Source organism: Cheilinus undulatus, unplaced genomic scaffold (assembly GCF_018320785.1).
Source record: "Cheilinus undulatus unplaced genomic scaffold, ASM1832078v1 Contig14, whole genome shotgun sequence".
Taxonomy (NCBI): domain Eukaryota; kingdom Metazoa; phylum Chordata; class Actinopteri; order Labriformes; family Labridae; genus Cheilinus; species Cheilinus undulatus.
In genome coordinates, this window is record NW_024571681.1 from 47,538 (window position 1) to 114,629 (window position 67,092).

Sequence of the window (67,092 nt, forward strand, 5' to 3'; positions counted from 1 at the left end):
GGCATGGAATGGTCCACTTGGCGAGCAGGGGAGCTGCTCTCCGACTCCAATTCATCCAAAGATTCCTAACCGGGCCTGATGACTTGGTGTGGAGACCTGTCGCTCGAGCCATACTGGAGCCTTGTGGTGGACTGGGTCTAGCTGAGTCCTTATTTCTAATGGATCTAGATGGATGTAAACTGGACAATCTTCTGTCCTGTTTAGAGTGTGGGGACTGTTCCACAAAGAACAAAAGAAACACCCTGACCCTCTACACCGGCTTCTGAAAGAGCCAGTCAGCTATGGAGCACGCTTTAAACCGGAGGCAGGGGCGTCCCTGCCTCAGAGACTGTGTGAGGCCAGGATCTTCACCCTGGGACGTGTGGTGGAGGTTTGTGGCCCTCGCCTGGACAACGCTGCTCTGGCCTCCCGTTTGGGGACCGGGTCGGTCAGAACCATCAGCCTCCTGCTGAGAGGCTGGAGAGAACAGCTGTCTATGGCTGAACTGTTTCTGCTGGCTGCTTATTGTGGCGGACACGTTCAGGAGAATGTGATCCTTTTCCTGAGGTAAAGATTGTTCCAGTATTTCAGCATCATGTTGGTTTGTTGTTGAAACTGGTTCATGTTGCTGACTTCACTTTGAGTACCATGTCAGGTAAAACCATGTATTATTTATTGTTAAAAGTGTTAAATCAATAAAAACTAAAATAAAGGGTTGATAGTCCTTGGAGAGAACCTGAATGGAGAGCACTTTATAAACCAGCGTTAACAAAGAGGGTTGGTGATCTACAGTGGAGAGCTGTCCATGGCATTATTGCTGTAAATGTTTTTATTTCTGTGATTAATCCTGATGTCACAGACACAGCTCCCTTCTGCACACACAGAGTGTTTCTTGGAGTGTGGAAGGCTTTTTTCTTTGTTTCAAATGCTGAATGACATGTTTTCTTTGTTGGGGAGGTTTTTTCACACCCCATGTTCATTCTGGGATATAAATATAATAAGAAAAAGAAATCCAAGAGTCAGCGGTACAATTTTCTGTTGGGGACAGCAAAGATGGCCGTTGACCTCAGTAGAAGGAACAAGGTTTCAGATGTTAGTGACTGTGATGCTACTGTTATTCTCTCTGGCATGTTAAAGGCCAGACTGAGAACAGATTTCAGTTTCTACTGTTTAACAAATAATGTAGAAGAATTTCAGAGTATCTGGTTCCTTAATGTAATGTTACATTAAGGTCAGTATCTCCATCTGTTGGTCTTGAGTTTACCATGTTATGCTCTCAGCAGATTTTTGCAGCGTTCAGTATCTTTGAGCTCAGACTAGAGAATGTTCTGGACTTTATCTGTTGTTGTTTTGGGTTGTTGAACAAACATTTGAATAAAGAAAGCATTTTTGTCCACTTGTGTTGATAAGGGTATTTAGATCTTGAGAAATAGTACTGTAAGGTACATTTAGAACAGACAAAAAAGTGTGACTATGGAATTTGTGAGATTAATCTTGATTAAAAATTTTAATCTATTGACAGCCCTAATAATAATGAACTGGTATTTGGACAATTTCTGATTTAATTGTGTTTATGAAATGTTGGTGAAAGAGCTCTCCAGGTATGGCCAGGTAGTGTCTCCCATTAAAATGGTTTCCCTGGGGTGTAAATCTCCGCTGCTAAAGCATGTAGTCTGTCACAGGAGGCAGGTTTTCATGGTGATGAAGGACAGTTCGGCTGAACTCAATTTGTCCTTTAACTTCAAAGTGGATGGTTTTAACTACATGGTGTTTGCTACCTCAGAAACAATGAAGTGTTTTGGTTGTGGTGCAGAGGGGCATTTAATCCGCTCCTGCCCAGAGAACGTGTCTGTGGAGCGGGGAAATGTTAAAGCAGCGCCGGCTGCTGCTGCAGAGGCCGAGGCTGCTGCAGCCGCGCGCCCCGCAATCAGTGGGGGGGCCGAGGCCACTGCTGCGGTGCAGGCTGGTGTAGCGGTGCAGGCTGGTGCAGCTACAGAGCCTGGCGTAGCTAAGACTGTTGTCGCGGGTCCTAGTGGAGCTCTCGGTCCTAGTGGAGCTCCCTGTCCTAGTGGAGCTCTCGGTCCTAGTGGAGCTCTCGGTCCTAGTGGAGCTCCCTGTCCTAGTGGAGCTCTCGGTCCTAGTGGAGCTCTTGGTCCTAGTGGAGCTCTTGGTCCTAGAGGAGCTCTCGGTCCTAGTGGTGCTCTCAGTCCTAGTGGAGCTCTCGGTCCTAGTGGAGCTCCCTGTCCTAGTGGAGCTCTCGGTCCTAGTGGAGCTCCCTGTCCTAGTGGAGCTCCCTGTCCTAGTGGAGCTCCCTGTCCTAGTGGAGCTCTTGGTCCTAGTGGAGCTCTTGGTCCTAGTGGAGCTCTTGGTCCTAGAGGAGCTCTCGGTCCTAGTGGTGCTCTCGGTCCTAGTGGAGCTCTCGGTCCTAGTGGAGCTCTCGGTCCTAGTGGAGCTCTTGGTCCTAGTGGAGCTCTCGGTCCTAGTGGAGCTCTTGGTCCTAGAGGAGCTCTCGGTCCTAGTGGAGCTCCCTGTCCTAGTGGAGCTCTCGGTCCTAGTGGAGCTCCCTGTCCTAGTGGAGCTCTTGGTCCTAGAGGAGCTCTCGGTCCTAGTGGAGCTCCCTGTCCTAGTGGAGCTCTTGGTCCTAGAGGAGCTCTCGGTCCTAGTGGAGCTCCCTGTCCTAGTGGAGCTCTCGGTCCTAGTGGAGCTCCCTGTCCTAGTGGAGCTCTCGGTCCTAGTGGAGCTCCCTGTCCTAGTGGAGCTCTCGGTCCTAGTGGAGCTCTCGGTCCTAGTGGAGCTCCCTGTCCTAGTGGAGCTCTCGGTCCTAGTGGAGCTCCCTGTCCTAGTGGAGCTCTCGGTCCTAGTGGAGCTCTCGGTCCTAGTGGAGCTCCCTGTCCTAGTGGAGCTCCCTGTCCTAGTGGAGCTCTTGGTCCTAGTGGAGCTCTTGGTCCTAGTGGAGCTCTTGGTCCTAGTGGAGCTCTTGGTCCTAGAGGAGCTCTCGGTCCTAGTGGAGCTCTCGGTCCTAGTGGAGCTCCCTGTCCTAGTGGAGCTCTCGGTCCTAGTGGAGCTCTCGGTCCTAGTGGAGCTCCCTGTCCTAGTGGAGCTCTCGGTCCTAGTGGAGCTCTCGGTCCTAGTGGAGCTCCCTGTCCTAGTGGAGCTCCCTGTCCTAGTGGAGCTCTTGGTCCTAGTGGAGCTCTTGGTCCTAGTGGAGCTCTTGGTCCTAGTGGAGCTCTTGGTCCTAGTGGAGCTCTTGGTCCTAGAGGAGCTCTCGGTCCTAGTGGTGCTCTCAGTCCTAGTGGAGCTCTCGGTCCTAGTGGAGCTCTCGGTCCTAGTGGAGCTCTTGGTCCTAGTGGAGCTCTCGGTCCTAGTGGAGCTCTTGGTCCTAGAGGAGCTCTCGGTCCTAGTGGAGCTCCCTGTCCTAGTGGAGCTCTCGGTCCTAGTGGAGCTCCCTGTCCTAGTGGAGCTCTTGGTCCTAGAGGAGCTCTCGGTCCTAGTGGAGCTCCCTGTCCTAGTGGAGCTCTTGGTCCTAGTGGAGCTCTCGGTCCTAGTGGAGCTCTCGGTCCTAGAGGAGCTCTCGGTCCTAGTGGAGCTCCCGCTCCTAGTGGAGCTCTCGGTCCTAGTGGAGCTCCCTGTCCTAGTGGAGCTCTCGGTCCTAGTGGAGCTCCCTGTCCTAGTGGAGCTCCCTGTCCTAGTGGAGCTCCCTGTCCTAGTGGAGCTCTTGGTCCTAGTGGAGCTCTTGGTCCTAGTGGAGCTCTTGGTCCTAGTGGAGCTCTTGGTCCTAGAGGAGCTCTCGGTCCTAGTGGAGCTCTCAGTCCTAGTGGAGCTCTCGGTCCTAGTGGAGCTCTCGGTCCTAGTGGAGCTCTCGGTCCTAGTGGAGCTCCCTGTCCTAGTGGAGCTCTCGGTCCTAGTGGAGCTCTCGGTCCTAGTGGAGCTCTCGGTCCTAGTGGAGCTCTCGGTCCTAGTGGAGCTCTTGGTCCTAGTGGAGCTCTTGGTCCTAGTGGAGCTCTTGGTCCTAGTGGAGCTCTTGGTCCTAGAGGAGCTCTCGGTCCTAGTGGAGCTCTCAGTCCTAGTGGAGCTCTCGGTCCTAGTGGAGCTCTTGGTCCTAGAGGAGCTCTCGGTCCTAGTGGAGCTCCCTGTCCTAGTGGAGCTCTCGGTCCTAGTGGAGCTCCCTGTCCTAGTGGAGCTCTTGGTCCTAGAGGAGCTCTCGGTCCTAGTGGAGCTCCCTGTCCTAGTGGAGCTCTTGGTCCTAGAGGAGCTCTCGGTCCTAGTGGAGCTCCCTGTCCTAGTGGAGCTCTCGGTCCTAGTGGAGCTCCCTGTCCTAGTGGAGCTCTCGGTCCTAGTGGAGCTCCCTGTCCTAGTGGAGCTCTCGGTCCTAGTGGAGCTCTCGGTCCTAGTGGAGCTCCCTGTCCTAGTGGAGCTCTCGGTCCTAGTGGAGCTCCCTGTCCTAGTGGAGCTCTCGGTCCTAGTGGAGCTCTCGGTCCTAGTGGAGCTCCCTGTCCTAGTGGAGCTCCCTGTCCTAGTGGAGCTCTTGGTCCTAGTGGAGCTCTTGGTCCTAGTGGAGCTCTTGGTCCTAGTGGAGCTCTTGGTCCTAGAGGAGCTCTCGGTCCTAGTGGAGCTCTCGGTCCTAGTGGAGCTCCCTGTCCTAGTGGAGCTCTCGGTCCTAGTGGAGCTCTCGGTCCTAGTGGAGCTCCCTGTCCTAGTGGAGCTCTCGGTCCTAGTGGAGCTCTCGGTCCTAGTGGAGCTCCCTGTCCTAGTGGAGCTCCCTGTCCTAGTGGAGCTCTTGGTCCTAGTGGAGCTCTTGGTCCTAGTGGAGCTCTTGGTCCTAGTGGAGCTCTTGGTCCTAGAGGAGCTCTCGGTCCTAGTGGTGCTCTCAGTCCTAGTGGAGCTCTCGGTCCTAGTGGAGCTCTCGGTCCTAGTGGAGCTCTTGGTCCTAGTGGAGCTCTCGGTCCTAGTGGAGCTCTCGGTCCTAGTGGAGCTCTCGGTCCTAGTGGAGCTCCCTGTCCTAGTGGAGCTCTCGGTCCTAGTGGAGCTCCCTGTCCTAGTGGAGCTCTTGGTCCTAGAGGAGCTCTCGGTCCTAGTGGAGCTCCCTGTCCTAGTGGAGCTCTTGGTCCTAGAGGAGCTCTCGGTCCTAGTGGAGCTCCCTGTCCTAGTGGAGCTCTCGGTCCTAGTGGAGCTCCCTGTCCTAGTGGAGCTCTCGGTCCTAGTGGAGCTCCCTGTCCTAGTGGAGCTCTCGGTCCTAGTGGAGCTCCCTGTCCTAGTGGAGCTCCCTGTCCTAGTGGAGCTCCCTGTCCTAGTGGAGCTCTTGGTCCTAGTGGAGCTCTTGGTCCTAGTGGAGCTCTTGGTCCTAGTGGAGCTCTTGGTCCTAGAGGAGCTCTCGGTCCTAGTGGTGCTCTCAGTCCTAGTGGAGCTCTCGGTCCTAGTGGAGCTCTCGGTCCTAGTGGAGCTCTCGGTCCTAGTGGAGCTCTCGGTCCTAGTGGAGCTCTCGGTCCTAGAGGAGCTCTCGGTCCTAGTGGAGCTCCCTGTCCTAGTGGAGCTCCCTGTCCTAGTGGAGCTCTTGGTCCTAGTGGAGCTCTTGGTCCTAGTGGAGCTCTTGGTCCTAGTGGAGCTCTTGGTCCTAGAGGAGCTCTCGGTCCTAGTGGAGCTCTCAGTCCTAGTGGAGCTCTCGGTCCTAGAGGAGCTCTCGGTCCTAGTGGAGCTCCCTGTCCTAGTGGAGCTCCCTGTCCTAGTGGAGCTCTTGGTCCTAGTGGAGCTCTTGGTCCTAGTGGAGCTCCCTGTCCTAGTGGAGCTCTCGGTCCTAGTGGAGCTCTCGGTCCTAGTGGAGCTCCCTGTCCTAGTGGAGCTCTCGGTCCTAGTGGAGCTCTCGGTCCTAGTGGAGCTCCCTGTCCTAGTGGAGCTCCCTGTCCTAGTGGAGCTCTTGGTCCTAGTGGAGCTCTTGGTCCTAGTGGAGCTCTTGGTCCTAGTGGAGCTCTTGGTCCTAGTGGAGCTCTTGGTCCTAGAGGAGCTCTCGGTCCTAGTGGAGCTCCCTGTCCTAGTGGAGCTCTTGGTCCTAGAGGAGCTCTCGGTCCTAGTGGAGCTCCCTGTCCTAGTGGAGCTCTCGGTCCTAGTGGAGCTCCCTGTCCTAGTGGAGCTCTCGGTCCTAGTGGAGCTCCCTGTCCTAGTGGAGCTCTCGGTCCTAGTGGAGCTCCCTGTCCTAGTGGAGCTCCCTGTCCTAGTGGAGCTCCCTGTCCTAGTGGAGCTCTTGGTCCTAGTGGAGCTCTCGGTCCTAGTGGAGCTCTTGGTCCTAGTGGAGCTCTCGGTCCTAGTGGAGCTCTTGGTCCTAGAGGAGCTCTCGGTCCTAGTGGAGCTCCCTGTCCTAGTGGAGCTCTTGGTCCTAGAGGAGCTCTCGGTCCTAGTGGAGCTCCCTGTCCTAGTGGAGCTCTCGGTCCTAGTGGAGCTCCCTGTCCTAGTGGAGCTCTTGGTCCTAGAGGAGCTCTCGGTCCTAGTGGAGCTCCCTGTCCTAGTGGAGCTCTTGGTCCTAGAGGAGCTCTCGGTCCTAGTGGAGCTCCCTGTCCTAGTGGAGCTCTCGGTCCTAGTGGAGCTCCCTGTCCTAGTGGAGCTCCCTGTCCTAGTGGAGCTCTTGGTCCTAGTGGAGCTCTTGGTCCTAGTGGAGCTCTTGGTCCTAGTGGAGCTCTTGGTCCTAGAGGAGCTCTCGGTCCTAGTGGTGCTCTCAGTCCTAGTGGAGCTCTCGGTCCTAGTGGAGCTCTCGGTCCTAGTGGAGCTCTTGGTCCTAGTGGAGCTCTCGGTCCTAGTGGAGCTCTTGGTCCTAGAGGAGCTCTCGGTCCTAGTGGAGCTCCCTGTCCTAGTGGAGCTCTCGGTCCTAGTGGAGCTCCCTGTCCTAGTGGAGCTCTTGGTCCTAGTGGAGCTCTGGTCCCAGTGGAGCTCCCTGTCCTAGTGGAGCTCTTGGTCCAGCTCTCGGTCCTAGTGGAGCTCGTCCTAGTGGAGCTCTCGGTCCTAGTGGAGCTCCTGTCCTAGTGGAGCTCTGGTCCTAGAGGAGCTCACGGTCCTAGAGGAGCTCCCGGTCCGAGCGGAGCTCCCGGTCCTAGTGGAGCTCCCGGTCCTAGTGGAGCTCTCGGTCCTAGTGGAGCTCCCTGTCCTAGTGGAGCTCTGGGTCCTAGTGGAGCTCTCGGTCCTAGTGGAGCTCCCTGTCCTAGTGGAGCTCTTGGTCCTAGTGGAGCTCTTGGTCCTAGTGGAGCTCTTGGTCCTAGTGGAGCTCTAGGTCCTAGTGGAGCTCTCGGTCCTAGTGGAGCTCTCGGTCCTAGTGGAGCTCCGTGTCGTAGTGGCGCTCTGGGTCCTAGTGGAGCTCTGGGTCCTAGTGGAGCTCCCTGTCCTAGTGGAGCTCTCGGTCCTAGTGGAGCTCTCGGTCCTAGTGGAGCTCCCTGTCCTAGTGGAGCTCCCTGTCCTAGTGGAGCTCTTGGTCCTAGTGGAGCTCTTGGTCCTAGTGGAGCTCTTGGTCCTAGTGGAGCTCTTGGTCCTAGTGGAGCTCTTGGTCCTAGAGGAGCTCTCGGTCCTAGTGGTGCTCTCGGTCCTAGTGGAGCTCTCGGTCCTAGAGGAGCTCTCGGTCCTAGTGGAGCTCCCTGTCCTAGTGGAGCTCCCTGTCCTAGTGGAGCTCTTGGTCCTAGTGGAGCTCTTGGTCCTAGTGGAGCTCTCGGTCCTAGTGGAGCTCTTGGTCCTAGAGGAGCTCTCGGTCCTAGTGGTGCTCTCGGTCCTAGTGGAGCTCTCGGTCCTAGTGGAGCTCTCGGTCCTAGTGGAGCTCTTGGTCCTAGTGGAGCTCTCGGTCCTAGTGGAGCTCTTGGTCCTAGAGGAGCTCTCGGTCCTAGTGGAGCTCCCTGTCCTAGTGGAGCTCTTGGTCCTAGAGGAGCTCTCGGTCCTAGTGGAGCTCCCTGTCCTAGTGGAGCTCTCGGTCCTAGTGGAGCTCCCTGTCCTAGTGGAGCTCTTGGTCCTAGAGGAGCTCTCGGTCCTAGTGGAGCTCCCTGTCCTAGTGGAGCTCCCTGTCCTAGTGGAGCTCTTGGTCCTAGTGGAGCTCTTGGTCCTAGTGGAGCTCTTGGTCCTAGTGGAGCTCTTGGTCCTAGAGGAGCTCTCGGTCCTAGTGGTGCTCTCAGTCCTAGTGGAGCTCTCGGTCCTAGTGGAGCTCTCGGTCCTAGTGGAGCTCTTGGTCCTAGTGGAGCTCTCGGTCCTAGTGGAGCTCTCGGTCCTAGAGGAGCTCTCGGTCCTAGTGGAGCTCCCTGTCCTAGTGGAGCTCCCTGTCCTAGTGGAGCTCTTGGTCCTAGTGGAGCTCTTGGTCCTAGTGGAGCTCTTGGTCCTAGTGGAGCTCTTGGTCCTAGAGGAGCTCTCGGTCCTAGTGGTGCTCTCAGTCCTAGTGGAGCTCTCGGTCCTAGAGGAGCTCTCGGTCCTAGTGGAGCTCCCTGTCCTAGTGGAGCTCCCTGTCCTAGTGGAGCTCTTGGTCCTAGTGGAGCTCTCGGTCCTAGTGGAGCTCTCGGTCCTAGTGGAGCTCTTGGTCCTAGAGGAGCTCTCGGTCCTAGTGGTGCTCTCAGTCCTAGTGGAGCTCTCGGTCCTAGTGGAGCTCTCGGTCCTAGTGGAGCTCTTGGTCCTAGTGGAGCTCTCGGTCCTAGTGGAGCTCTTGGTCCTAGAGGAGCTCTCGGTCCTAGTGGAGCTCCCTGTCCTAGTGGAGCTCTTGGTCCTAGAGGAGCTCTCGGTCCTAGTGGAGCTCCCTGTCCTAGTGGAGCTCTCGGTCCTAGTGGAGCTCCCTGTCCTAGTGGAGCTCTTGGTCCTAGAGGAGCTCTCGGTCCTAGTGGAGCTCCCTGTCCTAGTGGAGCTCTTGGTCCTAGAGGAGCTCTCGGTCCTAGTGGAGCTCCCTGTCCTAGTGGAGCTCTCGGTCCTAGTGGAGCTCCCTGTCCTAGTGGAGCTCTCGGTCCTAGTGGAGCTCCCTGTCCTAGTGGAGCTCTTGGTCCTAGTGGAGCTCTCGGTCCTAGTGGAGCTCTCGGTCCTAGTGGAGCTCTTGGTCCTAGAGGAGCTCTCGGTCCTAGTGGAGCTCCCTGTCCTAGTGGAGCTCTCGGTCCTAGTGGAGCTCCCTGTCCTAGTGGAGCTCTCGGTCCTAGTGGAGCTCCCTGTCCTAGTGGAGCTCTCGGTCCTAGTGGAGCTCTCGGTCCTAGTGGAGCCCTCCCTGTGGAGGACGTCGTGCAGCCTCGTAGCAGCGGGGTTTCACAGAGAGAAAGCGTGTCTGGTGTGGTCAGTGAGGATGATGAGTGTCAGGATGATGAAGGATCAGAGATGAATGTGTGTGATGAACAGAGTGACAGCAGCAGACAGGTAAAGGTGAATGACTGGTCTGTGGTCCAGGTCTAGGATTGGTATGTAGTCCATGTCAAGGACTGGTCTGTAGTCCATGTCTAGAACTGGTCTGTAGTCCAGGTGTAGGACTGGTCTGTAGTCCAGGTCTAGGACTGGTCTGTAGTCCATGTCTAGGACTGGTCTGTAGTCCAGGTGTAGGACTGGTCTGTGGTCCATGTCTAGGACTGGTCTGTAGTCCAGGTCTAGGACTGGTCTGTAGTCCAGGTGTAGGACTGGTCTGTGGTCCATGTCTAGGACTGGTCTGTAGTCCAGGTCTAGGACTGGTCTGTAGTCCAGGTCTAGGACTGGTCTGTAGTCCATGTCTAGGACTGGTCTGTAGTCCAGGTGTAGGACTGGTCTGTGGTCCATGTCTAGGACTGGTCTGTAGTCCAGGTCTAGGACTGGTCTGTAGTCCAGGTGTAGGACTGGTCTGTAGTCCAGGTGTAGGACTGGTCTGTAGTCCAGGTGTGGGATTGATCTGTAGTCCAGGTGTAGGAGTGGTCTGTAGTCCAGGTGTAGGACTGGTCTGTAGTCCAGGTGTAGGAGTGGTCTGTAGTCCAGGTGTAGGACTGGTCTGTAGTCCAGGTGTAGGAGTGGTCTGTAGTCCAGGTGTAGGAGTGGTCTGTGGTCCATGTCTAGGACTGGTCTGTAGTCCAGGTGTAGGACTGGTCTGTAGTCCAGGTGTAGGACTGGTCTGTAGTCCAGGTGTAGGAGTGGTCTGTAGTCCAGGTGTAGGACTGGTCTGTAGTCTAGGTGTAGGACTGGTCTGTAGTCCAGGTGTAGGAGTGGTCTGTAGTCCAGGTGTAGGACTGGTCTGTAGTCCAGGTGTAGGACTGGTCTGTAGTCCAGGTGTAGGACTGGTCTGTAGTCCAGGTGTAGGACTGGTCTGTAGTCTAGGTGTAGGACTGGTCTGTAGTCCAGGTGTAGGAGTGGTCTGTAGTCCAGTAGTAGGACTGGTCTGTAGTCCAGGTGTAGGACTGGTCTGTAGTCCAGGTGTAGGAGTGGTCTGTAGTCCAGTAGTAGGACTGGTCTGTAGTCCAGGTGTAGGACTGGTCTGTAGTCCAGGTGTAGGACTGGTCTGTAGTCCAGGTGTAGGACTGGTCTGTAGTCCAGTAGTAGGACTGGTCTGTAGTCCAGTAGTAGGACTGGTCTGTAGTCCAGGTGTAGGACTGGTCTGTAGTCCAGGTGTAGGACTGGTCTGTAGTCCAGTAGTAGGACTGGTCTGTAGTCCAGGTGTAGGACTGGTCTGTAGTCCAGTAGTAGGACTGGTCTGTAGTCCAGGTGTAGGACTGGTCTGTAGTCTAGGTGTAGGACTGGTCTGTAGTCCAGTAGTAGGACTGGTCTGTAGTCCAGGTGTAGGACTGGTCTGTAGTCCAGGTGTAGGACTGGTCTGTAGTCCAGTAGTAGGACTGGTCTGTAGTCCAGGTGTAGGACTGGTCTGTAGTCCAGTAGTAGGACTGGTCTGTAGTCCAGGTGTAGGACTGGTCTGTAGTCTAGGTGTAGGACTGGTCTGTAGTCCAGGTGTAGGACTGGTCTGTAGTCTAGGTGTAGGACTGGTCTGTAGTCCAGGTGTAGGACTGGTCTGTAGTCCAGGTCTTGGACCCAGCTCTCTGTGAACAAGCAGCTTCTTTGATCTGATCTGGTTTATTTGATTTTATAATACTTTATTGTCTGGATCTGAAATTTGTTTTGCATTAAAACAGCAGCTCTGTCTATTAATCTTGCTATTGCTGTTCATTTATTTATCTTAGCAATGACCTTTGACCTTCCCCTCCCTGTGGAGGGTATCAGTGACTGTGTTCTGGACCTCTGTCCAGTCTGCAGTCTTCCCCATGATTGTGGATCCTACTGACCCAGACTGAGACCATCTAAAGGCTCAGGAACCTTTGCAGGTGTTTGGAGTTCATCAGCTGATTAGGCTGTGACTCCATGACTTTACAATATTCAACTTTTTCATCATATTCTCATTTTCTGAGATGTACATGTAACGGAACGTCAGATTTAGACTTTTTAGCTACAACGATTCACCAATCTTTTGACCTTTTCCCACATTGCTGTCATCAAAACTGGACTTAGATCAATGTGAAACAGATCTAGGGTCCCTAAATCTGGACTACCAGGAGCTCCATATTGGACTTTAGCCCTGACCTTCTCCAGGACTCTGACTATTTGAATTTTCAGATCAGGGATAAACAGCAGCACCCAAAGAACCAGAGCTGGTTAATTCCTGTGACTTAATCCCACATGTTCTAGATGTTTCTAGAGTTTCTCTTTGGAGAGAATATTTCAGAGTTTTAATGTGGGTGATGATGGCTCACAGAGATCTCAGAACATTAGAACATGGCTATATATTAGATATGAATAGATGTTAAATATAGCTGATATATAGACATATTAGATATATAAATATATTAGACACATAGATATTTTAGACACATAGCTATATTAGATACATAGATATATTAGTTATGTAGATATATTAGATATATAGATATATTAGATATATAGATAGATACATAGAAACATAAGATATATATACATAGAGATATATTAGATATATGGATATATTAGATAGATATATTAGATACATAGATGTATAAATATATAGGATATATGGATATATTAGTCACATAGATATATTGGATACATAGATATATAAATATATTACATATATGATATATTAGATATATAGATATATTAGATACATAGATATAGAAATATATAAATACATTAGATACATAAATATATTGGAAACATAGATACATAAATATGTCAATATATTAGATACATAAATATATTACATACATAAATCTACTAGGTACATAGATATATTAGATACATAGCTTTATTAGATATATAGATATTTTAGATACATAGATATGTTATATATATATCAGATACATAGGTATATTAGATATATGGATATATCAGATTATATATATTTTAGATTAATAGATATATATCAATATAGAAATAATTAGATATTTGGATAGATTAGATACATAGATATATAAATATATAAATAATTAGATATTTGGATATATTTGATACATAGATACATTAGATACGTAGATATATAACATACATAGATATATTAGACACATAGATATCTTAGATACATAGATATATTACACAGTAGATATATTAGACAAAGATTTTTTAGATACATAGATGTGTTACATATATAGATATATAAGATACATAGATATATAAATATATAAATATATTAGATATATACATATATTAGATGTATAGATATATAATATATATATATCAGATGTCTAGTTATATTAGATATATAGATATATTAGATGTATAGATATATTCGATACATAGTTATATTAGATACATAGATATATAAATATATAAGAATATTACACACATAAATAAATTAGATACATAGATATATTAGATATATAGATATATTAGAAGTATAGAGATATTAGATGTATAGATATTTTACATATAAAGATATATTGGATGTATAGATATATTATATATATAGATATATTAGATGTATTGATATATTAGATGTATAGATATATTATATATATAGATATATTAGATGCATAGATGCATTAGATATATAGATATATTAGAAGTATAGAGATATTATATATATAGATATGTTAGATGAACAGATATATTATATATATATATTATATGTATAGATATATTATATATAGATATATTAGATGTATAGATATATTATATATAGATATATTAGATGTATAGATATATTATATATAGATATATTAGATGTATAGATATATTATATATATAGATATATTAGATGTTTAGATATATTATATATAGATATATTAGATGTATAGATATATTATATATAAATATATTAGATGTATAGATATATTATATATATAGATATATTAGATGTATAGATATATTATATATAGATATATTAGATGTATAGATGTATTAGATATAGATATATTAGATGTATATATATATATTATATATAGATATGTTAGATGTATAGATGTATTAGATCTAGATATATTCTATATATAGATATATTAGATGTATAGATGTATTAGATATAGATATATTAGATGTATAGATATATTATATATATAGATATATTATATATAGATATATTAGATGTATAGATATATTATATATATATATATTAGATGTATAGATATATTCTATATATAGATATATTAGATGTATAGATATATTATATATAGATATATTAGATGTATAGATGTATTAGATATAGATATATTAGATGTATAGATATATTATATATAGATATGTTAGATGTATAGATATATTATATATAGATATGTTAGATGTATAGATGTATTAGATCTAGATATATTCTATATATAGATATATTATATATATAGATATATTATATATAGATATATTATATATAGATATATTAGATGTATAGATATATTATATATAGATATATTAGATGTATAGATATATTATATATATAGATATATTAGATGTATAGATATATTATATATAGATATATTAGATGTATAGATATATTATATATATATATATTAGATGTATAGATGTATTAGATATAGATATATTATATTTATATATATATATTATATATATATATATTATATGTATATATATATTTTATATATAGATATATTATATTTATAGATATATTATATATATAGATATATTAGATGTATAGATATATTATATATATAGATATATTAGATGTATAGATATATTATATATAGATATATTAGATGTATAGATATATTATATATATATATATTAGATGTATAGATATATTCTATATATAGATATATTAGATGTATAGAGATATTATATATAGATATATTAGATTTATAGATATATTCTATATATAGATATATTAGATGTATAGATATATTATATATAGATATATTAGATGTATAGATATATTATATATATATATTAGATTTATAGATATATTCTATATATAGATATATTAGATGTATAGATATATTATATATAGATATATTAGATGTATAGATATATTCTATATATAGATATATTAGATGTATAGATATATTATATATAGATATATTAGATGTATAGATATATTATATATATAGATATATTAGATGTATAGATATATTATATATAGATATATTAGATGTATAGATATATTATATATAGATATATTATATATAGATATATTAGATGTATAGATATATTATATATAGATATATTAGATGTATAGATATATTATATATATAGATATATTAGATGTATAGATATATTATATATATAGATATATTAGATGTATAGATATATTATATATAGATATATTAGATGTATAGATATATTATATATAGATATATTATATATAGATATATTAGATGTATAGATATATTCTATATAGATATATTAGATGTATAGATATATTATATATATAGATATATTAGATGTATAGATATATTATATATATAGATATATTAGATGTATAGATATATTATATATATAGATATATTAGATGTATAGATATATTATATATAGATATATTAGAGGTATAGATATTTTAAAAACATTAGATATATAGATATACTAGACATATAGATATATTTCTTATATTAAAATATTCATCATCCTCATCATGAGGATTAAAATAAAAGTCTACAAATATTTCTCCTTGTTTTCCATAAATCTAGAAAATCTGGAAGTTTAACTTTCTGATGTAAATGACAGGAAAAATTATTATCCTCTATCTTTTAGATGCACCTGTTCTGTTAGAGTAGCAGTTTTAAAATCTGGTTTTACCAAATCCAGATCCTGATGCTAACTGGACCCTTTCACAGGCTGCAGTCTCTCCAGATCTCTGGTTGGTAGATCTAGCTCAGCAAACGTCTGATGACCACTGTCAGGAAGAGACCTGGGCCCAGTGTTAGCAGGGACTTTAGTTTTCAGGGTGAAAATCAGAACATGCGTTCAGAAGTTTCCTGGGTGGATCACTGATAACTAACAGAATATTATTGATCAGCCTGGACCGCTCTCAGCTCCTGTCAAACACTCTACAGTCGTCCTAAATGTGCTTTTTGGTTGTTTTGTTGAACTTTTAGAGACATCCGCTCTGTTTAAGGTTGTGGCGCTGCAATAATCAGGTTTCTTCATAGTTCTGTAGAAACATGTGAGATTAGATCTGAAAATGTCTGGAATGTATGAGCCAACATTAAAGTGTTTCTATGACAACAGAACTATGACTCATTTCAGACTCGTTCATCAACATCAGCAGTTTAATCACCAGTCTTTACTGATAAAAATACAGCAGGAGAAACAGTCTGTCAAAATGTTTAGTTCAGAAAACATGAGAATGTTTTATAAAAACCCAGATCTCTGAGAGTATTTAAAGTCCTGTCTGTGTTCTTAGTCAGAACTGGGAATGACGTCACATTTGTCAGCAAAAACAGATCTCCCAGTTGTTTGGGAGACGAGCTGGGAAAAATGAGTGTCTCCATAGTGGCTCATTTTTTGTTGGATGTAGAGCAACTCTATAATGTACAAACCAGCTCCAAAGTTAAAAGAAAAGGATGTAATTTTTCATTCTGACAATGGAAATGGAAACTGTCAAAAGCTTTTTATGCTACGTGTACAGTAAATGGACTCAAAAGTTAACAAAGATACAGCTACTTAAAATGGAAATAGAAAACTACAAGAGCTCGCTACGTGGAATGAAACACAAAAGGTTGTGACAACAGGTCAAAATCAGAGTTTTTACTAAATGTAACACTTTGTACCACCATGTTGTGAGGCTGAGGTCGAGGTGACGAGTCGTAAATACGACTTGGAGTTACGATGACAGATGGAACGCAGCATTATTCCTCTGTCTCTGGTTAAATAAAAACATCCTGAAAACCAGTATGAACATCAGATTCACACATGAACAAGGTCTGATAGGGATTATTTCTAGTATATTGAAAGTATATTTACAGTCAGACCACCCTGCTGCAGCACAGATGGAGGCTAGCGTTATTCCTGTTACCAGGCTAACTGCTCACATAGCTCCTGTGGTTTATCTGTGAATGTGGACACATGTCCATCACCATAGAGGATGCTATCCTGCTGTTAGCCTCACTAGCCCTTAGGGTGGCCATATGTCCATATGTGTGAGGGGGTGTAAGGGGGCCAAAGCTGGATTAATGTTATGATGAAAATAATTAACCCATAGTGACCACCTTTTTAGAGGGATGACAATTATAAATATTACTGCAACAAGGAATATGATCATTAAAATCAATGATCGTTTTACTAAGAACTGTGTCTTTTATATGTGACTAACTAAATTGTAAAGCCTTTCTATTTCTCATTATTGTAGTAATAGATCCGTCAGTGATTTTAAGATACTTCTGAGTATTGTTCAGTGAGGATGTCTGGACAATAGTGGGGGGCCTCAAATCAGAGTCTGCTTAGGGCCTTTGGCCAGGGACGGTCCTGGGTCTATTTGTCCTTCAGTGAGTAGAGTATCAGAATCACGGTATCATACGGTCAGGATCATGGACTAGATTGAATAGTGGTGGGGAATACACTAGAGCGCCTTTGTTGTGGTTATTCTTGCTTCACTGTGTGCTGCAGAGACGGCCACCCTACTAACACAGCCAGCAGGGGGCAGACTTCCTCTGAGCTCACTCAAAAACAGTCTGCTCCACAGCTGAACTTGGACTGGTCCTCTCCTCAGACAGACAGGGATCATTTCCAGCTGTGGAGAGAAGGTCAAAGGTCAGAGGTCAGCTTCTTTTAGATCTCGTGTTAACATGTTAGAGTGATCACACAGGGGTGCTATGAAGAAAGATTAGACACTCATGATTCTGTAGTAGTCTCAGGTCTGTTCTATCATAGATCTGTGCATGTCAGCATCCCCGCCCTCACGCTCACGTCTGTTCTATCATAGATCTGTGCATGTCAGCGTGGCCGCCCTCACGCTCACGTCTGTTCTATCATAGATCTGTGCATCTCAGCATCCCCGCCATCACGCTCACGTCTGTTCTATCATAGATCTGTGAATGTCAGCGTGGACTCCATCACGCTCACGTCTGTTCTATCATAGATCTGTGCATGTCTGCATCCCCGCCCTCACGCTCACGTCCTGCTCTATCATAGATCTGTGCATGTCAGCATCCCCGCCCTCACGCTCACGTCTGTTCTATCATAGATCTGTGCATGTCAGCGTGGCCGCCCTCACGCTCACGTCTGTTCTATCATAGATCTGTGCATGTCAGCATCCCCGCCCTCACGCTCACGTCTGTTCTATCATAGATCTGTGCATTTAAGCGTCCCCGCCCTCACGCTCACGTCTGTTCTATCATAGATCTGTGCATGTCAGCGTCCCCGCCCTCACGCTCACGTCTGTTCTATCATAGATCTGTGCATGTCAGCATCCCCGCCCTCACGCTCACGTCTGTTCTATCATAGATCTGTGCATGTCAGCATCCCCGCCCTCACGCTCACGTCTGTTCTATCATAGATCTGTGCATGTCAGCGTGGCCGCCCTCACGCTCACGTCTGTTCTATCATAGATCTGTGCATGTCAGCATCCCCGCCCTCACGCTCACGTCTGTTCTATCATAGATCTGTGCATGTCAGCATCCCCGCCCTCACGCTCACGTCTGTTCTATCATAGATCTGTGCATGTCAGCATCCCCGCCCTCACGCTCACGTCTGTTCTATCATAGATCTGTGCATGTCAGCATCCCCGCCCTCACGCTCACGTCTGTTCTATCATAGATCTGTGCATGTCAGCGTGGCCGCCCTCACGCTCACGTCTGTTCTATCATAGATCTGTGCATGTCAGCATCCCCGCCCTCACGCTCACGTCTGTTCTATCATAGATCTGTGCATTTAAGCGTCCCCGCCCTCACGCTCACGTCTGTTCTATCATAGATCTGTGCATGTCAGCATCCCCGCCCTCACGCTCACGTCTGTTCTATCATAGATCTGTGCATTTAAGCGTCCCCGCCCTCACGCTCACGTCTGTTCTATCATAGATCTGTGCATGTCAGCATCCCCGCCCTCACGCTCACGTCTGTTCTATCATAGATCTGTGCATTTAAGCGTCCCGCCCTCACCTTCACGTCTGCTCTATCATAGATCTGTGCATGTCAGCCTGCCCGCCCTCACGCTCACGTCTGCTCTATCATAGATCTGTGCATTTAAGCGTGCCCGCCCTCACGCTCACGTCTGCTCTATCATAGAACTGTGCATGTCAGCGTGCCGCCCTCACGCTCACGTCCTGCTCTATCATAGATCTGTGCATGTCAGCGTGCCGCCCTCACGCCACGCCTGCTCTATCATAGATCTGTGCATGTCAGCGTGGCCGCCCTCACGCTCACGTCTGTTCTATCATAGATCTGTGCATGTCAGCGTGCCCGCCCTCACGCTCACGTCTGTTCTATCATAGATCTGTGCATGTCAGCGTGGCCGCCCTCACGCTCATGTCTGTTCTATCATAGATCTGTGCATTAAAGCGTGCCCGCCCTCACGCTCACGTCTGTTCTATCATAGATCTGTGCATGTCAGCATCCCCGCCCTCACGCTCACGTCTGTTCTATCATAGATCTGTGCATTTAGCGTGCGCCTCACGCTCACGTCTGTTCTATCATAGATCTGTGCATGTCAGCATCCCCGCCCTCACGCTCACGTCTGTTCTATCATAGATCTGTGCATTTAAGCGTCCCCGCCCTCACGCTCACGTCTGTTCTATCATAGATCTGTGCATGTCAGCGTGGCCGCCCTCACGCTCACGTCTGCTCTATCATAGATCTGTGCATTTAAGCGTCCCCGCCCTCACGCTCACGTCTGTTCTATCATAGATCTGTGCATGTCAGCGTGCCCGCCCTCACGCTCACGTCTGTTCTATCATAGATCTGTGCATGTCAGCGTGGCCGCCCTCACGCTCACGTCTGTTCTATCATAGATCTGTGCATTTAAGCGTCCCCGCCCTCACGCTCACGTCTGCTCTATCATAGATCTGTGCATGTCAGCGTGGCCGCCCTCACGCTCACGTCTGTTCTATCATAGATCTGTGCATGTCAGCGTGGCCGCCCTCACGCTCACGTCTGTTCTATCATAGATCTGTGCATGTCAGCGTGGCCGCCCTCACGCTCACGTCTGTTCTATCATAGATCTGTGCATGTCAGCGTGGCCGCCCTCACGCTCACGTCTGTTCTATCATAGATCTGTGCATTTAAGCGTCCCCGCCCTCACGCTCACGTCTGCTCTATCATAGATCTGTGCATGTCAGCGTGCCCGCCCTCACGCTCACGTCTGTTCTATCATAGATCTGTGCATGTCAGCGTGGCCGCCCTCACGCTCACGTCTGTTCTATCATAGATCTGTGCATGTCAGCGTGGCCGCCCTCACGCTCACGTCTGTTCTATCATAGATCTGTGCATGTCAGCGTGGCCGCCCTCACGCTCACGTCTGTTCTATCATAGATCTGTGCATGTCAGCATCCCCGCCCTCACGCTCACGTCTGTTCTATCATAGATCTGTGCATGTCAGCATCCCCGCCCTCACGCTCACGTCTGCTCTATCATAGATCTGTGCATTTAAGCGTCCCCGCCCTCACGCTCACGTCTGTTCTATCATAGATCTGTGCATGTCAGCGTGGCCGCCCTCACGCTCACGTCTGTTCTATCATAGATCTGTGCATGTCAGCGTGGCCGCCCTCATGCTCACGTCTGTTCTATCATAGATCTGTGCATGTCAGCGTGGCCGCCCTCATGCTCACGTCTGTTCTATCATAGATCTGTGCATGTCAGCGTGGCCGCCCTCACGCTCACGTCTGTTCTATCATAGATCTGTGCATGTAAGCGTGGCCTCCCTCACGCTCACGTCTGTTCTATCATAGATCTGTGCATGTCAGCATCCCCGCCCTCACGCTCACGTCTGTTCTATCATAGATCTGTGCATTTAAGCGTCCCCGCCCTCACGCTCACGTCTGTTCTATCATAGATCTGTGCATGTCAGCGTGGCCGCCCTCACGCTCACGTCTGCTCTATCATAGATCTGTGCATGTCAGCGTGGCCGCCCTCACGCTCACGTCTGCTCTATCATAGATCTGTGCATTTAAGCGTCCCCGCCCTCACGCTCACGTCTGTTCTATCATAGATCTGTGCATTTAAAGGTGGCCGCCCTCACGCTCACGTCTGCTCTATCATAGATCTGTGCATTTAAAGGGGGCGGCCCTCACGCTCACCTCTGTTCTATCATAGATCGGTGCATATAAAGGTGGCCACCCTCACGCTCACGTCTGTTCTATCATAGATCTGTGCATTTAAGCGTGCCCGCCCTCACGCTCACGTCTGTTCTATCATAGATCTGTGCATGTCAGCGTGGCCGCCCTCACGCTCACGTCTGTTATATCATAGATCTGTGCATGTCAGCGTGCCCGACCTCACGCTCACGTCCTGTTCTATCATAGATCTGTGCATTTAAAGGTGGCGCCTCACGCCACGTCTGCTTCTATCATAGATCTGTGCATGTCAGCGTGGCGCCCTCACGCTCACGTCTGCTTCTATCATAGATCTGTGCATGTCAGCGTGGCGCCCTCACGCTCACGTCTGTTCTATCATAGATCTGTGCATGTCAGCGTGGCGCCCTCACGCTCACGTCTGTTCTATCATAGATCTTTGCATTTCAGCGTGACCGCCCTCACGCTCACGTCTGCTCTATCATAGATCTGTGCATTTAAGCGTCCCCGCCCTCACGCTCACGTCTGTTCTATCATAGATCTGTGCATTTAAGCGTGCCCGCCCTCACGCTCACGTCTGTTCTATCATAGATCTGTGCATGTCAGCGTGGCCGCCCTCACGCTCACGTCTGTTCTATCATAGATCTGTGCATTTAAGCGTGCCCGCCCTCACGCTCACGTCTGTTCTATCATAGATCTGTGCATGTCAGCGTGGCCGCCCTCACGCTCACGTCTGTTCTATCATAGATCTGTGCATGTCAGCGTGGCCGCCCTCACGCTCACGTCTGTTCTATCATAGATCTGTGCATGTCAGCGTGGCCGCCCTCACGCTCACGTCTGTTCTATCATAGATCTGTGCATGTCAGCATCCCCGCCCTCACGCTCACGTCTGTTCTATCATAGATCTGTGCATGTCAGCGTGGCCGCCCTCACGCTCACGTCTGTTCTATCATAGATCTGTGCATTTAAAGGTGGCCGCCCTCACGCTCACGTCTGCTCTATCATAGATCTGTGCATTTAAGCGTCCCCGCCCTCACGCTCACGTCTGTTCTATCATAGATCTGTGCATTAAAGCGTGCCCGCCCTCACGCTCACGTCTGTTCTATCATAGATCTGTGCATTTAAGCGTCCCCGCCCTCATGCTCACGTCTGTTCTATCATAGATCTGTGCATTTATGTGTCCCCGCCCTCACGATCACGTCTGTTCTATCATAGATCTGTGCATTTAAGCGTTCCCGCCCTCACGATCACGTCTGCTCTATCATAGATCTGTGCATTTAAAGGTGGCCGCCCTCACGCTCACGTCTGTTCTATCATAGATCTGTGCATTTAAAGGTGGCCGCCCTCACGCTCACGTCTGTTCTATCATAGATCTGTGCATTTAAAGGTGGCTGCCCTCACGCTCACGTCTGTTCTATCATAGATCTGTGCATTTAAAGGTGGCCGCCCTCACGCTCACGTCTGCTCTATCATAGATCTGTGCATTTAAGCGTCCCCGCCCTCACGCTCACGTCTGTTCTATCATAGATCTGTGCATGTCAGCGTGGCCGCCCTCACGCTCACGTCTGTTCTATCATAGATCTGTGCATGTCAGCGTGGCCGCCCTCACGCTCACGTCTGTTCTATCATAGATCTGTGCATGTCAGCGTGGCCGCCCTCACGCTCACGTCTGTTCTATCATAGATCTGTGCATTTAAAGGTGGCCGCCCTCACGCTCACGTCTGCTCTATCATAGATCTGTGCATTTAAGCATCCCGCCTCACGCTCACGCGTCTGTTCTATCATAGATCTGTGCATTTAAGCATCGCCCTCACGCTCACGTCTGTTCTATCATAGATCTGTGCATTTGCGTCCCGCCCTCATGCTCACGTCTGTTCTATCATAGATCTGTGCATTTATGTGTCCGCCCTCACGATCACGTCTGTTCTATCATAGATATGTGCATTTAAGCGTTCCCGCCCTCATGCTCACGTCTGCTCTATCATAGATCTGTGCATTTCAAGGTGGCCGCCCTCACGCTCACGTCTGTTCTATCATAGATCTGTGCAGTTCATGGTGGCCGCCCTCACGCTCACGTCTGTTCTATCATAGATCTGTGCATTTAAAGGTGGCCGCCCTCACGCTCACGTCTGTTCTATCATAGATCTGTGCATTTAAAGCGTGCCCGCCCTCACGCTCACGTCTGTTCTATCATAGATCTGTGCATGTCAGCGTGGCCGCCCTCACGCTCACGTCTGTTCTATCATAGATCTGTGCATGTCAGCGTGGCCGCCCTCATGCTCACGTCTGTTCTATCATAGATCTGTGCATGTCAGCGTGGCCGCCCTCATGCTCACGTCTGTTCTATCATAGATCTGTGCATGTCAGCATCCCCGCCCTCACGCTCACGTCTGTTCTATCATAGATCTGTGCATGTCAGCATCCCCGCCCTCACGCTCACGTCTGTTCTATCATAGATCTGTGCATGTCAGCGTGGCCGCCCTCACACTCACGTCTGTTCTATCATAGATCTGTGCATGTCAGCGTGGCTGCCCTCACGCTCACGTCTGTTCTATCATAGATCTGTGCATTTAAAGGTGGCCGCCCTCACGTCTGCTCTATCATAGATCTGTGCATGTAAGCGTGGCCTCCCTCACGCTCACGTCTGTTCTATCATAGATCTGTGCATGTCAGCATCCCCGCCCTCACGCTCACGTCTGTTCTATCATAGATCTGTGCATTTAAGCGTCCCCGCCCTCACGCTCACGTCTGTTCTATCATAGATCTGTGCATGTCAGCGTGGCCGCCCTCACGCTCACGTCTGTTCTATCATAGATCTGTGCATGTCAGCGTGGCCGCCCTCACGCTCACGTCTGCTCTATCATAGATCTGTGCATTTAAGCGTCCCCGCCCTCACGCTCACGTCTGTTCTATCATAGATCTGTGCATTTAAAGGTGGCCGCCCTCACGCTCACGTCTGTTCTATCATAGATCTGTGCATTTAAAGGTGGCTGCCCTCACGCTCACGTCTGTTCTATCATAGATCTGTGCATTTAAAGGTGGCCGCCCTCACGCTCACGTCTGTTCTATCATAGATCTGTGCATTTAAAGCGTGCCCGCCCTCACGCTCACATCTGTTCTATCATAGATCTGTGCATGTCAGCGTGGCCGCCCTCACGCTCACGTCTGTTCTATCATAGATCTGTGCATGTCAGCGTGGCTGCCCTCACGCTCACGTCTGTTCTATCATAGATCTGTGCATTTAAAGGTGGCCGCCCTCACGTCTGCTCTATCATAGATCTGTGCATGTCAGCGTGGCCGCCCTCACGCTCACGTCTGCTCTATCATAGATCTGTGCATGTCAGCGTGGCCGCCCTCACGCTCACGTCTGTTCTATCATAGATCTGTGCATGTCAGCGTGGCCGCCCTCACGCTCACGTCTGTTCTATCATAGATCTGTGCATTTAAGCGTCCCCGCCCTCACGCTCACGTCTGCTCTATCATAGATCTGTGCATTTAAGCGTCCCCGCCCTCACGCTCACGTCTGTTCTATCATAGATCTGTGCATTTAAAGGTGGCCGCCCTCACGCTCACGTCTGTTCTATCAAAGATCTGTGCATTTAAAGGTGGCTGCCCTCACGCTCACGTCTGTTCTATCATAGATCTGTGCATTTAAAGCGTGCCCGCCCTCACGCTCACGTCTGTTCTATCATAGATCTGTGCATGTCAGCGTGGCCGCCCTCACGCTCACGTCTGTTCTATCATAGATCTGTGCATTAAAGCGTGCCCGCCCTCACGCTCACGTCTGTTCTATCATAGATCTGTGCATGTCAGCGTGGCCGCCCTCACGCTCACGTCTGTTCTATCATAGATCTGTGCATTTAAGCATCCCCGCCCTCACGCTCACGTCTGTTCTATCATAGATCTGTGCATGTCAGCGTGGCCGCCCTCACGCTCACGTCTGTTCTATCATAGATCTGTGCATTTAAAGGTGGCCGCCCTCACGCTCACGTCTGCTCTATCATAGATCTGTGCATTTAAGCATCCCCGCCCTCACGCTCACGTCTGTTCTATCATAGATCTGTGCATTTAAGCATCCCGCCCTCACGCTCACGTCTGTTCTATCATAGATCTGTGCATTTAAGCGTCCCCGCCCTCATGCTCACGTCTGTTCTATCATAGATCTGTGCATTTATGTGTCCCCGCCCTCACGATCACGTCTGTTCTATCATAGATCTGTGCATTTAAGCGTTCCCGCCCTCATGCTCACGTCTGCTCTATCATAGATCTGTGCATTTAAAGGTGGCCGCCCTCACGCTCACGTCTGTTCTATCATAGATCTGTGCATTTAAGCGTTCCCGCCCTCACGCTCACGTCTGTTCTATCATAGATCTGTGCATTTAAGCGTGCCCGCCCTCACGCTCACGTCTGTTCTATCATAGATCTGTGCATTTAAGCGTCCCCGCCCTCACGCTCACGTCTGTTCTATCATAGATCTGTGCATTTAAGCGTCCCCGCCCTCACGCTCACGTCTGTTCTATCATAGATCTGTGCATTTAAGCGTCCCCGCCCTCATGCTCACGTCTGTTCTATCATAGATCTGTGCATTTAAAGGTGGCCGCCCTCACGCTCACGTCTGTTCTATCATAGATCTGTGCATTTAAGCGTTCCCGCCCTCACGCTCACGTCTGTTCTATCATAGATCTGTGCATGTCAGCGTGGCCGCCCTCACGCTCACGTCTGTTCTATCATAGATCTGTGCATGTCAGCGTGGCCGCCCTCATGCTCACGTCTGTTCTATCATAGATCTGTGCATTTATGTGTCCCCTCCCTCACGCTCACGTCTGTTCTATCATAGATCTGTGCATGTCAGCGTGGCCGCCCTCACGCTCACGTCTGTTCTATCATAGATCTGTGCGTGTCAGCATCCTCGCCCTCACGCTCACGTCTGTTCTATCATAGATCTGTGCATTTATGTGTCCCCTCCCTCACGCTCACGTCTGTTCTATCATAGATCTGTGCATGTCAGCGTGGCCGCCCTCACGCTCACGTCTGTTCTATCATAGATCTGTGCATGTCAGCATCCCCGCCCTCACGCTCACGTCTGTTCTATCATAGATCTGTGCATTTAAGCGTCCCCGCCCTCACGCTCACGTCTGTTCTATCATAGATCTGTGCATGTCAGCGTGGCCGCCCTCACGCTCACGTCTGTTCTATCATAGATCTGTGCATTTAAGCGTCCCCGCCCTCACGCTCACGTCTGTTCTATCATAGATCTGTGCATGTCAGCGTGGCCGCCCTCACGCTCACGTCTGTTCTATCATAGCTCTGTGCATTTAAGCGTCCCCGCCCTCACGCTCACGTCTGTTCTATCATAGATCTGTGCATTTAAAGGTGGCCGCCCTCACGCTCACGTCTGTTCTATCATAGATCTGTGCATTTAAAGGTGGCCGCCCTCACGCTCACGTCTGTTCTATCATAGATCTGTGCATTTAAAGGTGGCCGCCCTCACGCTCACGTCTGTTCTATCATAGATCTGTGCATGTCAGCATCCCCGCCCTCACGCTCACGTCTGCTCTATCATAGATCTGTGCATGTCAGCATCCCAGCCCTCACGCTCACGTCTGCTCTATCATAGATCTGTGCATGTCAGCATCCCCGCCCTCACGCTCACGTCTGCTCTATCATAGATCTGTGCATGTCAGCGTCCCCGCCCTCACGCTCACGTCTGCTCTATCATAGATCTGTGCATTTAAGCGTCCCCGCCCTCACGCTCACGTCTGCTCTATCATAGATCTGTGCATTTAAGCGTCCCCGCCCTCACGCTCACGTCTGTTCTATCATAGATCTGTGCATGTCAGCATCCCCGCCCTCAAGCTCACGTCTGTTCTATCATAGATCTGTGCATGTCAGCATCCCCGCCCTCACGCTCACGTCTGCTCTATCATAGATCTGTGCATGTCAGCGTGGCCACCCTCACGCTCACGTCTGCTCTATCATAGATCTGTGCATTTAAGCGTCCCCGCCCTCACGCTCACGTCTGTTCTATCATAGATCTGTGCATGTCAGCGTGGCCGCCCTCACGCTCACGTCTGCTCTATCATAGATCTGTGCATTTAAGCGTCCCCGCCCTCACGCTCACGTCTGCTCTATCATAGATCTGTGCATTTAAGCGTTCCTGCCCTCACGCTCACGTCTGTTCTATCATAGATCTGTGCATGTCAGCGTGGCTGCCCTCACGCTCACGTCTGTTCTATCATAGATCTGTGCATGTCAGCGTGGCCGCCCTCACGCTCACGTCTGCTCTATCATAGATCTGTGCATGTCAGCGTGGCCGCCCTCACGCTCACGTCTGCTCTATCATAGATCTGTGCATTTAAGCGTCCCCGCCCTCACGCTCACGTCTGTTCTATCATAGATCTGTGCATTTATGTGTCCCCGCCCTCACGATCACGTCTGTTCTATCATAGATCTGTGCATTTAGCGTTCCGCCCTCACGATCACGTCCTGCTCTATCATAGATCTGTGCATTTAAAGGTGGCGCCCTCGCTCGCCACGTCTGTTCTATCATAGATCTGTGCATTTAAAGGTGCCCTCACGCTCACGTCTGTTCTATCATAGATCTGTGCATTTAAAGGTGGCTGCCCTCACGCTCACGTCTGTTCTATCATAGATCTGTGCATTTAAAGGTGGCCGCCCTCACGCTCACGTCTGCTCTATCATAGATCTGTGCATTTAAGCGTGGCCGCCCTCACGCTCACGTCTGTTCTATCATAGATCTGTGCATGTCAGCGTGGCCGCCCTCACGCTCACGTCTGTTCTATCATAGATCTGTGCATGTCAGCGTGGCCGCCCTCACGCTCACGTCTGTTCTATCATAGATCTGTGCATGTCAGCGTGGCCGCCCTCACGCTCACGTCTGTTCTATCATAGATCTGTGCATTTAAAGGTGGCCGCCCTCACGCTCACGTCTGCTCTATCATAGATCTGTGCATTTAAGCATCCCCGCCCTCACGCTCACGTCTGTTCTATCATAGATCTGTGCATTTAAGCATCCCGCCCTCACGCTCACGTCTGTTCTATCATAGATCTGTGCATTTAAGCGTCCCCGCCCTCATGCTCACGTCTGTTCTATCATAGATCTGTGCATTTATGTGTCCCCGCCCTCACGATCACGTCTGTTCTATCATAGATCTGTGCATTTAAGCGTTCCCGCCCTCATGCTCACGTCTGCTCTATCATAGATCTGTGCATTTAAAGGTGGCCGCCCTCACGCTCACGTCTGTTCTATCATAGATCTGTGCATTTAAAGGTGGCCGCCCTCACGCTCACGTCTGTTCTATCATAGATCTGTGCATTTAAAGGTGGCCGCCCTCACGCTCACGTCTGCTCTATCATAGATCTGTGCATTTAAGCGTCCCCGCCCTCACGCTCACGTCTGTTCTATCATAGATCTGTGCATGTCAGCGTGGCCGCCCTCACGCTCACGTCTGTTCTATCATAGATCTGTGCATGTCAGCGTGGCCGCCCTCATGCTCACGTCTGTTCTATCATAGATCTGTGCATGTCAGCGTGGCCGCCCTCACGCTCACGTCTGTTCTATCATAGATCTGTGCATGTCAGCATCCCCGCCCTCACGCTCACGTCTGTTCTATCATAGATCTGTGCATGTCAGCATCCCCGCCCTCACGCTCACGTCTGTTCTATCATAGATCTGTGCATGTCAGCGTGGCCGCCCTCACGCTCACGTCTGTTCTATCATAGATCTGTGCATGTCAGCGTGGCTGCCCTCACGCTCACGTCTGTTCTATCATAGATCTGTGCATTTAAAGGTGGCCGCCCTCACGTCTGCTCTATCATAGATCTGTGCATGTAAGCGTGGCCTCCCTCACGCTCACGTCTGTTCTATCATAGATCTGTGCATGTCAGCATCCCCGCCCTCACGCTCACGTCTGTTCTATCATAGATCTGTGCATTTAAGCGTCCCCGCCCTCACGCTCACGTCTGTTCTATCATAGATCTGTGCATGTCAGCGTGGCCGCCCTCACGCTCACGTCTGTTCTATCATAGATCTGTGCATGTCAGCGTGGCCGCCCTCACGCTCACGTCTGCTCTATCATAGATCTGTGCATTTAAGCGTCCCCGCCCTCACGCTCACGTCTGTTCTATCATAGATCTGTGCATTTAAAGGTGGCCGCCCTCACGCTCACGTCTGTTCTATCATAGATCTGTGCATTTAAAGGTGGCTGCCCTCACGCTCACGTCTGTTCTATCATAGATCTGTGCATTTAAAGGTGGCCGCCCTCACGCTCACGTCTGTTCTATCATAGATCTGTGCATTTAAAGCGTGCCCGCCCTCACGCTCACATCTGTTCTATCATAGATCTGTGCATGTCAGCGTGGCCGCCCTCACGCTCACGTCTGTTCTATCATAGATCTGTGCATGTCAGCGTGGCTGCCCTCACGCTCACGTCTGTTCTATCATAGATCTGTGCATTTAAAGGTGGCCGCCCTCACGCTCACGTCTGCTCTATCATAGATCTGTGCATGTCAGCGTGGCCGCCCTCACGCTCACGTCTGCTCTATCATAGATCTGTGCATGTCAGCGTGGCCGCCCTCACGCTCACGTCTGTTCTATCATAGATCTGTGCATGTCAGCGTGGCCGCCCTCACGCTCACGTCTGTTCTATCATAGATCTGTGCATTTAAGCGTCCCCGCCCTCACGCTCACGTCTGCTCTATCATAGATCTGTGCATTTAAGCGTCCCCGCCCTCACGCTCACGTCTGTTCTATCATAGATCTGTGCATTTAAAGGTGGCCGCCCTCACGCTCACGTCTGTTCTATCATAGATCTGTGCATTTAAAGGTGGCTGCCCTCACGCTCACGTCTGTTCTATCATAGATCTGTGCATTTAAAGCGTGCCCGCCCTCACGCTCACGTCTGTTCTATCATAGATCTGTGCATGTCAGCGTGGCCGCCCTCACGCTCACGTCTGTTCTATCATAGATCTGTGCATTAAAGCGTGCCCGCCCTCACGCTCACGTCTGTTCTATCATAGATCTGTGCATGGGCGTGGCGCCTCACGCTCACGTCTGTTCTATCATAGATCTGTGCATGTCAGCATCCCCGCCCTCACGCTCACGTCTGTTCTATCATAGATCTGTGCATGTCAGCGTGGCCGCCCTCACGCTCACGTCTGTTCTATCATAGATCTGTGCATTTAAAGGTGGCCGCCCTCACGCTCACGTCTGCTCTATCATAGATCTGTGCATTTAAGCATCCCCGCCCTCACGCTCACGTCTGTTCTATCATAGATCTGTGCATTTAAGCATCCCGCCCTCACGCTCACGTCTGTTCTATCATAGATCTGTGCATTTAAGCGTCCCCGCCCTCATGCTCACGTCTGTTCTATCATAGATCTGTGCATTTATGTGTCCCCGCCCTCACGATCACGTCTGTTCTATCATAGATCTGTGCATTTAAGCGTTCCCGCCCTCATGCTCACGTCTGTTCTATCATAGATCTGTGCATTTAAAGGTGGCCGCCCTCACGCTCACGTCTGTTCTATCATAGATCTGTGCATTTAAGCGTTCCCGCCCTCACGCTCACGTCTGTTCTATCATAGATCTGTGCATTTATGTGTCCCCGCCCTCACGATCACGTCTGTTCTATCATAGATCTGTGCATTTAAGCGTCCCCGCCCTCATGCTCACGTCTGTTCTATCATAGATCTGTGCATTTAAGCGTCCCCGCCCTCACGCTCACGTCTGTTCTATCATAGATCTGTGCATTTAAGCGTCCCCGCCCTCATGCTCACGTCTGTTCTATCATAGATCTGTGCATTTAAAGGTGCCCGCCCTCACGCTCACGTCTGTTCTATCATAGATCTGTGCATTTAAAGCGTGCCGCCCTCACGCTCACGTCTGTTCTATCATAGATCTGTGCATGTCAGCGTGGCCGCCCTCACGCTCACGTCTGTTCTATCATAGATCTGTGCATGTCAGCGTGGCCGCCCTCATGCTCACGTCTGTTCTATCATAGATCTGTGCATTTAAAGGTGGCCGCCCTCACACTCACGTCTGTTCTATCATAGATCTGTGCGTGTCAGCATCCTCGCCCTCACGCTCACGTCTGTTCTATCATAGATCTGTGCATTTATGTGTCCCCTCCCTCACGCTCACGTCTGTTCTATCATAGATCTGTGCATGTCAGCGTGGCCGCCCTCACGCTCACGTCTGTTCTATCATAGATCTGTGCATGTCAGCATCCCCGCCCTCACGCTCACGTCTGTTCTATCATAGATCTGTGCATTTAAGCGTCCCCGCCCTCACGCTCACGTCTGTTCTATCATAGATCTGTGCATGTCAGCGTGGCCGCCCTCACGCTCACGTCTGTTCTATCATAGATCTGTGCATTTGCGTCCCGCCCTCACGCTCACGTCCTGTTCTATCATAGATCTGTGCATGTCAGCGTGGCGCCCTCACGCTCACGTCTGTTCTATCATAGCTCTGTGCATTTAAGCGTCCCGCCCTCACGCCACGCGTCTGTTCTATCATAGATCTGTGCATTTAAAGGTGGCCCCTCACGCTCACGTCTGTTCTATCATAGATCTGTGCATTTAAAGGTGGCCGCCCTCACGCTCACGTCTGTTCTATCATAGATCTGTGCATTTAAAGGTGGCCGCCCTCACGCTCACGTCTGTTCTATCATAGATCTGTGCATGTCAGCATCCCCGCCCTCACGCTCACGTCTGCTCTATCATAGATCTGTGCATGTCAGCATCCCCGCCCTCACGCTCACGTCTGCTCTATCATAGATCTGTGCATGTCAGCGTCCCCGCCCTCACGCTCACGTCTGCTCTATCATAGATCTGTGCATTTAAGCGTCCCCGCCCTCACGCTCACGTCTGCTCTATCATAGATCTGTGCATTTAAGCGTCCCCGCCCTCACGCTCACGTCTGTTCTATCATAGATCTGTGCATGTCAGCATCCCCGCCCTCAAGCTCACGTCTGTTCTATCATAGATCTGTGCATGTCAGCATCCCCGCCCTCACGCTCACGTCTGCTCTATCATAGATCTGTGCATGTCAGCGTGGCCACCCTCACGCTCACGTCTGCTCTATCATAGATCTGTGCATTTGCGTCCCGCCCTCACGCCACGTCTGTTCTATCATAGATCTGTGCATTTAAGCGTTTCCTCACTCACGATAAAGTCTGCTCTATCATAGATCTGTGCATTTAAGCGTCCCCGCCCTCACGCTCACGTCTGCTCTATCATAGATCTGTGCATTTAAGCGTTCCTGCCCTCACGCTCACGTCTGTTCTATCATAGATCTGTGCATGTCAGCGTGGCTGCCCTCACGCTCACGTCTGTTCTATCATAGATCTGTGCATGTCAGCGTGGCCGCCCTCACGCTCACGTCTGCTCTATCATAGATCTGTGCATGTCAGCGTGGCCGCCCTCACGCTCACGTCTGCTCTATCATAGATCTGTGCATTTAAGCGTCCCGCCCTCACGCTCACGTCCTGTTCTATCATAGATCTGTGCATTTAAAGGTGGCGCCCTCACGCTCACGTCTGTTCTATCATAGATCTGTGCATTTAAAGGTGGCCGCCCTCACGCTCACGTCTGTTCTATCATAGATCTGTGCATTTAAAGGTGGCCGCCCTCACGCTCACGTCTGTTCTATCATAGATCTGTGCATGTCAGCGTGGCCGCCCTCACGCTCACGTCTGTTCTATCATAGATCTGTGCATGTCAGCGTGGCTGCCCTCACGCTCACGTCTGTTCTATCATAGATCTGTGCATTTAAAGGTGGCCGCCCTCACGTCTGCTCTATCATAGATCTGTGCATTTAAGCGTCCCCGCCCTCACGCTCACGTCTGCTCTATCATAGATCTGTGCATTTAAGCGTCCCCGCCCTCACGCTCACGTCAGTTCTATAATATATCTGTGCATTTAAAGCGTGCCGCCCTCACGCTCACGTCCTGTTCTATCATAGATCTGTGCATGTCAGCGTGGCCGCCCTCACGCTCACGTCTGTTCTATCATAGATCTGTGCATTAAAGCGTGCCCGCCCTCACGCTCACGTCTGTTCTATCATAGATCTGTGCATGTCAGCGTGGCCGCCCTCACGCTCACGTCTGTTCTATCATAGATCTGTGCATTAAAGCGTGCCAGCCCTCACGCTCACGTCTGTTCTATCATAGATCTGTGCATGTCAGCGTGGCCGCCCTCACGCTCACGTCTGTTCTATCATAGATCAGTGCGTGTAAGCGTGGCGCCCTCACGCTCACGTCTGTTCTATCATAGATCTGTGCATTTAAAGGTGGCCGCCCTCACGCTCACGTCTGCTCTATCATAGATCTGTGCATTTAAGCATCCCGCCCTCACGCTCACGTCTGTTCTATCATAGATCTGTGCATTTAAGCATCCCGCCCTCACGCTCACGTCTGTTCTATCATAGATCTGTGCATTTATGTGTCCCCTCCCTCACGCTCACGTCTGTTCTATCATAGATCTGTGCATTTATGTGTCCCCGCCCTCACGATCACGTCTGTTCTATCATAGATCTGTGCATTTAAGCGTCCCCGCCCTCACGCTCACGTCTGTTCTATCATAGATCTGTGCATTTATGTGTCCCCGCCCTCACGCTCACGTCTGTTCTATCATAGATCTGTGCATTTAAGCGTTCCCGCCCTCATGCTCACGTCTGCTCTATCATAGATCTGTGCATTAAAGCGTGCCCGCCCTCACGCTCACGTCTGTTCTATCATAGATCTGTGCATTTAAAGGTGGCCGCCCTCACGCTCACGTCTGTTCTATCATAGATCTGTGCATTTATGTGTCCCCGCCCTCACGCTCACGTCTGTTCTATCATAGATCTGTGCATTTATGTGTCCCCTCCCTCACGATCACGTCTGTTCTATCATAGATCTGTGCATTTATGTGTCCCCGCCCTCACGCTCACGTCTGTTCTATCATAGATCTGTGCATGTCAGCGTGGCCGCCCTCACGCTCACGTCTGTTCTATCATAGATCTGTGCATGTCAGCATCCCCGCCCTCACGCTCACGTCTGTTCTATCATAGATCTGTGCATGTCAGCATCCCCGCCCTCACGCTCACGTCTGTTCTATCATAGATCTGTGCATTTAAGCGTCCCCGCCCTCACGCTCACGTCTGTTCTATCATAGATCTGTGCATTTAAAGGTGGCCGCCCTCACGCTCACGTCTGTTCTATCATAGATCTGTGCATGTCAGCGTGGCCGCCCTCACGCTCACGTCTGCTCTATCATAGATCTGTGCATTTAAGCGTCCCCGCCCTCACGCTCACGTCTGTTCTATCATAGATCTGTGCATTTAAAGGTGGCCGCCCTCACGCTCACGTCTGTTCTATCATAGATCTGTGCATTTAAAGGTGGCCGCCCTCACGCTCACGTCTGTTCTATCATAGATCTGTGCATGTCAGCGTGGCCGCCCTCACGCTCACGTCTGTTCTATCATAGATCTGTGCATTTAAAGCGTGCCCGCCCTCACGCTCATGTCTGTTCTATCATAGATCTGTGCATTACAGCGTGGCCGCCCTCACGCTCACGTCTGTTCTATCATAGATCTGTGCATTTAAGCGTGCCCGCCCTCACGCTCACGTCTGTTCTATCATAGATCTGTGCATGTCAGCGTGGCCGCCCTCACGCTCACGTCTGTTCTATCATAGATCTGTGCATTTAAAGGTGGCCGCCCTCACGCTCACGTCTGCTCTATCATAGATCTGTGCATGTCAGCGTGGCCGCCCTCACGCCACGTCCTGTTCTATCATAGATCTGTGCATGTCAGCATCCCCGCCTCACGCCACGCCTGTTCTATCATAGATCTGTGCATGTCAGCGTGGCCGCCCTCACGCCTCACGTCCTGTTCTATCATAGATCTGTGCATGTCAGCGTGGCGCCTCACGCCACGTCTGTTCTATCATAGATCTGTGCATGTCAGCGTGGCCGCCCTCACGCTCACGTCTGTTCTATCATAGATCTGTGCATTTAAGCGTCCCCGCCCTCACGCTCACGTCTGCTCTATCATAGATCTGTGCATGTCAGCGTGGCCGCCCTCACGCTCACGTCTGTTCTATCATAGATCTGTGCATTTAAAGGTGGCCGCCCTCACGCTCACGTCTGTTCTATCATAGATCTGTGCATTTAAAGCGTGGCCGCCCTCACGCTCACGTCTGTTCTATCATAGATCTGTGCATTTAAGCGTCCCCGCCCTCACGCTCACGTCTGCTCTATCATAGATCTGTGCATGTCAGCGTGGCCGCCCTCACGCTCATGTCTGTTCTATCATAGATCTGTGCATTAAAGCGTGCCCGCCCTCACGCTCACGTCTGTTCTATCATAGATCTGTGCATGTCAGCATCCCCGCCCTCACGCTCACGTCTGTTCTATCATAGATCTGTGCATGTCAGCGTGGCCGCCCTCACGCTCACGTCTGTTCTATCATAGATCTGTGCATGTCAGCGTGGCCGCCCTCACGCTCACGTCTGTTCTATCATAGATCTGTGCATTTAAAGGTGGCCGCCCTCACGCTCACGTCTGCTCTATCATAGATCTGTGCATTTAAGCATCCCCGCCCTCACGCTCACGTCTGGTCTATCATAGGTCTGTGCATTTAAAGGTGGCCGCCCTCACGCTCACGTCTGCTCTATCATAGATCTGTGCATTTAAGCGTCCCGCCCTCACGCTCACGTCTGTTCTATCATAGATCTGTGCATTTATGTGTCCCCTCCCTCACGCTCACGTCTGTTCTATCATAGATCTGTGCATTTATGTGTCCCCGCCCTCACGATCACGTCTGTTCTATCATAGATCTGTGCATTTAAGCGTCCCCGCCCTCATGCTCACGTCTGTTCTATCATAGATCTGTGCATTTAAAGGTGGCCGCCCTCACGCTCACGTCTGTTCTATCATAGATCTGTGCATTTGCGTTCGCCCTCACGCCACGCCTGTTCTATCATAGATCTGTGCATTAAAGCGTTCCCGCCCTCACGCTCACGTCTGTTCTATCATAGATCTGTGCATTAAAGCGTGCCCGCCCTCACGCTCACGTCTGTTCTATCATAGATCTGTGCATTTAAGCGTTCCCGCCCTCACGCTCACGTCTGTTCTATCATAGATCTGTGCATTAAAGCGTGCCCGCCCTCACGCTCACGTCTGTTCTATCATAGATCTGTGCATTTAAGCGTTCCCGCCCTCACGCTCACGTCTGTTCTATCATAGATCTGTGCATTTAAAGGTGGCCACCCTCACGCTCACGTCTGTTCTATCATAGATCTGTGCATTTAAGCGTGCCCGCCCTCACGCTCACGTCTGTTCTATCATAGATCTGTGCATTTAAGCGTCCCCGCCCTCACGCTCACGTCTGTTCTATCATAGATCTGTGCATTAAAGCGTGCCCGCCCTCACGCTCACGTCTGTTCTATCATAGATCTGTGCATTTAAGCGTTCCCGCCCTCACGCTCACGTCAGTTCTATCATAGATCTGTGCATGTCAGCGTGGCCGCCCTCACGCTCACGTCTGTTCTATCATAGATCTGTGCATTAAAAGGTGGCTGCCCTCACGCTCACGTCTGTTCTATCATAGATCTGTGCATTTAAGTGTCCCCGCCCTCACGCTCACGTCTGTTCTATCATAGATCTGTGCATTTATGTGTCCCCACCCTCACGATCACGTCTGTTCTATCATAGATCTGTGCATTTATGTGTCCCCTCCCTCACGATCACGTCTGTTCTATCATAGATCTGTGCATTTATGTGTCCCCGCCCCCACAATCACGTCTGTTCTATCATAGATCTGTGCATTTATGTGTCCCCGCCCTCACGCTCACGTCTGTTCTATCATAGATCTGTGCATTTATGTGTCCCCGCCCTCACAATCACGTCTGTTCTATCATAGATCTGTGCATTTAAAGGTGGCCGCCCTCACGCTCACGTCTGCTCTATCATAGATCTGTGCATTTAAAGGTGGCCGCCCTCACGCTCACGTCTGTTCTATCATAGATCTGTGCATTAAAGCGTTCCCGCCCTCACGCTCACGTCTGTTCTATCATAGATCTGTGCATTTAAGCGTCCCCGCCCTCACGCTCACGTCTGTTCTATCATAGATCTGTGCATTTAAGCGTTCCCGCCCTCACGCTCACGTCTGTTCTATCATAGATCTGTGCATTTAAAGGTGGCCACCCTCACGCTCACGTCTGTTCTATCATAGATCTGTGCATGTCAGCATCCCCGCCCTCACGCTCACGTCTGTTCTATCATAGATCTGTGCATTTAAAGGTGGCCACCCTCACGCTCACGTCTGTTCTATCATAGATCTGTGCATTAAAGCGTGCCCGCCCTCACGCTCACGTCTGTTCTATCATAGATCTGTGCATTTAAGCGTCCCCGCCCTCACGCTCACGTCTGTTCTATCATAGATCTGTGCATTAAAGCGTGCCCGCCCTCACGCTCACGTCTGTTCTATCATAGATCTGTGCATTAAAGCGTGCCCGCCCTCACGCTCACGTCTGTTCTATCATAGATCTGTGCATTAAAGCGTGCCCGCCCTCACGCTCATGTCTGTTCTATCATAGATTATGACATCACAGTCCTGCAGAGAGAACAGTCCGTCCTCTGCCCAGCTGTGAGCTCAGGTGAGCTAACATCATGTACTGGTTTGTACCCTTTAAAAACTTTAAGAATACTGGGCCGTATTTCCTCTGAAAATGATGAAGCGCTATTTGTCAAATGATTCTTCTTCACTGTGCCGCTGCTCTGAGTTAAACTGCTGTCTACATGGCTCAACACTGCCCCCGCAGTTTGTTCTGTGTCTGTTTCAAATATAAAACAAAGATGAGTTATGGATGTGTCAGCTGTACATGGCTGCATCATGGTTGATGTAATTTTGTAGACAGGTGAAGGTTTTTGGATCGCCTGTGTCTCAAACAGCTGACAGCCTGAGATTCCGGGAAATAACAGGCTTTCATTCTTTTTCCATGAGCAGCACACATCTCTGAGTTTAAAATAAGAGCCAGCCGATATGCACTAATCTACTAACCTCAGAGTCTTCAGTCTGAAGTGAGGACTCTCCACCAGATCAAACAGCAACTTCAGGTCTGATCCCTTGATGTTGTTCTCCCACAGCTCCAGCTCTCTCAGATGGGAGGGGTTGACCTTCAGAGCTGAGGCCAGAGAAGAACAGCTGATCTCTGACAGACTGCAGCCCCACAATCTGGATGAAGAATCAGTGATGAAGGTATAAAGCAATGTAGTCAGCTCAGTTCAGCTATAGAATGCAGATCAACAGTACTCATTTATCTGGGATGTGCCATTAGACATCCTTCTTCACATATCATCCTAATGTCACCATAAAAGCCAAACTCCTCTTCACATCATCAATAACTAACAGCAGAAATACCAGTGATACTAAACATGTGGCTCTTCTGTGTCCTCATTTGAAGTATTATTCCCCAAGAAAGCCTTTATAAAGGGAAACTATGACCTCAGAAACTATCCACTGGAAGTCACATTAATCAGTTTGAGTCCCCACATTAATACGGTTGACTTTAATTTTTAAAGCCCACTTTTGCCATCATTTGTTGCCCATTTTTAATGCTCCTATCCCATTTTTGCCACCAGTTTTTTGGTCTCTTTTACCCTGCTTTTTGCTATTTGCAATTTTTTCCTTTTTTTCCCCTTTTTTGCCCATTTTTTCACTGCATTTTGCCATGAAATGCCACTGTTTTCAGGATTATTGCCACTCTTCGCTGTTTTTTTTTTTTTTACCATTTTCCCACATTTTTGCCTATTTTAGTCACTTTTCCATTCATTTTTTGCCATGTTTTTGCTGTTTTTAGGCCATTTTTCTCCACCTGTAACTCATTTTTTGGTAACTTCTCACCCATTTTTGCCACTTTCTGCCCCATTCTGCCACTTTTCTCCGTTTTTCCACTTTCAACCTACTTTATGCCTACTTTGCCCCTTTTTGCCCCTTGTTGCCAACTTGTTTTATAGCCATTTTTATCAGTTTTGGCCACTTTTCACCATTTAGATTGTGGCTCTTGTGAAGGCGTTTTTCAACAGTTTAACTCTTTGGTGGAGCAGGGTTGAGTTCCACGGGTCTAGACAAACACATGTACCACATATATATCCCACACCTCTACTCAGTATTTACTCAGCAGTACTGATTCATAACTTTCCTGTCTGAAAGTACTGAAATATAGTCTAGTACCACATCATTGTTGTTTTAATTATCATGATTACATTTGATTTACTTTGAGCTGTATCTGGTATTATTGAGATCCTGGATAAATGCCCATGTTTTTGTACTACATTTCCATCATAACATACAAACAAACTTTATCATGCCAAGTCATATGACCACCAAGAAAACAGTCAATACAGAACTTTCATTTTAATCATCATTAAATCCCAAAAATAGTAGCTGACCTCAGAGTCTGCAGCCTGCAGGGTGGACTCTCCAGAAAAGCACACAGAAACTTCACTCCTGAATCCTTTAGACTGTTGTAGCTCAGGTCCAGCTCTCTCAGATGGGAGGGGTTGGACTTCAGAGCTGAGGCCAAAGAAGAACAGCTGATCTCTGACAGACTGCAGCGACTCAGCCTGGATAAGATGATTTCAAAAATTACAGTTACAATTTTTTATCTTTAAATTAAATCCATGAATACTATTTTCAGATCTACAAAAGGTCTCAACTATGAATATTTTACACAATAGCAATAACAGAAATGTCAGCATGAAGCAGGTTAGACAGACTTGAGGCTTTCACACCTGAATCTGTTGGACAGGTGATTTTAGAAAATAAGTCTTCCCCCTTTTTGGCCCAGTTTGTTTGCACCTAAGTAAACACAATCATCAAATTCTATTTCTAAACCAAACAACAGAGCTGAGATCATTTGGGAGTGGTGGTCTTAGCTTTCAGTCCGGACCGGTTCATCTGCAATGAGAACAGATTTGAGCCTGCAAGTGCAACAGATTCCCCGGTAGTCTCATCAAACTCCAGGAGCTGTGGTGTAAACAGCAGTAGCTGTGGTGCTCATACAGCTATTAAGCATTGTTTTTATTACAAATGATCGTTGGGAATCCAGTATGGTCGTTGTACTGTTTTTGGTGCCCAGGCACTGATTAGCATAAAATAGCCACAGGCTGATACAGTCTCACCAGCTGAGCTATAGTTCTAGGTCTCTCCAACATGGACTACATCTACAGTTTTAGTCTCAGAGTTTGATCCAGCTGGATGAACCAGGGGAATCTGTCCTTGTCATCACTAGAAGCTCCACTTTCAGAGAGCTGCTCTCTACTTTCACACCCAGCTGTCAGAGCTTCTCTGGTAACAGGACGTCCCGTCATACTCTGAGTGAAACTGTTGACCCTCAGCTTCTTTCCTGTTAGGCCACAGTTGAGTCAGATGTTGAATACTCATGAGGTATGTCTTTAATAAAAACTAAACTTTCATGATGCCATCGAACATCAGTTTGCGTGGAAGCTAACCCTAACCCAGAGCTGTGGAAGCCCCTCTTGTTCATGTACTGATTCACCAGTTTGTTGACTTGTGTATTTTAGTTGTGAAAACCTTCTGATAAATGTATTCCTCTGTCTAAATGCTGGTGAGGCTTTGACTTCCTCGCTGACTCATTTCGTTGCTAGGTTAACTGGCTGTATAGCACCATGTAGAAAAGTAGGCAACATGCTATGGGTCCATCCCTAGGTCTCCAACCAGTTAGATATGTCTAGAAGACCCCAACAGGGATGTGACTATGAGGAGCCTAATCAACTGGCTCCATTCAATTCCACTGAGTGTGAAGGAGCACTGACTCCACTCCAAACCTGTTCCAGATGTGTGAGTTCCTCATCCTACCTTTAAGGCTTGGGAGAAAGTTATTTACTGCTTATGACCATAATCCCACTCTTTCAGTCACTACTAGGAGTGTAACGGTTCACTGATCAGTACAGGTTTGGTTCATCAGTACAAAAGCACCAAGTTCCAGCTTTATTATTCTAGGTTTTCCTCATTTATTATGTTCAACAGACAGCTGTGAAGCTCATCATTTGCTCCGTCCAGTGTTATGTAAAGCTGTCAGTGATAACTGGTACAGCCTGTGGCGGATTAAACATGAGACAAAAGGAGGATATCAAACAAACGAAGATGTCAAACAGCGCAGAAATGAATAGCCTCATGTCTTACTCTAAATGCTAAAATAGATGCAATCTTTAAAAAAAGCTTGTATGTGGCTAAGGAGCCACAGTATTTTGTGTAAACACAGGGTGGGATGCTGTAATGGAGCCAGTGTGAATTCTGGCAGCTATTTTTAATTTTAGTTTTTAAATGAACCATTGGTTCCATTTTAGTCATTTCTGTCCTTTTTAGTCTCAGTCTAGTTTTAGTCATCACAGATCTATTTTTGTTAGTCTCAGTCTAGTTTTAGTCGTCACAGATCTATTTTTGTTAGTCTCAGTCTAGTTTTAGTCGTCGCAGATCTATTTTTGTTAGTCTCAGTCTAGTTTTAGTCATCACAGATCTATTTTTGTTAGTCTCAGTCTAGTTTTAGTCATCGCAGATCTATTTTTGTTAGTCTCAGTCTAGTTTTAGTCATCACAGATCTATTTTTGTTAGTCTCAGTCTAGTTTTAGTCATCGCAGATCTATTTTTGTTAGTCTCAGTCTAGTTTTAGTCATCGCAGATCTATTTTTGTTAGTCTCAGTCTAGTTTTAGTCATCGCAGATCTATTTTTGTTAGTCTCAGTCTAGTTTTAGTCATCACAGATCTATTTTTGTTAGTCTCAGTCTAGTTTTAGTCATCACAGATCTATTTTTGTTAGTCTTAGTCTAGTTTTAGTCATCACAGATCTATTTTTGTTAGTCTTAGTCTAGTTTTAGTCATTGTCAGTTTAGTCCTTCTATAATCATCATGTTTTTTTTAGCGCATTTGTTCCAAAAGTAGCATCTCACCTCAAGGTGTCCAATGTACAGTGTGGACTCTCCAGACCAGTACACAAGAACTTCACTCCTGAATCCTGAAGATTGTTGAAGCTCAGCTCCAGCTCTCTCAGATGGGAGGGGTCGCTCTTCAGGACTGAGGCCAGAGAAGAACAGCTGACCTCTGACAAAGTAGAGTCCCTCAATCTAACAGGGAACACAGGGTGCAAACATCCATTCATGATTCAATGTCAGAGGTTAAGCTGAAAGTGAATTTGATCTGATCAGTAAGCTTCTTAAATAACATCAGATTGAATGCAGTTAAAGGAACATGACCCCATGAGAAGTTACAGAAAGCATTAATACTGAAGTTAAACATTTGTAAGGTGAAGGTTTGTCAAACAGTAAACTGACCTCAGATTTTCCAGTTTACAGTTTGGACTGGAAAGAAAATGAGAAAGCCTTTCCACTCCTGAATCCTGCAGGTTGTTATCGCTCAGCTCCAGCTCTCTCAGATGTGAGGGGTTGGATGTTAGAGCCGAGGCCAGAGAAGAACAGCTGATCCCCGACAAACTGCAGGCTGTCAATCTGAAGGTAAAAACATAAACTAAACATAAATCACATGACCTACAAACATGGCCTGAAATCATGACTTTTTTAATAAGAAATAAAATGGATACTCTGAATCTTAGTAGCCAGTAGGATACAGATCAGAGGCTGTAAGAGAAAATAAATCAATAAATAAAGGACCCCATCATTTCCTTTGGCGACATGCTGTTTGTTCATAAAGACAGATCGGTGTGTTTGGAGTGGGGCCGTAAGAAGTTCTTCTCAATGGTAGGTACCAACCACATGATCATTTGGTCAACCTGGCCCCTTGGATGAAAGAATCATAAATGAACATGGATATTTCAGTAAAAGGCCTGATTACATATATCCTAGCGTCCATCTCAGCACTCTGACGGGTTTATGAGTAGAGAGGCAGATGGCTGCCATACTTACTATTGATAGTTTCCTCATACAACCCCACTTCCAAAATCCCTATGACCACTCTGAAATATCAAGATTTAAATCTATTTTATTGGAGAAGTTTTTTAATCAATAACACCCAAAAGGAAATGTTAGAATGGTAGAAGGTTAGAAGTGTTCTTATTCTTGTGAGGTTTGGAACTGTTTCTTAACATTGCTTTCCAATAACTATTCAGTTAAAAACAGGAGTACATAATTAGTTCACTGAATTTACATTTAAAGTAGAGCACAAAAAAAGGTTTCTGACCTCAGAGTTTCCAGTCTACAATGTGAGTCAGCCAGAAAACCACACAGTTCCCCCACTCCTGAATCCTGCAGGCTGTTTCCACGCAGATCCAGCACTCTCAGGTTGGAAGGGTTGGACTTCAGCGCTGAGGCCAAAGAAGAACAGCTGACCTCTGACATCCTGCAGCGAGTCAAACTGAATAAAGAATAAATAATGAAGACATCATTCAAAACAAACCATGTGTGCCTGTGGAAGCACTTGGCCTTTTACCAGTAGTCCTGGATGGGTAATGTAACGACGTGGGAATAGTCATACATCATTAGTGGGGATGCTGAGTAAGCATCCACAGTAATGATATCTCCTCCTTCATACTTTGCCATATCATCATGTTTAAACTTTTAAAAATTCTGTTTCTTCATCATTTGATTTCTGTGACTTTTCTCATTTCTAACATTTATAATTTTTAAAATATTTAAAATGTTTAACGATGTTAAACGGATGGCAAAATTTCACAAATCTGCTCTTTTTTCAACTCCTCATAATTCTGGCGTTCCTTGGGCTATTTTCACTCTTCTCCTGTCATACTCTTCAGCTTCTTGTGCTCATTTCAGCTATTTACATTATTTTTTTATACTATTAATACTTTTTTAAACTATTTAGCTTTTTGCTGATCAAACTTTATGAAGATTTTGGCTCTCTCATGGAGTAGATGGAGAGACTTAGAGTGATGACATCATCGCTTGAGTGCAGGAGAGGAGTTGTGAGAAGAGGCAGAACTTCTGAACAACTGCTCTCCTGAAAAAATATTTGGTCCACAGTTATAATTTAAACAGTGAAATGTAGCCACACGTCTTCTCTTGCTCACAAACAAAGATTTGAGGTCAAAAGGATCAACGGTTTTGGCACAATGACCTTCAGAGCGTGACTGACATCCCTTCAGCTCCCGTCTGCTGTGAAACAACTGTTGAACGAAGATTTCTGAGTGCGAGCTTTCAGAACCACTTTTTTAACTTGCTGTTGAACCATGATTTTTCACTTCCCACACATAAAAACATATCATGGTGTTCAGCAACTTCTGCTGATTCTCACGATGCCTTTGGTTTTCTGCTAGTTTTCACAAGTACAGCTTAAATTGATTTTGTTTGAGTGCATGTTCTGACCACTAAACTCAGTTCTTCACTGACTAATTAGCTTTGATCTCAGCTGTGACTGATTAGCTATGATGTAATACAGGCTTTGATCACCATAGCAACCTGGGAGCCTGTCAGACACACACGTCACGCATCAACACTCTGAAACTGTCACATAAAAGAGGCTTTAATTTATCGTTTTAAAGCACTTATCTGAACAATATTATAAAACAATGTGCTTAAGTGTAAACCTTGAGTAAAAATTCTAAATGGCTCTCATTTTAAATGTTTTTTTTTTTTTTTTTACATTTTTCACTAATCAGGTATTGCACTCTTCAGCTTTTATGCACTTTTCAACCATTTTTATGCTTTTTTTGCTATTTATATGTTATTTTCTGCTATTTTCTGCTGTTATGCTATTTTCAGCTATTTTATTCTATTTAGTTATGTTATGCTATTTTTAGCTTTTTCAGCTATTTTCAGCAGTTCTTCCACAGTTCAGCTCTCAGCATCCCTATGCAATTTCAGCTGAAATTACATTTTGATCTAGTTACACCTGTTTTTGTCTTTCTATCCATTAGATATACGATAAAACATACAGCAAGAGGAAGACTGGTGAAGCTTTTCTCATGCATCTTAACTCCAGGTCAACAGTGAACATCCCTGCTTTCACTGGGGATAAATCAAAGTACAGTATGACCTGCTGCATTCACAGTTTGGCTCACTAGAACTTTCACAGTGTCTGTAAAATGGGGCTGGACAGGCAACATCCTTGTAAAACACAAATCTTCTGAGTCTGAATTTGCATCCTTTCCACCCTCAGTTAATGGTCCAATAATTTTAAGAGTGCAGAAAATAAGTATGACAGAGAAAGACATGATGTTCTAGAATTGAAGACTTTGTGTGGTGAAAATGCAAGTGTGGCGCTTAACTGTTGAGCTGAGTTGAAGCCCATAGACTGTATGATGAATTCAGAGCTAAACACATGAACTAACCTCAGAGTTTCCAGCCTACAGTTTGGACTCTCCAGTCCAGCACACAAGAAGGTCACTCCTGAATCCTGTAGATTGTTTTTGCTCAGGTCCAGCTCTCTAAGATGGGAGGGGTTGGACTTCAGGGCTGAAGACACAACTTCACAGTGAGTCTTTGAGAGTCCGCAGCCAGAAAACCTGATGAGAACGGTCAAAACCACATGCCTTAAAGCAATTCAGTTTACAATGCTTTCATATTCTGATGCAAATACAGGTGCATCTAAAAAACAGATTATTTAAATTCATACATGAAACCTCCATATGTTTTAATCTGGATGATGATGGCTCACAGCTCACAAAAATCTTAGAACATGACTAACATCAGTCTAAAACAGGATTCATGATCTAGAAATCTGGACCTCTTGCTAAATCCTCCCCCTTTATCTCTCAGTACTTGGTCTGACCTCCTTTCTCATGAAGTCCTGCGTCTCTGCTCATGTCATGGAGCCGATCAGTCCGTGATCCTGCTGGGGGGTTGTGAAGTCCAGGTTCTCTGATAGCAGCCTTCAGCTGGTCTGGACTATCGAGTCTGGGGTCTCTTATCTCCCAGAGATCCTCCATAAGGTTCAGGCCAGACCAGTTGGCTGGCCCATCAAGCCCAGTACTACCGTGGTCAGTAAACCAGTTTCTGGCAGTTCTGGTTTCACTGTGGGACGGTGGAAAGGAGATCTGGATCTCCATAAAGATTCATGGAGGACTCTAAAACCTCCTGGTAGATGGCTGACAGTGTGGACTCTGGACTTGATAAAGACCAGTGGACCATCAGGCACCCCAAACCATCACTAACTGTAGAGACTGGAAACACTGGACTTCAAGACCTGAAGGATTCTGGACCTCTCTGATCCTCCTCCAGACTCTGGGACCTGGATTTACTAACAGAAAAAGGTCTATGGACCCCTTAGACCACGATGGTCCAGTTCTTTTTCTACCTGGTTCAATTAAGACTCTGATGACATCTGTGGTTCAGGACTGGCTCCCCTCCCTGAGCTGCCACCTTATTGTGGTAGAGGGGTTTGTGTGTCCCAAAGAGCCTAGGAGCTAAGTTGTTGGGGAATTCATGCCCCTGGTAGGGTCTCCCAAGGCAAACAGGTCCTAGGTGAGGGACCAGACAAAGTGCGGCTCAAAACCTTATATGGCGGAACAATGCGATAGACTCCAATTGCCCTCGCCTGGACGCGGGTCACCAGAGCCCCCTCCTGGAGCCAGGCCTGGGAGTGGGGCTAGATAGCGAGCGCCTGGTGGCTGAGCCTGCACCCATGGGGCTCGAAACGGCAACGTGGGCCCCCCCTCCCATGGACCCACCACCTGTGGAAGGAGCCATAGAGGTCGGGTGCGATGTGAGCTAAAGGCAAGGACCTTAGCACTCTGATCCTCGGCTGCAGAAAATGGTTCTAGGGACATGGAATGTCACCTCTCTGGGGGGGAGGAGCCTGAGCTTGTGCTTGAGGCTGAGCAGTACCAGCTGGATACAGTTGGTTTCACCTCGATGCACAGTTTGGGCTCTGGAACCAGTCCTCTTGAGAGTGGTTGGACTCTTTTCAACTCTGTAGTTGCCCTTGGTGAGAGGCACTGAGCAGGTGTGGACATACTAGTTCCCCCCGGGCTGGCAGCCTGTACATTAGGGTTTTGGGTTTTTGTAGTCATATCATCAGACTTACGGCCACATGTCCTGGACACTCGGGTAAAGAGAGGGGCGGAGCTGTCAACTGATGACCACCTGGTGGTGAGTTGGCTCTGCTGGTGGGGGAGGATGCTGGTCAGATCCGGCAGGCCCAACCATATTGTGAGGGTCTGCTGGGAAGGTCTGGCAGAGTCCCCTGTCAGAAGGCGCTTCAACTCTCATTGTCGAGGCAGCTGAAAGGAGCTGTGGCCATACGGGGGTCGGTGCCTGTCGTGGCGGTAACCCCTGAACACACTGGTGGACACGGGGGGGGGAGAATGCCGTCAAGCTGAAGAGGGAATCTTGTGGTTTTCGTCCTGGTCATGGAACAGTGGACCAGCTCTACACTCTCGGTAGGGTCCTGGAGGGTGCATGGACTCCGCCAGGGCTACCCTTTATCCTCAGTTCTGTTCATATCTTTCATGGACAGAATTTCTAGGCACAGCCAGGGCATTGAGGGCATCCGGTTTGGTGGCCTCAGGATTAGGTCTATGCTTTTTGCAGAAGATGTGGTTCTGTTGGCTTCATCAGACCGGGACCTCCAGCTCTCACTGGAACGGTTCGCAACTGAGTGTGAAGCGGCTGGGGTGAGAACCAGCACCTCCAAATCTGAAGCCATGGTCCTCAGTCGAAAAAGGGTGGAATGCCCTCTCCAGGTTGGGAATGAGATCCTGCCCCAAGTAGAGGAGTTCAAGTATCTCAGGATCTTGTTCACAAGTGAGGGAAGAATGGAGTGGGAGATCGACAGGCGGATCGGTGCAGTGTCAGCAGTGATGCGGTCTCTGCATCGGTCTGTCATGGTGAAGAAAGAGCTGAGTTGTAAGGTGAGGCTCTCGATTTACCGGTTGATCTACGTTCCCACCCTCACCTATGGTCATGAGCGGTGGGTAGTGACCAAAAGAACGAGATCACGGATACAGGCAGCTGAAATGAGTTTCCTCTGTAGGGTGTCCCGGCTCTCCCTTAGAGATAGGGTGAGAAGCTCGGCCATTCGGGAGGGACTTGGAGTAGAGCCACTGCTCCTCCGTGTGAGAGGAGCCAGATGAGGTGGCTCAGGCAGCTGGTCCGGATGCCTTCAGGACGCCTCCCTGGTGAGGTGTTCCACTGGGAGGAGGCCCTGGGGAAGACCCAGGACATGCTGGAGAGACTATGTCTCTCTGCTGGCCTGGGAACGCCTTGGGATCCCCGGGAAGAGCTGGACAAAGCGGCCAGAGAGAGGGAAGTCTTGGCTTCCCTGCTTAGGCTGCTGCCCCTGCGACCTGACCTCGGATAAGCGGAAGAAGATGGATGGATGTGGCTTACCCTCCTTAAATATCTCTGACACAGCTTCTGAGAACAGCCTGACCTTTCACCTTTGATCTTCTGTGGCTTACCCTCTTTAAAAAGATTTATTGATTGATTGTACTTTATTTACGTGTCATGCACAAAAAGTGCCCAACCCCTTATGGGTTTATAAGACACCAAAAATATAATTGCAATGTTTTACAAACAAAATAAAACAAAATAAAACAAAATAAAATAAAATAAAATAAAATAAAATAAATCATAATAATTACAAAGTTGTGTGATCTTTTCTCAGCTCAGTAGTAAACAATAAACTCTGCCTTTCTCCCAAGCTTTGCAGATAAAATCTGCTATGGCAAAAGTTCCTTTTATGAAACAGAACTCAAGTTTTTCATAATCACCAGACCAGAAAAAGTCTGCATTAATCAAGGACATTTGGGACGTCCTAAAAAGTAAATCCCTTAAGTCATCATAAATTGAACAGTAAAACAGAAAATGAATCCAGTTCTCAGTTTCACCAAAGTTACGCCATAAACACACTCTGTCTTCCTCTGGAATGGCATTAAACCTACCAGTCTCTATGGCCAGGGGTAAAGTTCCTGAGCACAACTGTGCACATAATGATCTCTGTCTTCTGGGTTATATTTCACATAAAACTCTACATCATAGCTATTCTTCATAAGACAATGCGTTCGTAGCTTTGGTTTACGCCATATATCGACAACATAGAACTCTTAATGTCCTGGATGTCACATCATAACTTATTTTGGAAAATGAATGACATGTTATATCCTTAAATATCTCTGATACAGCATCTGAGAACAGCCTGGCCTTTCACCTTTGACCTTCTGTGGCTTACCCTCCTCGTGCAGGTGTGTTCTGGACAGTCGTCCCATCAGCAGTCTTCCCTATGATTGTGGGTGTGTGACATGAACCAGAGTGAGAGAATAGCTCTGGAAAACTTTGCAGGAGTTGGGGAATTAAGACTTAAAAACTGTTAAGAAATTTGACTTTTACAAATGTTTTTCACATTTGGAGATATTGTTTTTTTATTTTTTATTTTTGTGAGCTGCAAGCCATCATCATTAGAATTAAAATGAAAACATTTTACTCTGTGTGATGAATCTTGAATGATTTATTGATTTGCAAGTTAATTAAAGGATAATAAACCACTGAAAATATTCAGCGTGAATTCTCAGGGTACTTAAGATTAAAATGTTTTTGTTTAGCCTCTATCAATCCTAAAAGATGGTTATAAGGAAAGATTCTTTTACTCATAGGCTGACGCCACTGAAGATGAACTTACTTAGCCGTCCTGCAGTTTCTCACGGCTGGAACCAGTCTCAGTCGGCCCTCCTGTGTTGTGTTGTACTTCTGCAGGTCTAACTCATCTAAAACCTCCTCTGACATCTGCAGCATGAAGGCCAGAGCAGAGCAGTGGATCTCAGAGAGTTTCTTCTTTGATCTGCTGCCTGACTTCAGGAAGTCTTGGATGTCCTGATGTACTGAGAGGTCATTCATCTCCATCAGACAGTGAAAGATGTTGATGCTTCTGTCAGGAGAATTATCTTCAGCATTCATTTTCTTCAGGTTGTTGATGACTTTTTGGATCGTTTCTGGACTGTTGTCTGTCCGACCCAGCAGACCTCCTAACAGTCTCTGGTTGGACTCCAGAGAGAGGCCGTGAAGGAAGCGAACAAACAGGTCCAGGTGACCATTTTTGCTTTTCAACGACTTCATCATTGCTTCTTTTAAGAAGGTATCTACAGTCGAATCTACATAATTTTCTTCAAGAAATGCCACCAGTTCTTTTGTGTTCCAGTCTGTGAAACAGTGAAGCCCATAGACTGCAGCCAGAAACTCCTGAACACTCAGATGAACAAAGCAGTAGACTGATTTCTGGAAGATCACACTCCCTCTTTTAAAGATCTCAGTACAAACTCCTGAGTACACCGAGGCCTCTGTGACATCCAGACCACAGCGCTCCAGGTCTTCTTGGTAGAACATGATGTTTCCGTTCTCCAGATGTTCAAACGCCAGCCTCCCCAGCTTCAGAAGAACCTCCCTGTCAGATCTGGTGAGTTCCTCAGGACTCATCTGAGGTCCCTCATCATACTTCTTCTTCTTCCTCTTGGTCTGAACCAACAGGAAGTGTGAGTACATGTCTGTCAGGGTCTTGGGCAGCTCTCCTCTCTGCTCCGTGCTCATCATGTGCTCCAGAACTGTAGCAGTGATCCAGCAGAAGACTGGGATCAGACACATGATGTGGAGGCTCCTGGATGTCTTGATGTGGGAGATGATTCTGCTGGACAGATCTTCATCACTGAACCTCCTCCTGAAGTACTCCTCCTTCTGGGCGTCAGTGAAGCCTCGGACCTCTGTTAGCCTGTCCACACATGCAGCAGGGATCTGATTGGCTGCTGCAGGTCGAGACGTTATCCAGATGAGAGCTGAGGGAAGCAGATTCCCCTTGATGAGGTTTGTCAGCAGCACGTTTAACGAGGACTTCTCTGACACGTCAGACACAGCCTCCCTGATGCTGAAATCTAACGACAGTCTGCTTTCATCCAGGCCGTCAAAGATGAACAAAAGTTTACAGACAGCCAGCGTCTCTGCTCTGACCTTCTGGAATGTTGGATGGAAAACACGGAGCAGCTCCAGAAGACTGTAGCGCTCATCTCTGATCAAGTTCAGCTCCCTGAATGAAAGCAGAACCAGCAGACTGATGTCCTGGTTTTCTGAGCCCTCTGCCCAGTCCAGAGTGAACTTCTGCACAGAAAAGGTTTTTCCAACACCAGCCACACCGCTGGTCAGAACCACTCTGATGGGTTTCTGTTGGCCAGGTAAGGCTTTAAAGATGTCCTGACACCTGACTGGAGTCTCATGGAAGGTCGTCTTCTTAGAAGCAGTCTCCAGCTGTCTGACCTCATGTTGGCTGTTCACCTCTTCACTCTGTCCCTCTGTGATGTAGAGCTCAGTGTAGATCCTGTTCAGGAGGGTTCTACTTCCTGCTTCATCAGTTCCTTCAGTCACATGTTCACATCTCTCCCTCAGACTGATCCTGTGTTCATCTAGAACCTCCTGAAGACCACCCCTCACTGAAAACAGAAAGATGCACATGTAAGCTTGTTAATGATGCAGCATTGCAATAGCATAGTACAAGAAGCAAAGGATGTTCGTGGGGGGAGGGGGGGCTCTCTGGGGTCCAGCAAAACTGGGGGCCATGGAGGTCAGCAAAATCATGGTCTATTACAAAGTGAAGCTTTGTGTACAAATACAGCCCTTTCGAATGTAAAGCCCTTTTTCTTAAAACAAAAGTACCATTGTTTGTAATGTTAACAATGTGGATGGGCACACTGGACTTTACCATTTAGGAAGTATGTCAGACTTTAAAGCTAAGCTATGATGTGCACAAACACCAGGATGCAGGAAAATAAGGCAGAAACAGGACTAGGCTAAACCTAGCATTATGGCTGACTGCACCTCTCTGGGATGCCCGCTGAAATACATGACAGAGGAGAGAAGTAGCTCCTCCTACTCCCCTGAACAGGATATCCACAGTGCTATAGACAGAGCATTTACCTGACACCATCGACGGTTTCATATCGCCACTGCATGGATGCATTTCACATTCACGCGGGAAAGCTCCAATAGAAAGCAGAGGGAAAGGCGGGACCTTTCAAAATGTTCTCAGAAGGTGATTGGAAGAATGTTCTCTCTGTCACATTCATGAGAGTCCAATCACAGCGACAACACAAACTGACATTCTGCTCAGTGGTCACTTTTTATTTTAGTCCTTTTAGTTTCATTTCTGTCCCTTTAGTTTTAGTCTAGTTTTAGTCATTTCTGTCCCTTTAGTTTTAGTCTAGTTGTAGTCATTTCTGTCCTTTTAGTTTTAGTCTAGTTGTAGTCATTTCTGTCCCTTTAGTTTTAGTCTAGTTGTGGTCATTTCTGTCCCTTTAGTTTTAGTCTAGTTTTAGTCATTTCTGTCCCTTTAGTTTTAGTCTAGTTGTAGTCATTTCTGTCCCTTTAGTTTTAGTCTAGTTTTAGTCATTTCTGTCCCTTTAGTTTTAGTCTAGTTGTAGTCATTTCTGTCCTTTTAGTTTTAGTCTAGTTGTAGTCATTTCTGTCCCTTTAGTTTTAGTCTAGTTTTAGTCATTTCTGTCCCTTTAGTTTTATTCTAGTTTTAGTCATTTCTGTCCCTTTAGTTTTAGTCTAGTTTTAGTCATTTCTGTCCCTTTAGTTTTAGTCTAGTTGTAGTCATTTCTGTCCCTTTAGTTTTAGTCTAGTTGTAGTCATTTCTGTCCCTTTAGTTTTAGTCTAGTTGTAGTCATTTCTGTCCCTTTAGTTTTAGTCTAGTTTTAGTCATTTCTGTCCCTTTAGTTTTAGTCTTGTTGTAGTCATTTCTGTCCCTTTAGTTTTAGTCTAGTTGTAGTCATTTCTGTCCCTTTAGTTTTAGTCTAGTTTTAGTCATTTCTGTCCCTTTAGTTTTAGTAATTTCTGTCCCTTTAGTTTTAGTCTAGTTTTAGTCATTTCTGTCCCTTTAGTTTTAGTCTAGTTTTAGTCATTTCTGTCCCTTTAGTTTTAGTCTAGTTGTAGTCATTTCTGTCCCTTTAGTTTTAGTCTAGTTTTAGTCATTTCTGTCCCTTTAGTTTTAGTAATTTCTGTCCCTTTAGTTTTAGTCTAGTTTTAGTCATTTCTGTCCCTTTAGTTTTAGTCTAGTTGTAGTCATTTCTGTCCCTTTAGTTTTAGTCTAGTTTTAGTCATTTCTGTCCCTTTAGTTTTAGTCTAGTTGTAGTCATTTCTGTCCCTTTAGTTTTAGTCTAGTTGTAGTCATTTCTTTCCCTTTAGTTTTAGTCTAGTTTTAGTCATTTCTGTCCCTTTAGTTTTAGTCTTGTTGTAGTCATTTCTGTCCCTTTAGTTTTAGTCTAGTTGTAGTCATTTCTGTCCCTTTAGTTTTAGTCTAGTTTTAGTCATTTCTGTCCCTTTAGTTTTAGTCATTTCTGTCCCTTTAGTTTTAGTCTAGTTTTAGTCATTTCTGTCCCTTTAGTTTTAGTCTAGTTGTAGTCATTTCTGTCCCTTTAGTTTTAGTCTAGTTTTAGTCATTTCTGTCCCTTTAGTTTTAGTCTAGTTGTAGTCATTTCTGTCCCTTTAGTTTTAGTCTAGTTTTAGTCATTTCTGTCCCTTTAGTTTTAGTCTAGTTTTAGTCATTTCTGTCCTTTTAGTTTTAGTCTAGTTGTAGTCATTTCTGTCCCTTTAGTTTTAGTCTAGTTTTAGTCATTTCTGTCCCTTTAGTTTTATTCTAGTTTTAGTCATTTCTGTCCCTTTAGTTTTAGTCTAGTTTTAGTCATTTCTGTCCCTTTAGTTTTAGTCTAGTTGTAGTCATTTCTGTCCCTTTAGTTTTAGTCTAGTTGTAGTCATTTCTGTCCCTTTAGTTTTAGTCTAGTTGTAGTCATTTCTGTCCCTTTAGTTTTAGTCTAGTTTTAGTCATTTCTGTCCCTTTAGTTTTAGTCTTGTTGTAGTCATTTCTGTCCCTTTAGTTTTAGTCTAGTTGTAGTCATTTCTGTCCCTTTAGTTTTAGTCTAGTTGTAGTCATTTCTGTCCCTTTAGTTTTAGTAATTTCTGTCCCTTTAGTTTTAGTCTAGTTGTAGTCATTTCTGTCCCTTTAGTTTTAGTCTAGTTTTAGTCATTTCTGTCCCTTTAGTTTTAGTCTAGTTTTAGTCATTTCTGTCCCTTTAGTTTTAGTCTAGTTTTAGTCATTTCTGTCCCTTTAGTTTTAGTCTAGTTTTAGTCATTTCTGTCCCTTTAGTTTTAGTCTAGTTTTAGTCATTTCTGTCCCTTTAGTTTTAGTCTAGTTGTAGTCATTTCTGTCCCTTTAGTTTTAGTCTAGTTTTAGTCATTTCTGTCCCTTTAGTTTTAGTCTAGTTTTAGTCATTTCTGTCCCTTTAGTTTTAGTCTAGTTTTAGTCATTTCTGTCCCTTTAGTTTTAGTCTAGTTTTAGTCATTTCTGTCCCTTTAGTTTTAGTCTAGTTTTAGTCATTTCTGTCCCTTTAGTTTTAGTCTAGTTTTAGTCATTTCTGTCCCTTTAGTTTTAGTCTAGTTGTAGTCATTTCTGTCCCTTTAGTTTTAGTCTAGTTTTAGTCATTTCTGTCCCTTTAGTTTTAGTCTAGTTTTAGTCATTTCTGTCCCTTTAGTTTTAGTCTAGTTTTAGTCATTTCTGTCCCTTTAGTTTTAGTCTAGTTGTAGTCATTTCTGTCCCTTTAGTTTTAGTCTAGTTGTAGTCATTTCTGTCCCTTTAGTTTTAGTCTAGTTTTAGTCATTTCTGTCCCTTTAGTTTTATTCTAGTTTTAGTCATTTCTGTCCCTTTAGTTTTAGTCTAGTTTTAGTCATTTCTGTCCCTTTAGTTTTAGTCTAGTTTTAGTCATTTCTGTCCCTTTAGTTTTAGTCTTGTTTTAGTCATTTCTGTCCCTTTAGTTTTAGTCTAGTTTTAGTCATTTCTGTCCCTTTAGTTTTAGTCTAGTTTTAGTCATTTCTGTCCCTTTAGTTTTAGTCTAGTTGTAGTCATTTCTGTCCCTTTAGTTTTAGTCTAGTTTTAGTCATTTCTGTCCCTTTAGTTTTAGTCTAGTTTTAGTCATTTCTGTCCCTTTAGTTTTAGTCTAGTTTTAGTCATTTCTGTCCCTTTAGTTTTAGTCTAGTTTTAGTCATTTCTGTCCCTTTAGTTTTAGTCTTGTTGTAGTCATTTCTGTCCCTTTAGTTTTAGTCTAGTTGTAGTCATTTCTGTCCCTTTAGTTTTAGTCTAGTTGTAGTCATTTCTGTCCCTTTAGTTTTAGTCTAGTTGTAGTCATTTCTGTCCCTTTAGTTTTAGTCTAGTTTTAGTCATTTCTGTCCCTTTAGTTTTAGTCTAGTTGTAGTCATTTCTGTCCCTTTAGTTTTAGTCTAGTTTTAGTCATTTCTGTCCCTTTAGTTTTAGTCTTGTTGTAGTCATTTCTGTCCCTTTAGTTTTAGTCTAGTTTTAGTCATTTCTGTCCCTTTAGTTTTAGTCTAGTTTTAGTCATTTCTGTCCCTTTAGTTTTAGTCTAGTTGTAGTCATTTCTGTCCCTTTAGTTTTAGTCTAGTTGTAGTCATTTCTGTCCCTTTAGTTTTAGTCTAGTTTTAGTCATTTCTGTCCCTTTAGTTTTAGTCTAGTTTTAGTCATTTCTGTCCCTTTAGTTTTAGTCTAGTTTTAGTCATTTCTGTCCCTTTAGTTTTAGTCTTGTTGTAGTCATTTCTGTCCCTTTAGTTTTAGTCTAGTTTTAGTCATTTCTGTCCCTTTAGTTTTAGTCTTGTTGTAGTCATTTCTGTCCCTTTAGTTTTAGTCTAGTTTTAGTCATTTCTGTCCCTTTAGTTTTAGTCTAGTTGTAGTCATTTCTGTCCCTTTAGTTTTAGTCTTGTTGTAGTCATTTCTGTCCCTTTAGTTTTAGTCTAGTTGTAGTCATTTCTGTCCCTTTAGTTTTAGTCTAGTTTTAGTCATTTCTGTCCCTTTAGTTTTAGTCTAGTTTTAGTCATTTCTGTCCCTTTAGTTTTAGTCTAGTTTTAGTCATTTCTGTCCCTTTAGTTTTAGTCTAGTTTTAGTCATTTCTGTCCCTTTAGTTTTAGTCTAGTTTTAGTCATTTCTGTCCCTTTAGTTTTAGTCTAGTTTTAGTCATTTCTGTCCCTTTAGTTTTAGTCTAGTTGTAGTCATTTCTGTCCCTTTAGTTTTAGTCTTGTTGTAGTCATTTCTGTCCCTTTAGTTTTAGTCTAGTTTTAGTCATTTCTGTCCCTTTAGTTTTAGTCTAGTTGTAGTCATTTCTGTCCCTTTAGTTTTAGTCTTGTTGTAGTCATTTCTGTCCCTTTAGTTTTAGTCTAGTTTTAGTCATTTCTGTCCCTTTAGTTTTAGTCTAGTTTTAGTCATTTCTGTCCCTTTAATTTTAGTCTAGTTTTAGTCATTTCTGTCCCTTTAGTTTTAGTCTAGTTGTAGTCATTTCTGTCCCTTTAGTTTTAGTCTTGTTGTAGTCATTTCTGTCCCTTTAGTTTTAGTCTAGTTGTAGTCATTTCTGTCCCTTTAGTTTTAGTCTAGTTTTAGTCATTTCTGTCCCTTTAGTTTTAGTCTTGTTGTAGTCATTTCTGTCCCTTTAGTTTTAGTCTAGTTGTAGTCATTTCTGTCCCTTTAGTTTTAGTCTTGTTGTAGTCATTTCTGTCCCTTTAGTTTTAGTCTTGTTGTAGTCATTTCTGTCCCTTTAGTTTTAGTCTTGTTGTAGTCATTTCTGTCCCTTTAGTTTTAGTAATTTCTGTCCCTTTAGTTTTAGTCTTGTTGTAGTCATTTCTGTCCCTTTAGTTTTAGTCATTTCTGTCCCTTTAGTTTTAGTCTAGTTTTAGTCATTTCTGTCCCTTTAGTTTTAGTCTAGTTTTAGTCATTTCTGTCCCTTTAGTTTTAGTCTAGTTGTAGTCATTTCTGTCCCTTTAGTTTTAGTCTAGTTGTAGTCATTTCTGTCCCTTTAGTTTTAGTCTAGTTTTAGTCATTTCTGTCCCTTTAGTTTTAGTCTAGTTTTAGTCATTTCTGTCCCTTTAGTTTTAGTCTTGTTGTAGTCATTTCTGTCCCTTTAGTTTTAGTCTAGTTTTAGTCATTTCTGATTAATTCTGCATTAAAGGTAGTTAATCGTTTTTAACTGAGTATAAACGTTTTTTGTTTTTAACTTCAATCTAAAGCTACATCAGAATCAGTTGTTGGATGAGTTCCATAGATTGTTCATCATCATTAGAATTATTCTAAATAGTCTTTGACATCAGAGGGTTTGGTGATGAATTTACCTTCCTTATCCTCAGACTCGCCTAGTCAGTTATAGATGGTCTTCAAAGTTTCTGTATATCATGTCAAGTTTCATAGATTTTCTTTTGCTTGTTCATTTTTGTCACTGTGTTAGAAGCGGGTGGGTGTACGGACTTACTTTGCTGACCGCTGGCCCCCACGCTGATTTGATGTCCAGGTTTCATCCGGGCTCTCTTCCCAAACTGGTGAAAGGAGGAGTCTCCTGATGAGCCAAGGTGGTCCCAGTATGAAGTGCTGCACTGTCCACAGCTGGTGGAGACTGGGTCCTTGAAGACATCGTGCTCTAGTGTAACAGGATTCCTCTTCCTCCCTCTGAAAGGACAAGTCTTTGTGACTAATCCCTCATTGGCTGATGTGGAGAATATCTAGCTAGGTATGTTCTATGTCAGAGTAGGAACGCTTGGTTTAAACTAACTAGTTAGCTTTATAAAACTGTCTCTCTGTTCTCCTGACGTTAAACAGAACTAACCTTTGCTACTGTTTGATCAGTTTAACTTTCATTCAGACATAACTGTCCTTTAGCGTCTGGGTGGGCGTGGTGGAAACTCATTCAAGAAGATAAAAACAGTGATGGAGAGGCAGACAGACACCAGAGAGCAGCTCTAAATCTCACAGCAGTTTGATTTCAGCCTCATGTTCTTTTAGGAACGAGTCCAGAAGGATCCCCTCAGATCACTGATTCAATCACTCATTCACATCTTACTGTGCCACTGATGGATCAGGATCACGTCTGAAGTTCACCAGAGGAGACTTGGACTCATAACTCTTCACAGACAGACAGGGTGAAGGAGACTCAGCTCTCCATCTGCTGGACTGGAACCTGGAAAAATCACCGTGTTAGTGGTTTAAGGATAAGACGGATCTTATTATTGGCTCTTCTGAAGGTTCCTGTGTAAAGCAGATGACTCCTGGGTAAACACAGAAGGTTTAAAAGTCCGCTCGTTCATTGAATCTGACATTATTTCACATTTTTATTGCATCACCACTCCCGGACAAAGAGCAATGCCACCTGTGAAGCTGCTCTGTATATTGGCTCTCTCATCCTGCAATAAAGAGAAACACGCTCACTTCAGCGTCTGATGTTTTTTGCCTACTTGCCCTTCAGGGCAAGTGCTTCCCAAATCTACTAGCCCCATCTGAATTCCTCCTTGCCCTGTCCAGGAGGTACTTTTTCTGCCTGTCAAGTGCATACATTTAGCTCACAACATACTTAGAACTAAAATCCATAGCCGGTCGACTGTGGAAAGCAAAACACAACACTTCTTTCTAAAGAAGACTGTATTTATTAGCTGTGTTAGCCCACCGAACAGGATATTTAACTTTGTACAGATCAGTGCAACGTGAAAACTGCACCAGGTTGTTTTCTGAAGAAACTCAAACTCAGCAATTTCATATTTACAATACTAATAGGGTAATAATACAAACTCAGAAATATTTTTAGTAACTGATGAAACCAACTACTCTCAGAGGAAAATGGGGTCAATAAAACTCAGCAGCAGACACACTGCATCTGGCTACTCAGGGGCTCCTTAGTAGGGATGCTGGGACCGTAATTAGGGTCCGAGGACCCCGGGGTCCTGCTAGAAGGGGTCCTGCTTGTTGTATCTGCTCCGTTTCTTTCTTCTTCTTATTATTCCCACGCCTCTTTGAACCTTAATTTGACCGCCTAAACACGCTCAAAAACTCACCAAAATTGGCACACACCTCAGAATCAGCGAAAAATTTGATAAAATGAAAAAAATTAACCCCAAACATGCCAAAATGTGCTCTCTAGCGCCACCTAGGCACATTAAAACGGCCCTCTAGGCCAGTAAGAATGTCGTAGAGAGATTAAACCAACGTTGAAACGATCGTCTCATCGAGACCCACAAGTCATGCACTGACACCCCTAACCTATCTCAAACAGGAAGCCGGCAATTTACCTTTCAAAATAAAATTTTCCAGGAAAAAAGGGCTCTGAACAAAATGTAAAGGCTCCAAGACCGCAAACTGAATCAGCTTGAACGGCGCAGAGAAGACACACTAGGCCATGCTGATCAGAAGTTATAGGGGAATTTGTTGTTTCTCAAACGGTTTCCGAATGACAAGCCCTCAAAGTTGGTCAACCCCGAAGAAGCCCTCCCTGCTGCTCCCATTCAAATGAATGGGATGAGGAAAAAATCTGATCCACATAAGCTGCAACAGTTGGGCCTCTACACAAAAAAAACCAAAGGTCCTACAGCTTTAAAAATGACATGGATGGATTCCTGACGACATTTACTACAAAAATATCTTATTTTTACAGAGATTTGGTCCAAATTGTGGCATCTGTGAGGGGAGATTCAAAAAAATTTCAGTCAATTTCACTCCTGATCAAGAGAGCAGTTAGGGATGATGTCATCCACTGATTGACAGATGAAAGCACCCGGAATGCAGGCATTAGTTACCATGGCAACCAGGGGAAGCCCCTTAATGAGCTCTGATCACGCACACACATGGAGCTGTTCCAATAAAGCAGCCCATTTAAACAAAGCTGTAACAGGATGGTGGGACTGTGGGTGGCTTCTCATCCACATACAGTCCCCCATAAAGACAGCCACACATATAACCCATATGAAGTGAATGGGAGAGATGGTGCATTTGTGTGTGTGTTAGCACGCGAAGCGCGCATGAGTGTGTGTTTGAGTGTCTTACAGATGCAGGTTTTTTGAACATTACAATAAGCTTACCGTGCAGCTGGTCATGTGACTCACTGAAGGCGGGAAAATGGAATGTGTAATACACACCCATTATAGTCTGAGGCTCCTGACAGAGCTGCAGGGACACACCTTAGTCTAACTCTGAGCAGGTCAAAGGGTCAAAGAGGGATGAAACCCTCAAAGTGGAGGTCAAACGGGCATGAGGGACATGCGACAGACCGAGGACCCGTCCAGTGCTGCTTGCAGCTTTAATTATTATTGATATTGATACCCTTATCGACACTTCTTATTGATCTGAGTCCTTATCGACTATACCACTATTGATACTTTTCTATAGTTTGGTGGAAAAACAAAATGGAGACAAATATTTACACTCAAAGTGGTCTATGCTGAGTAGAGCTTGAGTTAAAAAGCTATGATTCAGTCTGTCACATCTATTATATATCCCTCAAATATAAACACATTCTTCATATTCACAACTGTATTTTTTAAGGTTTCTCGTCAAAAACTAAATGTTCCAATTTTTATGTGGCATTTGAACACACCATTTCATATAGAATACAGTCGTCTAATTTACAGAGGTTACCTGAATGGATCATATTTTCTGTCTTCAGCTCGTAAAGTTCGCTAATTGTTCTGCCTTTAATTTGTGACCGTTAACCCTTACATGACAACACCAACACCACAACTAGTGCAGTAAGAAAGACGTGTTAGAGGAGTCTCTGAAGGACTGAGGACTTTCTTACTCTGGGTCACATGGTTCTGGATGTTCTCTGAAGTTCACCAGAGGAGACTTGGACTCATAGCTCTTCACAGACAGGGGTGAAGGAGACTCTGCTCTCTGTCTGCTGGACTGGAACCTGGAAAAATCAAGATATCGAATTAGAGACCTGGGAGCCACCATGCTCTGCCCTGTGATGCTGCACTGGAGCACAGACGCCACCAGCGTGATTCTCTCTGTCCCGTGTCCTTAAAGAGCCTGTTAGTGAAACCCTAGACTGGCGTCTGACGCTACAGAAGCGTGTCAGTCTGGTTTCTGTAAACATGTGAAAACATGACTGAATTCTGGATTTAGGCTGGTAGAAAGTTTTTCACCTCTGACCTGGCTGGGTGTGGGTGGGGCTATGTGGACTCATGATATCACCAGCCCACAGTAGGGAATGGCCCCGCCCCTCTGACTCTATCATATAAAACCACAGAGCAGTTCATCTCAGTCCAGTCTGTTAGCCGATGTCTCTGCCTTTATTAAAGATAACAGATAAATTTACTAAATCTATCAGCCACAGTGGTCTATGGAGGTAAATTTACTAAATCTATCAGCCACAGTGGTCTATGGAGGTAAATTTACCTAAATCTATCAGCCACAGTGGTCTATGGAGGTAAATTTACCTAAATCTATCAGCCATAGTGGTCTATGGAGGTAAATTTACTAAATCTATCAGCCACAGTGGTCTATGGAGGTAAATTTATTAAATCTATCAGCCACAGTGGTCTATGGAGGTAAATTTACCTAAATCTATCAGCCACAGTGGTCTATGGAGGTAAATTTACTAAATCTATCAGCCACAGTGGTCTATGGAGGTAAATTTACCTAAATCTATCAGCCACAGTGGTCTATGGAGGTAAATTTACCTAAATCTATCAGCCACAGTGGTCTATGGAGGTAAATTTACCTAAATCTATCAGCCACAGTGGTCTATGGAGGTAAATTTACTAAATCTATCAGCCACAGTGGTCTATGGAGGTAAATTTACCTAAATCTATCAGCCACAGTGGTCTATGGAGGTAAATTTACCTCCATAGACCACTGTGGCTATGGAGGTAAACCACTATTTAAGTCGAGTGTGTAAAGTCTTGTGTGTAAAGTCACATGTGTAAAGTGACTTGTGTGTAAAGTCTCATGTGTAAAGTCACATGTGTAAAGTCTCGTGTGTAAAGTCTTGTGTGTAAAGTCTTGTGTGTAAAGTCACATGTATAAAGTGACATATGTAAAGTCTTGTGTGTAAAGTCTCGTTTGTAAAGTCACATGTGTAAAGTCTCGTGTGTAAAGTCTCATGTGTAAAGTCTAAAGTCACATGTGTAAAGTCTCATGTGTAAAGTCTCACGTGTAAAGTCTCGTGTGTAAAGTCTCTTGTGTAAAGCCACGTGTGTAAAGTCTCGTGTGTAATATAGTGTGTAAAGTCTCATGTGTAAAGCCACGTGTGTAAAGTCTCGTGTGTAAAGTCTCGTGTGTAAAATAGTGTGTGTAAAGTCTTGTGTGTAAAGTAGTGTGTAAAGTCTCGTGTGTAAAGACACGTGTGTAAAGTCTCGTGTGTAAAATCTAGTGTGTAAAATAGTGTCAAGTCTCGTGTGTAAAGTCTCATGTGTAAAGTCTCACATGTAAAGTCACGTGTAAAGTCTTGTGTGTAAAGTCACATGTGTAAAGTCTCGTGTGGAAAATAGTGTCAAGTCTCGTGTGTAAAGTCACATGTGTAAAGCCACGTGTCTAAAGCCTCGTGTGTAAAGTCTTGTGTGTAAAGTCTCGTTTGTAAAGTCACATGTGTAAAGTCTCGTGTGTAAAGTCTCATGTGTAAAGTCTCGTGTGTAAAGTCACATGTGTAAAGTCTCATGTGTAAAGTCTCACGTGTAAAGTCTCGTGTGTAAAGTCTCTTGTGTAAAGCCACGTGTGTAAAGTCTCGTGTGTAATATAGTGTGTAAAGTCTCATGTGTAAAGCCACGTGTGTAAAGTCTCATGTGTAAAGTCTCGTGTGTAAAGTAGTGTGTGTAAAGTCTTGTGTGTAAAGTAGTGTGTAAAGTCTCGTGTGTAAAGCCACGTGTGTAAAGTCTTATGTGTAAAGTCTCGTGTGTAAAATAGTGTTAAGTCTCGTGTGTAAAGTCTCATGTGTAAAGTCTCACATGTAAAGTCACGTGTAAAGTCTTGTGTGTAAAGTCACATGTGTAAAGTCTCGTGTGGAAAATAGTGTCAAGTCTCGTGTGTAAAGTCACATGTGTAAAGCCACGTGTCTAAAGCCTCGTGTGTAAAGTCTTGTGTGTAAAGTCTCGTTTGTAAAGTCACATGTGTAAAGTCTCGTGTGTAAAGTCACATGTGTAAAGTCTCATGTGTAAAGTCTCACGTGTAAAGTCTCGTGTGTAAAGTCTCTTGTGTAAAGCCACGTGTGTAAAGTCTCGTGTGTAATATAGTGTGTAAAGTATCATGTGTAAAGCCACGTGTGTAAAGTCTCATGTGTAAAGTCTCGTGTGTAAAGTAGTGTGTGAAGTCTCGTGTGTAAAGCCACGTGTGTAAAGTCTTATGTGTAAAGTCTCGTGTGTAAAATAGTGTCAAGTCTCGTGTGTAAAGTCTCATGTGTAAAGTCTCACATGTAAAGTCACGTGTAAAGTCTTGTGTGTAAAGTCACATGTGTAAAGTCTCGTGTGGAAAATAGTGTCAAGTCCATGTGTAAAGCCACGTGTCTAAAGCCTCGTGTGTAAAGTAGTGTGTAAAGTCTCTTGTGTAAAGTCTCGTGTGTAAAGTCTCGTGTGTAAAGTAGTGTGTTAAGTCTCGTGTGTAAAGCCACGTGTGTAAAGTCTTAGGTGTAAAGTCTCGTGTGTAAAATAGTGTCAAGTCTCGTGTGTAAAGTCTCATGTGTAAAGTCTCACATGTAAAGTCACGTGTAAAGTCTCGTGTGTAAAGTCACATGTGTAAAGTCTCGTGTAAAATAGTGTCAAGTCTCGTGTAAAGTCACATGTAAAGCCACGTGTCTAAAGCCTCGTGTGTAAAGTAGTGTGTAAAGTCTCGTGTGTAAAGTCTCATGTGTAAAGTCTCGTGTGTAAAGAAGGGTGTAAAGTCTCGTGTAAAGTCTCATGTGTAAAGTCTCGTGTGTAAAGTCTCGTGTGTAAAGTAGTGTGTGTAGAGTCTTGTGTGTAAAGTAGTGTGTAAAGTCTCGTGTGTAAAGCCACGTGTGTAAAGTCTTATGTGTAAAGTCTCGTGTGTAAAATAGTGTGTCAAGTCTCGTGTGTAAAGTCTCATGTGTAAAGTCTCGTGTGTAAAGTCTCATGTGTAAAGTCTCGTGTGTAAAGTCTCGTGTGTAAAGTCTCATGTGTTAAGTCTCTTGTGTAAAGCAGTGTGTAAAGTCTCTTGTGTAAAGCAGTGTGTAAAGTCTCTTGGGTAAAGTCTCGTGTGTAAAGTCTTGTGTGTAAAGTCTTGTGTGTAAAGTCACATGTATAAAGTGACATATGTAAAGTCTTGTGTGTAAAGTCTCGTTTGTAAAGTCACATGTGTAAAGTCTCGTGTGTAAAGTCTCATGTGTAAAGTCTCGTGTGTAAAGTCACATGTGTAAAGTCTCATGTGTAAAGTCTCACGTGTAAAGTCTCGTGTGTAAAGTCTCTTGTGTAAAGCCACGTGTGTAAAGTCTCGTGTGTAATATAGTGTGTAAAGTCTCATGTGTAAAGCCACGTGTCTAAAGCCTCGTGTGTAAAGTCTTGTGTGTAAAGTCTCGTTTGTAAAGTCACATGTGTAAAGTCTCGTGTTAAAAGTCTCATGTGTAAAGTCTCGTGTGTAAAGTCACATGTGTAAAGTCTCATGTGTAAAGTCTCACGTGTAAAGTCTCGTGTGTAAAGTCTCTTGTGTAAAGCCACGTGTGTAAAGTCTCGTGTGTAATATAGTGTGTAAAGTCTCATGTGTAAAGCCACGTGTGTAAAGTCTCATGTGTAAAGTCTCGTGTGTAAAGTAGTGTGTGTAAAGTCTTGTGTGTAAAGTAGTGTGTAAAGTCTCGTGTGTAAAGCCACGTGTGTAAAGTCTTATGTGTAAAGTCTCGTGTGTAAAATAGTGTTAAGTCTCGTGTGTAAAGTCACATGTGTAAAGCCACGTGTCTAAAGCCTCGTGTGTAAAGTCTTGTGTGTAAAGTCTCGTTTGTAAAGTCACATGTGTAAAGTCTCGTGTGTAAAGTCACATGTGTAAAGTCTCATGTGTAAAGTCTCACGTGTAAAGTCTCGTGTAAAGTCTCTGTGTAAAGCCACGTGTGTAAAGTCTCGTGTGTAATATAGTGTGTAAAGTATCATGTGTAAAGCCACGTGTGTAAAGTCTCATGTGTAAAGTCTCGTGTGTAAAGTAGTGTGTGAAGTCTCGTGTGTAAAGCCACGTGTGTAAAGTCTTATGTGTAAAGTCTCGTGTGTAAAATAGTGTCAAGTCTCGTGTGTAAAGTCTCATGTGTAAAGTCTCACATGTAAAGTCACGTGTAAAGTCTTGTGTGTAAAGTCACATGTGTAAAGTCTCGTGTGGAAAATAGTGTCAAGTCTCGTGTGTAACTACATGTGTAAAGCCACGTGTCTAAAGCCTCGTGTGTAAAGTAGTGTGTAAAGTCTCGTGTGTAAAGTCTCGTGTAAAGTCTCGTGTGTAAAGTAGTGTGTGTAAAGTCTTGTGTGTAAAGTAGTGTGTAAAGTCTCGTGTGTAAAGCCACGTGTGTAAAGTCTTATGTGTAAAGTCTCGTGTGTAAAATAGTGTCAAGTCTCGTGTGTAAAGTCTCATGTGTAAAGTCTCACATGTAAAGTCACGTGTAAAGTCTCGTGTGTAAAGTCACATGTGTAAAGTCTCGTGTGTAAAATAGTGTCAAGTCTCGTGTGTAAAGTCACGTGTGTAAAGTCTCGTGTGTAAAGTAGTGTGTAAAGTCTCGTGTGTAAAGTCTCATGTGTAAAGTCTCGTGTGTAAAGAAGGGTGTAAAGTCTCGTGTGTAAAGTCTCATGTGTAAAGTCTCGTGTGTAAAGTCTCGTGTGTAAAGTAGTGTGTGTAGAGTCTTGTGTGTAAAGTAGTGTGTTAAGTCTCGTGTGTAAAGACACGTGTGTAAAGTCTGATGTGTAAAGTCTAGTGTTTAAAATAGTGTGTCAAGTCTCGTGTGTAAAGTCTCATGTGTAAAGTCCGTGTGTAAAGTCTCATGTGTGTAAAGTCTCGTGTGTAAAGTCTCGTGTGTAAAGTCTCATGTGTTAAGTCTCTGTGTAAAGCAGTGTGTAAAGTCTCTTGTGTAAAGTCTCTTGTGTAAAGCAGTGTGTATAGTCTCGTGTGTAGAGTCTCGTGTGTAAAGTAGTGTGTAAAGTCTCGTGTGTAAAGTCTCATGTGTAAAGTCTCTTGTGTAAAGTAGTGTGTAAAGTCTCTTGTGTAAAGTCTCGTGTGTAAAGTAGTGTCTAAACTCTAGTGTGTAAAGTCTCATGTGTAAAGTCTCGTGTGTAAAGTAGTGTCTAAACTCTAGTGTGTAAAGTCTCATGTGTAAAGTCTGTGTAAAGTAGTGTCTAAACTCTAGTGTGTAAAGTCTCATGTGTAAAGTCTCATGTGTAAAGTAGTGTGTAAAGCCACGTGTGTAAAGTCTCATGTGTAAAGTCTCTTGTGTAAAGTAGTGTGTAAAGACACGTGTGTAAAGTCTCATGTGTAAAGTAGTGTCTATACTCTAGTGTGTAAAGTCTCATGTGTAAAGTCTCGTGTGTAAAGTCTTGTGTGTAAAGTAGTGTGTCAAGTCTCGTGTGTAAAGTCTCGTGTAAGTCTTGTGTGTAAAGTCTCATGTGTAAAGTCTCGTGTGTAAAGTCGTAAAGTCTCATGTGTAAAGTCTCACATGTAAAGTCAAATGTGTAAAGTGACATGTGTAAAGTCTCATGTGTAAAGTCTCGTGTGTAAAGTAGTGTGTCAAGTCTCGTGTGTAAAGTCTCGTGTGTAAAGTAGTGTGTAAAGTCTCATGTGTAAAGTCTCGTGTGTAAAGTCTCATGTGTAAAGTCTCGTGTGTAAAGAAGTGTGTAAAGTCTCGTGTGTAAAGTCTCGTGTGTAAAATAGTGTGTAAATTCTCATGTGTAATGTCTCGTGTGAAAAGTCACATGTGTTAAGTCTCGTGTGTAAAGTCTTGTGTGTAAAGTCTCGTGTGTAAAGTCTCATGTGTGAAGTCTCGTGTGTAAAGTCTCATGTGTAAAGTCTCGTGTGTAAAGTCTCGTGTGTAAAGTAGTGTGTAAAGTCTCATGTGTAAAGTCTCGTTTGTAAAGTCTCATGTGTAAAGTCTCGTGTGTAAAGTCTCGTGTGTAAAATAGTGTGTAAAGTCTCATGTGTAAAGCCACGTGCGTAAAATCTCATGTGTAAAGTAGTGTGTAAAGTCTCGTGTGTAAAGTCTCGTGTGTAAAGTCTCATGTGTAAAGTCTCGTGTGTAAAGTCTCATGTGTAAAGTCTCATCTGTAAAGTCTAGTGTGTGCAAAGTCTTGTGTGTAAAGTAATGTGTAAAGTCTCGTGTGTAAAGTCTCATGTGTAAAGTGACATGTGTAAAGTCTCGTGTGTAAAGTCTCGTGTGTAAAGTAGTATGTCAAGTCTCTTGTGTAAAGTCTCGTGTGTAAAGTAGTGTGTAAAGTCTCATGTGTTAAAGCCACATGTGTAAAGTCTCATGTGTAAAGTCTCGTGTGTAAAGTAGTGTGTCAAGTCTCGTGTGTAAAGTCTCGTGTGTAAAGTAGTGTGTAAAGTCTCATGTGTAAAAGCCACGTGTGTAAAGTCTCATGTGTAAAGTCTCGTGTGTAAAGTAGTGTGTCAAGTCTCGTGTAAAGTAATGTGTAAAGTCTCATGTGTAATGTCTCGTGTGAAAAGTCACATGTGTTAAGTCTCGTGTGTAAAGTAGTGTGTAAAGTCTCATGTGTAAAGCCATGTGTAAAGTCTCATGTGTAAAGTCTCGTGTGTAAAGTAGTGTGTAAAGTCTGTGTGTAAAGTCTCGTGTGTAAAGTAGTGTGTAAAG

General features: G+C 45.3%; 2 protein-coding genes across 2 annotated transcripts; one reads left to right on the plus strand and one right to left on the minus strand.

Annotated features, from left to right (window-relative positions):
* Positions 1 to 4,944: 4,944 nt before the first annotated feature.
* LOC121506624 (collagen alpha-1(I) chain-like) lies at positions 4,945 to 7,086 on the plus strand (the record flags this gene model as incomplete). Its single annotated transcript, XM_041782440.1, has 2 exons — positions 4,945 to 4,998; positions 6,988 to 7,086. Coding segments are annotated over 2 exons (153 nt in total), but the record flags the coding sequence as incomplete, so codon positions are not given.
* Positions 7,087 to 15,572: 8,486 nt separating this feature from the next.
* Positions 15,573 to 60,226, minus strand: LOC121506625 (NACHT, LRR and PYD domains-containing protein 12-like). The gene is made up of 11 exons (XM_041782441.1): positions 60,115 to 60,226; positions 57,394 to 57,510; positions 56,809 to 57,002; positions 49,152 to 50,943; positions 44,866 to 45,039; positions 42,762 to 42,935; positions 41,900 to 42,073; positions 41,519 to 41,692; positions 38,999 to 39,172; positions 37,608 to 37,781; positions 15,573 to 17,050 (listed from the first exon to the last, which is right to left on the minus strand). The coding sequence occupies exons 3-11, from the start codon at positions 56,852 to 56,854 to the stop codon at positions 17,041 to 17,043; spliced, it is 2,892 nt and encodes a 963-aa protein (XP_041638375.1). The 5' UTR covers positions 56,855 to 57,002; positions 57,394 to 57,510; positions 60,115 to 60,226; the 3' UTR covers positions 15,573 to 17,040.
* Between the last annotated feature and the right edge of the window lie 6,866 nt (positions 60,227 to 67,092).

Excerpts from the sequence above, each read along its gene's own strand:
- LOC121506625 (XM_041782441.1), bottom strand. The coding sequence starts at position 56,854 with ATGAAACCTGGACATCAAATCAGCGTGGGGGCCAGCGGTCAGCAAA. Across the intron at positions 50,944-56,808 it reads GGGGGCCAGCGGTCAGCAAA|TGAGGGGTGGTCTTCAGGAG; the intron begins GTAAGTCCGTAC and ends TTCTGTTTTCAG. Across the intron at positions 42,074-42,761 it reads TGTAGACTGGAAACTCTGAG|ATTGACAGCCTGCAGTTTGT; the intron begins GTCAGAAACCTT and ends TTTTACCTTCAG.